At 32.7% G+C, this 72,089-nt stretch overlaps 1 protein-coding gene across 1 annotated transcript; it reads left to right on the forward strand.

The window, feature by feature from the left end:
* Positions 1-10,209: 10,209 nt before the first annotated feature.
* On the forward strand, positions 10,210-40,923 carry LOC149534352 (protein TAPETUM DETERMINANT 1-like). Its single transcript, XM_089806013.1, has 5 exons — positions 10,210-10,286; positions 25,398-25,463; positions 40,151-40,326; positions 40,413-40,514; positions 40,589-40,923. Exons 1-5 carry the CDS (start codon positions 10,210-10,212, stop codon positions 40,921-40,923), a joined length of 756 nt encoding a protein of 251 aa, XP_089662139.1.
* Positions 40,924-72,089: the final 31,166 nt, after the last annotated feature.

A 72,089-nucleotide genomic window follows, 5' to 3' on the forward strand; every position in this document is an offset into this window, starting at 1 on the left:
TGATTCCTAAACACCCTAGGGTAGTCATAGTAGAGGGTTTCTAAGACAAGGCAAACTGGGTATGAGATGCCCAAGTTTCCATGGGAGGTCTAGAGTTATTTAGAAAATGGTTTTCAAAGTGAAAATTGGACATTCCTATGAGAAATGTATGAGAATTTGACATTGGTAAATTAATGGTCCCCATAGTTTTCTTTGATAGTGATTTGTTGATGGATTTGGCCATGAAATATGATCCAATTATAGGGTGGGTAAAAAACCATGCTAGAGTAAATCTTTTTAGGGTTTTCTCTGAATTAATCAGAGAGGTTTTCAATCTCAACCCTAACCATGTTGTGCATGAAACTATTGATATGGATGACCATCAAGCAAGGTATGATGCACAAAGAATTTACCTAAGAATAGGGCATTTGTAGGAGCATGTTGCTAAAATTTGTATTTTGCCTGTGATTAAAGTAAACACCCTAGAGACATTACTAAGAAGGCATTTTAACCTTAGGGCTCAGGCATTGTATTTTCCTCTTTAAAATATTTTTAGAATGGATGAAGTCCAGAAAATACCAGACTCAATTGTCATTGTAATGGCACAAACTCTTAAATTTGAGATGAGAACCATTTTAGATTTTTCTACTTTTCTTGCAAAGGAAATTCACAATGGTTTGGTGGGGATAGCATGGGGAAAAGTGTATAAACCTTTCTATTGGTATTCATCACTCATGTATGTATGTTTTTATAAGGTATTTACCTTTTTCTCCAAGAGTATGGAGTTGGAAATAACTAGCGATGGAGAGAGGAATCCAGTGTAGTTGCGGAGTGTAGATATGACTTCAGAAGCTATAGATGCCAGTTATGTGAGGTTTGATAGATACTTTGCATCAAAGCTTATATTACTTTTGAGAGAAGATAGCCTTGGGATTCCACAAGAATTATTAGAAATGGTCAAACCTAAGGACTATGCAATAGGGCTATTCGTTAGTCATAATTGGGGGGATATAATCCCTTATAATGTCACAACAGTAATCAGCGTCTATGGTTCTTTTGGAAAGCCACATGTGTTGCCATTTCATGTGCCTTTGAAGATAGGAATAGCTAAGCTGTTATGGCAAATAGGTACTATAGATGAGAGGGAGTTGTCTAAGAAGGGTACATTTTTTTCCAATTGTTACTATGGTACATGATTTTGGCTTTGTGAGGAAAGGGTGGAAGCATTTGAATTTTTTCTTAGATAGATACAACATGGCAAAATCTCATGCTAGGTTTATTGATCCTGAAGGATTCTATGACCTCTTAAGAGAAAGATTAAAAGCTTCCTGCATGGTGCAACAAGTTTATTATCCGGAGGATGTGATCAAGAATGTTTTTACTTTTCAAGAACAAGAATTGAGAAAGGAGAAGTGGATAGTATTCACCAAGACCCTAGAATTCATTAATGTTTTTTACCCCTATTATGACCAATTGAAAGATAAAAAATATTGGGGAGCCAAGATCCAAGCATTAATGAATAATTTTGCTATGATAATCCAAGCTATGAATGAGAAGAAGACCATGTATGCCAAGACTTATCTAGACAAGGCTGCAGAGGTGCAGAGAAGGATAAACAATAGAAATGTGGTGGCTCTTGGTCAGTATACTATATAGAAAAGAGTAGGTTATCTGATGGTTCAAAATGTGCAATAGGCTCCCCTGCAGTAAAGGCCAAGACCAAAAATTCCATTTGTAGCTAGTGCTGCAAAAAGGTAAAATTTAGAACAAGGGTCTTCTTCCTATCAAGTAGAACAATACTCCCCAAGCTAGTCCCCAATCTAGATAGATGATGAAGCATCTTTGAGGGAACAACTTAGCAAGATTAGTGGAGAAGGGGATGTAAACTTCACTGCCATAGATTTTGAGATCAGAGAACCACAAGATCGTCCTACACCTTTCTTGGATTTAACTATTGCTGATTACAAAGGTAAGGATATAGATCCAAGAGTTGCCCAAGCCTTTGAGATGTTTATTAATGATGAAAGTTTTGTGAAGTCTAGGGCATTTGCACAATTTTTTTTGAAGGCTAAAAATAGGAAATTTTTAGAAGACTTGTGAAAAGATCAAGGTAGAACAACCTGGTAAATTGGATTTTTCTATTAAGGAAGAGGTAAAGTCTAAATTTTTGAATGATTTTTCTCAATTTACCCCAATGCCTGAAGGAAAATAATTAGATAGTCATGAGTCCTTATTTTGCCAGAATGGGATATAGTGAATGCCATGGTTTTTTATTTAGTAAGGAAGCAAAAGGATGTCCAATTCAAAATTGAGGAAGAGGTATTTCAGGCTCATAGAGGAGTCAAATTTAGTGATGATCATCAAGCCCTTGTTATTTGGTCTATTGAATAAAGGGATAAGACCAAGATGTAGGAAATTACCACTACAAAGCATACTAGTGCATTGATAGTGTTCAAATTTAGTGAGGTAGGCAGTAAACAAATAAAGGGAATGGATTCAAAAATGTTAAAACTTGGTAGTGTTGTATATGGTTAGGAAGAAGATAAATTTTCTCAACTCAATGCTAGGTTTGAAGAAGTTTTGAAAGCATAAGAGGAGAGGGGTATGTAGATATAGTCATTAGAAAAAAAAGTATCTCCAATGGAGAAAGTACTTGGGAAGAGAAAAGTACAAGAAACCAGTAGACCAAGGATTCTATACCCCCCATGGCCACCTATTGAGCCTTTCAAATCAACTCTAATTATTTAGATACCAAACACCCCAGAAAGGCCACATTTCTACATCGCAGAGGATTTTGAGGAAGAAAAGAATAAATTGTATGCACTACATGTAGAACTAAATAATCAATTTGAAGAGAAATTTAGGTAGGGTGTAATGTATCTAGTGGATAGGATAGAATGACCCACATTTTTTGATCAATTAGCAAGGATTGCAGCTATTAGGGATGAATTAAAATGAAATTAAGTTGTATTTAGACCCATTGTATAGAAGTGGATAGAGAGAAATGACGATATCATTGGTATGTGTATATCTGTTATTCAGCTAACATGTCATGAGATAGAAAAAATCTTTGATTTACTAAATAAATTGCAAGGATTTGATGATAAGAAAGATTCTTTCCAAGGAAGATTTAACTCTTTTTTTTTTATAGAATTTTGCAGAAAAATTTGATTTATCCCTTGTGCTTTAAATACAATTGATAAAATAAAGGAAAAGGAAGAATGGAAGAGGAAGCTAGATGAGATCTTTTGTGAAAGAATAAATAAAGTTATAAATGAAGCATGTCACTTGTTATGCAAAATGACAAATGAGGAGTTGGTAAAAGTATAGTTGTTCTATAATATTATCAAAAAAGATTTTGTTGATATAGAGGCAATTGCAAATTCTTTAGTAACTATACAAAGAGAAGTTCTAAATTTTTATTGGCTAGATGACATTGCTTATAATGAGTGGAAAGAGAAGTTTATGTCTATGGAGAAAATCGGAGAAGATGACAAAGTAGAAGATGATGAGGAAGAAGAAGGTGCAAAAGTAAAATTTAGCCTGATAGTTAATGATGAAGACAAGGAAAATCCTTGAGTTAAAGTAAGTTTGCAAGTAATCAAAGGTGACTCATCGCTTTCAAGCTTGCTGGCCACTTACTCTAAGGAATCAGAGTAATCAAAGATTTAGATGTTTGAACTTTTGTTTGTTCAAGTAGAATAACAAAAAGGTACCCACAAAGGAATATTCGACGTATCAGTCTTTCTATTATTTGTAGTTTTGTCTTTTTGTGACAGGTGTATGTAAGTATCTTTTGAAGCACACCTATCAATCACATTCTCCCTTTGCTTGTTGCGACTCATGCCTATATGAATGAGTTTTCAAGGCAATGTGAGGGTCTGATTTCTTATGTATTTTTGGGAATATCAAGAAATAGTACATTCGGTCCAATAATCTATAGTTGTTTTTGAGTTTATTTTTATGTTATGTACTTTTCTGACGTAGAATAGAGAGGATAGTATCAACATGAATTCATGGGTTCTTCATTGAGTCTCCATTTTTTCTTGTATTAATAAATAAAAGGATAATAGAAAAGGGTATTTACAGCCAATCTATGTCACTATTTTTCTTTCTCCTTTTCATGAGTTTATCAATTTTGAGATCATTTGGATAATGTTCATTTGACTGAATACATTTTGGATAGGGTGTGCATTTGTTATGTTGTTGCTTTTAATTCAATGAATTATGTAAATGCTTCAATAAATTAGTAGAATTCATGATTTCATGAAGAGGATATCATGTAAGAATGGAAATAGCTGATTATAGTTGACAGATTCAATTGCAAGCTAATTGAACAAGGTCTCCTGCTATTAACTCTTTATGCGCAATGGATAAGGTACTAGTCTTATAAATCAAAGCTGATCAAGAGTAAATTCTACTTCTACATTTTAAAACTATTATAAATTTAAAATCATTCGTATTCATTTTTGTTCAAGGTTGTAATGCTGGTCACCACTCATTTACATATAGTCTTATAAGTCTTAGATAGGTACTAATTCTAGGAATACTTGTAAGCCATAAGAGATTTATGACCAAATCTGCTTATAGGGGATGCATATTGATTTGAAAGATCTAAAAAAATTAGTAAACTATGCATGTATATGAGGATAGAAGATGAGAATCACAATGAACCTATGATAGTTGCTATACATTAGTTTGGATTTGAATCATCCCCATGTACTCCGACCTTGGATTAGCAGAGCCTAAAGAGTAGGAAATTATCATGGGTTTTGTTGATGTGGGGTCCAAATGATTTGCTTGTGTAATTGATCATAGGAATTGGCTAATCTTTAGATTACATGAGTACTATCATTTTGGTATTGAGCATTCTTGTTGCTTAGTAGTTTCAAACACCAACACTCAACATGTATTACTAGCTTGACATGAACTTAGTAAATATCTTAAGTGTGTTACCACACAATTGTCAAAACCAATCTAAGATCAACATTTGAGAGATAGATGAATGAGAGACATTTCCATTATTCTTCATTTTTTATTTAGATGAAAGGCATTTTTGAAAAAGGCCTTCTTTATCTTTATATGTTGAATCTTTTGCTAAAAACTATTCTTGATTATGAGAAATAAATCCATAATCTTTTCCATCATCTTTTTCGATCTTTTGAAAAATTTGTAGCAAAAATGGACTAATCATTCTAGACGCCTTTCCTTTCAAAGTCCACATCCTCTCCAAGTGTGTTTAATGGCTCCTCAAGTGCCTAGAAACAATCACCACTAATTGTCTACATATGGATGCCTTTCCTCTAAAAGGTGACATCTCTTCCAAGTGTTTCTAACACCATTCTTCAAATCCTACCCCTACTCGCTCCATAGAAGGACAATCATGCAGCCAAGCCCCCTCTTTTCTTTAGGGACACAAATATATCAAGTCCCCTCTTCTCTTTAGTGATGAATCTTCCAAGCCATGACTTCATAAGGACATAAATAGTTGCTTTCCATGTGAGTGAGAAGCAAGCTCGAGATGATAAAAATCCTCCAACCTCCTATTTAGTTCTATTATTTATAGAAAAAATCTTCCAATGTGTAGAAATAAAAACCTTCAAACTTAGCAATAGTAGTCATTTTATCCAATTTCTTCTTGATTGCTTTGAAAGAAAATCATACAACTTAAATAAAATACACAATAGAAAAGCTAACACTCTTTACAAATTTTTAAATTAAAATGCATCCAATGCTGCAAAAAATGGTTCTCCAAGTTGACTAACATATGAGCCAAAGAAATTTACAAATTACGAGAGGCCAAGAAAAATCTCTATGATAGAAACACCACATACTCTCCAAATTGACGATCTCATAGAATACAAAATAGACACACGGTAGCACTGCTCATGATATTATTGTGAAAGAGAAAAATAACTACATTTAACGATCCTTCTGCCTTCACTTTCACATAGTAATTTGATGTTAACAGATAGTGCTCTTTGGTAATGATTCCATTCCTTTATCTATTTTCTTGAATGTGCTGATAGGGAATTTGTCTTCTTTGACTCCTCAAACTATTAGAAACATATATTCTTTCTACCAACCAGAATCATTCATCTTGCGTCTATAATGGATGCAATGCCTATGAGTATTGCTTCAAAACTTCACTATTGCATACAAAAAATTTCGTCACTACTAGGCATAACACATTTTCATCTCATGGCTAACTTTGCATTGCTTATGTACCTAGCTTTGATACGCAATGAAAGAGTAAAAATATATTATACTGATTTTATTGATTCATATTTTCTAAATTCATTTGGATAAATACATAATTGATACTAAATTATATCACATTGATATGTGAACAACTTTATATAACCTTGTTTTCCCTTTCAAAAAGATTGGTGAGTTTTGAGTTGGTTTCTATATTTGACAGAAAGGTAGGGTAGGTTGAAGTAGAGTCCTATTTGGAGAGTGAATAACTCCTGAGAAACTATATATCTAACTTATTTATTTACTTAAACTAAACTTAAAAACTAGCCTAATTAATGTAATAAATCTAACAACCATATCATCACCAAACATGACTTACAGTTAGTCAGTCTATTTTGTATCACTTGAATAAGTATCAAAACTATATAAGATTTATATTGTATATCCAAAAGATTTACATAGTTCTGATTATCAAAATTAGACATGCTATTAATTTATGTTCGGGCCCCATCCATCATTAGAATCCAAAGCTTGCAAGAAAGTTGCATTAAACAATTCATCATTCGATCTTGTTAGAACAATAATTAGTCAGGTGAACCTTTCCACCAGTAGAAACATTAGGAATAGACTACTGGGTGTTAGTGGAAATGCATAGATCCTCCATCATTCTTTCATTTTGTTTAATGTCATTTAGGTCCATCATATCATTGAATTCATTAAGGTAGTTGAAAGACTTGACCTTGTCTTTATGAGTAAGTAGGATTCCATCCCTGACCAGCGTCATAAATTGAACCATAGAGATTTTTAGAGAAAGTGAAACCTGAGACATAATGGAAAAATGTGTGAGTTTACAAGTAAAATCAGTAAGTCCTCTATCATTTTTCAAAAAAACCTCTTCATTTATTGCTTTCTAAAGGAATCATAAAATCTAACATGTAAGAACAAACCAAAAAGAGTTAAACTTAGAGTCAAAAGCTTCAACATATCTAGCTAAAATTTCACTCTAGGAAAGACCTGGTTTTGAACTCCATACAATAGGATTGCCCAAAAAAATTGACCATATCATAATAGAAAAATTACACTAAAAGAAAACATGTTCAAAAGACTCAATTGTGTCACAGAATTTGCAAAGGCCAGGAGTAAAACCAAAAAACTCCAAGTTAAATCATAAGGCAAGTTTTTTGACAAATAAAAGCCATTTAAGAAAAACTTTTTTGGGTTCCACTTTTGATTGCCATAAATATTAAAAAAGGAAAGACCATTTAGAAATAGGAGAACACAATCCCCACCCTTGGACCACTCTTTGAAAATATTTTAGGATTAGACACAAGCATATTATATAGTTTTGCTACTGTTACTTCATTAAGCATTGTTCTATCCTTCCACAACAATTGTTTGAAAAATCCATTTGAGTCAATAGCCTTGGAAAAGTTACATGAACCAAGTGCCTTGAAAATTAATGTATAATTTTTATTTTGAGTCTATGTGATACCATATCTAGGTCTAAGTTCATCCCAAGTACCCATATGATTATCAATAATTAAGTCACTGATTAAAGTCACTCCCAACATACTCCAATGTTTTGCTGAGAAACTTTGTGTAAGTGCCACAAGTTTTCTATTTAGGTACAACTCCCAAAAAAATTGATCTATGTGTGACAACATAACATGGAGAAGGGACAACAACAACTCTAATTGGTAAGAGTATCCTTGAATGGGTCCAAGCCTTCTAAAGGGTAGTAAAAGCATTAGAACCAAAGACCTTGATCTTGAAGTCATCTAATAGAAAATCAAAGAATGGAATGTTCATCCAATTTTTATCTTTGGAGATGATAGAACATTGAATGTTATTTTTGGTTAAGACTTTCCAAGGTTCATTACCATATATGGCCTTAAGAATCGACTTAGAGGCAAGAGCAATAACATAATTTTTTAAGTCCTTCAAACCTAGTCCATCATACTACTTGGGTTTACAACACCACTTCCAATTCACACAACTTTTTTTTTTTTTGTTTGTTTCCCATCACATTAGAACACATAAAGTCTTTCAATTTTTTTTCAATTTTATTGTAGTGCCTGCCCTCATTCACATCTTTTTTGGACTTATTGTTGCTATTATTAGCAGACTATGTTAGACTAGCTTATGCTGATGGATTAGTGGTATTGTTTTGAAACTATCATACATTATGTTATGGACTCAGTTGGTACATGATGAAATCATTTAGACTTTACGTTTCATGTATGGATGATGATCATTACGTTGCTTTCAGTTATAGTTGATGATTAGTTAGATGGTTTATTATCTCATGTGCTTTATTATGGATACTTACCCCATACTTGCACGTCTATGGTGTGAATGTTTCCTTATTGTATGGCTTTTCTGATGTGGTTAAGGAAGGGAGTCATAGTCACCGGCTAGTTAGGATCTACACGATGCACCACTTCCTGCCATTGTCTATTTAGCTTAGCATTATATATATTGTATGTACATGCATGGTTTTTCTGTAGGTTGTAGGTATCGGGTATTGACTTTCCTGAATTTCCAAGATGAGCGTACCCTATTATACTATCTCAATGATAAGAGAAGGGAGATAAATTCTGAAGTCCAAATCCCAAACCCTTAAGCCAATTGTCCTAGTGAGGTAGGAAAAGTATTTGGATATTTTACCCACTGAATGTGTCGGATGACATAATTTGTGATTTTTTTAAGCCTTTAGACTGATTTTGTGTGAATTTCTCTATAATGGGTTTTCATATTTTATCTTGGAGGTCTATGGTGAATTTTCTATTAATTAAGTCTTAATAAATAGATTTAATTAATTAATTAATTATTTGAGAAAATTAATATAAAATATCATGATATTTGATGTTGTGATTATAATTAATTAAATGAGAAATAATTGAGGAAAAAGAATAAAATAAAATAAAATTAGAAATTAATAATTAATAATAATAATAAAATAATAATAAAGTAATAAATAAATAATAATAATAAAAGTTATAAAAATTAAAATGAAAGTTATAAAAATTTAAATAGGAATTATATAAAAAGTAAATTAGAGTTATAACCTTGCATGGGAGTTAACGCACCTTTCTATTTCTCATGTGTCAACAACATGGGGATTAGTGCATCAATTAAGCACATGGTGTCTACAACCCTATGACTCATCTAGAAGGTTGGAAAAGACACATGCTTAGTTGGTGACACCTTCTAGCTATTTCTAGAGGCATTCTAGGTGTTTTATGAGAGCTCTTTATATTCAGGCATTCCTAGAAGCTTAGACATAGTGTGGGGAGCATTTGGAGCATTGGAGGACTCGAGAACTCTAAAGAAGGGAGGAGCTTACTCTACGGGTTTTCTGAGGAAGAGCGAATTAGCATCAGAATTCGGGTAGAGTCTTGTGTTTTACATGTGTTTTCTGAGGATTTTTCTATTTAAATTATATGAATTCTCAATATGGGTAGTTAAAGTATATTTGAGAATCTTATTTGCATAAATCTGAAAATAACACGGGGCTAGGGTTGAATTGTAGCCAAATTCATTAGAAAGTTATTGAGAAAATAAAGAGAAAATATTTTATAAGAAACTCATAAAATCATATTTATATATATTCTGTGGAATATATATATATATATATATATATATATATATATATATATATATATATATATATATATATGATACCATATCTGCATTTTCATATTTAAATTCTGTAAATTTATACACACACACACACACACACACACACACACACACACACACAGATATATACATATTTTATCTATATATATATATATATATATATATATATATATATATATATATATACATACATATGTATGCATATATATTAATTTATTTAAATGGAAAAATCGAGTGAATTACTGTAGTGGAAACTCATGAAATCACATTGCAATTTGTATTTGCATTTTTTTTTTTTGAAATGCTATAAAAAAAAATGTTATATGTATTAGATCATGGGTCAGGTGGATGTACCAACCCTGACTGTCCTTCGTGCACAGACCCGTGCACATGGCACCTGCGCTTGGTAGTGTGTCGGGACTGCAGGCCGCACAGCTTATGTATGGCGATGATATTTTAAGCACTGAGTAAGGTCACCGTTGTTTTTTATATGTGAAGTGCATGTTTTATATAACGCTTCTTTCCATATTATATGTCATCAATCGAATTTGTATAATTCGATTTTATATTATATGTACATATGTAAGTACGTAAAATGTTATTAATGAATTATTATTATTTGATAAATGATTTGTTTTAAAGTTTTGTCTTTTATAAGGATGAATTAGTTTATAATATTGTAAATTAACTATTAAGATTTAATTAATTATTTTAAGTTATTAATTGGTAGCTTGGTGGGGAAAGTTTTCAAACAAATATTATAATTGGACAATGGATTTTAGACATATTAAGGAAAACTTTTATCCATCCAAAACAATAAATGTGTCAAGAAAAACATACAAAATGTTCCTCCATTGATTCTCTAAACTTGGAAACATAAATTGAGACCTCTACATTTAATTCAAATTTGTAAATTTAGCAAAACCAAAACATGTGTTTGCATTGTGTATTCTTTCTGCTATTGTTTTCGGTTTTGGGTTGACTAGTGTTGACCAGTTATAGGACATCTACCAGAGGCTTGGGGGTTATGTGATTGTGATGTCATGATGATGTTTTAATCTTGATCTTTATAAACCCAACCATGGTTATGTGATGGAATGATCTATGCATCGATTGTAATTACTGATTGTTATAGTTGAGATTCTTATGTATGAGACATTTGACTTAACCATTTTTGGTCATCGATTAGTTATCCTTGGTTATTTTCTAGTTGCCATGATGGGACTGAAATGTGGATTTATTCTTGATGATGTCATGTTGTGACATGTTTTTACTTAACCATTTTGGAGTCTTCGATCAGTATGATTGAGATATATTTTGGTTATTGAGAACCATTGGATACTTTTGATTATCAGTGATGCTTCAGTTTCCAATAGAGAGCTGTTGTGATCATGATTTTCTATGGATGCTTGCTCATGGAGATTTGATGCTTTTATGCATATTTGATGATTTTATTATAGATTATCTTTTGTGATTTTGAGATTTATGATTCCATGAGCTTAGGGTAGGATATCTACATGTAGTGTCGGGAAGTGGCTTGCAATGGGGGTCGGGGCCCTAAGAGGCTGCCAGGGTAACTCATTGTAAGTTGGATTAATAAGTTAAAACATTTGCACCTAATACTAACTAAATGAACCTAAAAAAAAAGAGTTTTGTTCTCGCCCATGTCTTGAGTGCTTGTATAGACTAGAATGGGAGTAGAGAGAACGCATGGTTGTGACCTTACATTCCATAGTATGCCTCGTCCGTATGAGAGGATACTAGTGGCCACATGAGATCAGTATGGACCCGTGGAGTTTAGCTAATTGCCAGGATAGCTTGTACGTGATAAATGCGATGACATATTCCCGCTTGCATAGTAGGTTCCTACATGTCATTGTGTGCCTCTAGGAATTAGATGTCAGTTTTGTGATAGAACCTTTGAGTTAGTATACTTTTAGGATTTTTGGACTTACAAAGATTTATGCTATGTGTTTTGGATAGCCTGTTTGGGACTTGAGATTATCTCCTCAGGACGGTGGGAGTGGACCACTTAGGTACCATGTGGTCGGGTGGTAGTGTATTTTGCACTCTTATCATTTGAGATTCTTTGAGACATCATGGCTGATGCATCCTTCATGATGGTGGATATGTATCCTTTCATTGATGATTAACATATGTTAGATGATGTTATCTTATGCTTATTTTTGCATGTTAGATTACTTTTTGCATATGATATAGTATATGTTAGAAGTGAAATTCCTACTATGTTAATACCAACGATCTCTTCAATGATTTGGAATGTTATGCACAGAGGGATGGCTAGGACCCACGATGGTCTAATGATGCTATTAACGATTGGGAGGAACCATGCACTTAGCTTATTATGTTTGGTCTTTATGATGGATGTATATATATCTTTTGTGATGATGTATCATGTGTATCATGTGATTATCTTTACTTTGATGTATCATGGATATTCTTTTAATCTTTTCATACCCTGTGACATGTACAATGGATGATTGAGCATTTGGAAATGTAATGTATAAACATTGGACTTATCATTATTATTTCATGTGGATGTTGGATTCATGTATGTTAGTTATTTTAGATGTAATTCAACGTTAAGGGATCCTTAAAGAATGTAATCTATTATGTATGTTATGTTTACTTTTAGATTGACATTGCTATTCCTTCCATTATTGTGCATAAGTTATATGTGGTATTTACTCTCGTGTTTAAAAAAAATGCTACCAAACTTAGTGAAATTCTAGGTTAATTCATTGGATCCCTTGGCAGGGCATTAAATTTATCCATTTGTTAATTAGTCATTAACCAAGTAGAAGAAAAGTAAATATGATGAGATGACAAGACTTTTTGTGCAACTCATACCCTTCCTACCAAAGAGAGATAACGAGTTTTCCATTTAACATGTTTCTTTTGAATTTTATCAAAGACCCACTCCCACATAACTTTAGTAGAAGGATTAGCTGCAAAAGGGATACCAAGGTATTTGAAAATCTCATTAGGGCCTTTCCATCGCCAAAACATAAACTAAACCTAATTACGAGGAGGTTTAGACCAACCTAGAACTAAAGATTTATGAGGATTAATTTTGGCACCTTAGGCTAAATTGAATAATCCAAGTCCATCCAAGGTATTACAAAAATGAATCTCTCAAATTCTAAGAACAAATAAGTGTCATCAAAAAAATGGTAATTTAGTAGAGTATCATTATTAGTTAGGAGGAGACCTTTAACATGAGGACCAAGGGAGGGATCTCTAAGAAAATAAAATAGAGCATCAAGAACAATCAAAAATAAGGATGGGGCAATACGACCATCTTGTTAAGTTGATCTCTTAAGAGGAATAGGGCTGGTAAGAGTTCCATTCATATCCATGACAGTAGAAGAGTCCTTGAACAACACCTTTATCCATCTACAAAAATACTCATGAAATCTAAAAGCTTGGAACATCCCAATAACAAAAGGCCATTCAATTCTATCATAGGCACTTTCAAAATCAAATAATGCCATAGCAACATTCTACTTGCTCTTCTTAGCCCAATGCATTGCTTCCCAACTAGTTATTAAATTTTCTATATATACCTACCCCAAATGAAATCTGTCTGTGTAACTAAGATAAACCTATTCAAAAAATTCTCAATGCTTTTAGCTAGTAATTTAGCAATGATCTTATAAGAGATGTTCAATAATGTTGTTGGTCTCTAATTTTTTGTTTCAGCTTTGTCACCATTCTTTGGTATCAATTTGATCATGCCTTTATTGATGCTTCTTTCCATGGATCTTCTAAATGAGTTTTCATGGAGTGCCAAAAAATCAATGGAAATCCAATTTATGTTAGTTTTGTATAACTCAACAGGAAGACCATCACATCCTGATGATTTGTCATTATCTAAAGAGTTAATAGCCCATTTAATTTCTTCCAAAGCATTAAGATTTTTTATTCTTTACTATCTTTTTTCACTTTTCTGGGAATCAATTGAAGACATTTATCGAGTGCCTCATAGTTAGCATTAAACATCTTAAATGAAAGAACCTAGGAATAATACTCAAAGAAAGTTGACTAAATTAGCTCTAGATCCGAAGATTTTCCACCATTATAGTGAATGTGTTGAAGGATCTCCCTTTTATATTTGACTTGATTATATTGAAGAAATACTAGACCCCTTATCACCTTTCAAATTCCAATTCAATTTGGATCTAGCTGCCTAATCTTAGATCTTATAGTTTTGGATCTTTTTTAAAGAATGTTTAGACTTAATCAAATAAGCTTCTAACTCCAGATCTTGAATTCTAATATGGAGTTCTTTCTCTATTAGGTTAAGATTAGTTTATGCCCTAGTGTCTTCAACATTTAAATCCATAAGTTTTTTACCAATAATCTAGAAAATCTTTTTGCAAAACATCAAATAATCTTCTCCACATTTCTCTTGGTTAAACATAACTACTAACCAACTTATAAATACTAGTGACCTTCCTAAGAGCACCAATAGTATCCTGGTCTTTAAGAAGAGAAATATTAAGTTTAAAGGGCTTTTCAACCTTCACCCTAGAAACCAGAGTCTCATCTTGCAACCCAATCTTTGCAAAGATAGGGGAATGGTTAGAGAGAGAACCTAGAGTAACTATGATAGGTGAGTGCTTAGGATTAGAGTAAAAAAAAAGAAGAGTGGAGTTTCCATAAATTCTATCCAATCTACAATAAACCCTTTGAGATCCCTTTTTATTATTGCACCAAGTATACCATATATCCTAAAATTATGATTTCCTATCTTCTAAAGGATGTAGCACATTAAATTTCCTCTTAAATTTATTCGAGAAGAATATTTCATTGTCTTTCCAAATGAAAGAGTTACATCCTATTTTATCCTCCCTATCTTCTACCATATTAAAATCACTAATAAATATTCGTGTAGTGTTAGGAAAATTATTTGAAGCCCATTCCCATAGTGCTACTCTATCTCTTTAGTCATTAGGTGCATAGAAGTTACACAATCCAAAGCTTTGACCATCTTTACTGAATACAATCCATAATGCCCTATGACAAGGATAAACTCCTCTATTAAATTTTATATAATCCACCAATTAGGTGCCACAAGAATAGCAACTGCCTCCTCCCTCTTTCATGATTGGAGTAGACTGCAGTGGCATGATCCCAAAGCATTTTTAAAATAGTGTGAGCCTAAAATCCAACTACTTTAATTTTTTAAAAATAGATAAATTCTTTTTGTTTAATTTTACTGCACCATCTTTTGACAATGTATTTTCTATCATTCATCTCCAAGCCTCTAACATTCTAGCTATGGATATTGATCATGTTCATGATTTTTAGGGTTGTTCTTACCTTTGTTATATAATCTATTAAAGCAACCAATAATATCTCCTTGTCTATTTTTATAACCATTAGAATTGGTTAATATCTGGTTATCATTTCCCTTTCTTTTGTTATTTATTTTATGTGTGACTTCAAAAAATGGGGGCTTATTTCTATTTTTATCTAGAGAAATTTCCTTGCCTAAAGACTTTGAGCCATTCAACTACATATTCTTATCAGTCAAAGAGTGATTGACATTCTTAACCAGCTCTGCTCTCTTAGGTAGAGAATTAAGAGCAAGTTAGTGAGCATTATGCTTGATGGGGGTTTTAACCAAGGGCAATAGAATAACACTTTCTTATTGACAAATAATGGATTTTAACTAGGAAAAACCACTTGGGATGATCTTAGAACTAGAGATGAGATACTTAGTAGAAGTTAGCTCAGTATCTTAAAGAGGGTTGACAATAGTTCAAATTCCTTTTCTAAGGAAGCATTAGAAACTTTATATTTACTATTTTCCATAGGATTATCTATCCCCAAAATTCTATCAAAGTTACCTAGGAATGGTGCAAAGGGTTTCTCTATTTCAAAACTAGAAACTTTATTAGCATTATCTTTAGAAATCTCAAAGTTAGAAGTTTGGGCTCCAAATAAGTTTGGGCAATCCTTTATTGCATGTCCATTCCTTTTACATTAAAAAAAAGTAGCTATATTACCAAGTCATCAAACTTTTCATGAAAAAGATTAAGAATCAAGAGTACGGGATAAATTATTAGGGAATGCAATTCTAGGTTTCAGAGAAACTAGAACCCTAACATGTAAATATGAGAGGGTAGTCTTAGATTGTTATACCTTGACCATGCTTAAACTATGTGGCCAAGATATTGGCATCATTTCTTAGATTCAATCTTTAGTGAATATCCATTGTGCTCTTCTTTTAAGAACTTTTGGAAACTCTCACACAAAAATTTGATCTTCAAAATTCCTTCGACAAGACCCTTCTATTGAACTAGTAGGTTTTGGACTATCCCTTGCTGCCATTAACCTTGGGTTGAAAAAACTTAAGATAGTCAATTCTTAAATTTTCAAAGTGTTGAAAACTTGTTGATTTGCAATATTGAATTCAAGACTAAAAGTCCCCTATTACTACCAGTAACATCCGTTCCTTAGTTGGTATTGAGAAAAAAAATCATTCAAATGCTTTGACAAAGAAATACCTATTCCCAAAATTCAAAACAAAAAAGTGGTTGAATGATATACATCAAGATAAATCTTGAGTGCACCTAACCCCTAGACTAACACAACTTTGAAAAAAGAAAGAAATGAAACCCAAACAAAAAATATTTAACTCAAAGAAAGCTAACACCTAACTAGAAAGACTTAAAAAGGCTAAGAAAAAAAAACAATATAAACAAAAACTTATCTACATAAAACCTTGAATAATAAGAATGTGGGGGGGTTTCAGTATATTTCTCATTATGTGAAATACTAATGAACCACCACATATAGTCCTAAGAAAAACTAATTTGTCTTTGTACTTAGAAAAATAAAATTTGAACAATCTTTGTTCAAATTCTGAGCACATATCACACAAATTAGAAGTTGTGATAACTCTCTATGACCACGATTAATCTAGAAACAAGTTCTCTTACCTTTAGCATCATATTTCAATTGAAAACCATCAAACTAAGAGGGATAATGGAAATATATCACCTAATCTAGTGAGTCTCCCATGATAAGGGTACACTCACACATTGTAATCTCTCATTCTAGTGGTCTTATCTCATGGCACACAACTTCACATGCACATGGAAATCCTTTAGGTTCCTTCAGATTAGAAAAATCAATCATCAACCTTCCTTTCAAATTACAAAATTCATTACTATCATTGATCAAGATGTTTTGTGCCTCATATCCCATAGAAGCCTATTCAAAATCATACTTTCCCTCCATTGCAATCTCTGAAGCTAACAAGAAATTAGGACAACTTTTTTAAAACTGGAACCCAAATAAATGGATTATACATGACTCAGTTATTACATGAATTGATATATGTGTAGAATACCCACAAATAGAGATTTCCTTAGTCAAGCTTGAGACCTAATTGAGCACTCTATCCATATCTTCTAATAACAAATTCTATTTTGAGGGAGGCATCTTATCATTATCCAATGGGGAATCAACATCATAGTAGGAAGAATTGGTATCTTCTTCTTGATGACTTTCTGATTCAAAAATCTCACCAACCTCAAGATCTTCTACAATTCCATCACTTTTTGCAACTTAATGGAATTTTGGAAATTCAAAATTTTCTATGTCCTCAAAATATCTTGGCATATCCACACTGATTGAATCATCAACACTTAAAATTTCTTCATTGAATGGGAACAAAAACTCCTCTTGATCATCTTCATCATTTTGTCCTCCTATAGATTTATCACATGATTCAAACACCATTGCACTAAACTATAAAGGTTTTTCCTCCATGATTTGGGGAGGCTGATCCGAAACATCATTGTACCCATAACCATTTTCACTTAGACTCATACCTATAATACCATTATTCTAATTGTTGATGTTCCTATAAAGGCCAAAATTTCTGCTCTGATTTTGAGAACAATTGTTTTGGGCAGCAAGTTGTCTTGGATGATTGCCTTGGTTTCTTGAGGAATTCAACTTTATTTTGATGAGTTCATTGGATGAAAGAGACATCATCTCCTTCATGGCCTTAAAATCTCTAGACATATTGTTTCCTACTTCAGTAGATGTAGTTTCCTTCTACTCAAAGAAAGTAGTCTTTTGAGACTCATACACTAAATATGTAATTGTTAGCACTGGAGCAGCTATAACTTACTTTGTGAATGTAACAACCTCTTTACAGACCTTATCAATGGTATCAATGTCTCAGGGTGGGAGCCTTCCTATAAAAATAGAAGTTAATGAATCCATTGTGTCAAAATAGATATGGATGGTAGCCTCTTGTGGTACAATGTATGGAAACTCCATTCTTTGATACATCCTATAGAAGCGATGATTAAAATGTGAAATAGTCTCATGGCAATCCATCTTAATTGAGATGAATTGATGATATAGGATAGTTGGATCAATATAGATCCTTAATTGTTCCAGAAACTTGCTATCAAAAGAGTTCCAATCCCTTATTGATGTTGGTGGCAGATTGAGGTACCAATTGAATGCCATTTCCCACAAAGTGTACGGGAAAAGGTGACATACCACATCCATATGCTGAATCTAGTTTCAATTACAAATTTCCTTGAAAATTTTAATATGATCTTCTATTGTTCATGATTCTCCATAGATGAACCATGGGAAAAACTTTTTAGAATTTTTTGGCAAGTTATGTAATCATCCAGTTAGATTCAAAGGTGAACTTTAGGCATTGAAGAAAGACATGGTGCATAGTGATGGGAATGTGTGAAGTATAATATAAAACAAATGATGATGATGGAATGTGTAATGTGAATGGGTGGAGTTCTTAGTATCCCTTTATCACTATGATGCTTGTGAAAGTGACTGAGTTTTAGGAACTTGTGTTTATTCTAGAAAAGCACACCTTTCAAGAAGCACACTTTTTGGAAATAGCAAACCTGTGCAATTGGTCCACTTGCGCACTAGCTAAAAATTCAAAAAAATAATTGTCAACTTCTGAGAGTTGCAGAATTTTCAAACAACAACTTAGGTTTTTTGAGCTGAATAGTTTTCAGGCCCTCATTCTAGTACCCTTTTTGTTGAGATGTCATTTTACACAATGCTTAATGATAAAAATCCTTTCAAAGTCCTCTCTTGAAAAGCTGATCTGGGATCAACTCCAAGGTTTTGGGTGATCTTGCGAGCTACTGGAATTAGCTCAGTTGAAGATATATGTGTTTCTTCATGAGGAGGCATTTACTAGTTTGAACCAATTTCAGATCAAATGATCAATTTGCTTGTTGTTTCAAAATTAACCACAAAAGAGATATGTATTTTATTATTTTATATTTTTATGATGAGTTTAATCTAACAATGCAACTATATGAATTCCTAATTTAAACATGGGTTAGAAAAACAAATAGAAAAGATAATGTAACAAGAAGTTTAAGAAAATAGCATGAAAGTAAAATCCTAATAGACATAAGCCACAAAAACAATGCATTTGTGAGTGAAGCCTTTGAAAAGATTGATGGGTAACCAATGAAAATAGGATCAACCCTTCATTAATTCTACTCATGCAATCATCAATGGGAATTTAGTAACCATAAGATGTTACAATTTTCATCAAATTGTAAGGCCACAAAAAGTGTGTTCATGCAAGATGAAAAGCTATGGAGGAATAATATGGTGATCTCTTCTCAAACTAAGTAGGTCATAGAATTTGTAGACATATAGAAAACACAAGAATTAAAAGATCACATGACCAGAAACAACACAATAAACTATTGGCTCAATTACACTTCATGAACAGAGTTCCAATCCCTTATTGATGTTGGTGGTAGATTGAGGTACCAATTGAATGCCATTTCCCCAAAAGTGTATGAGAAAAGGTTACATACCACAGTCATATGCTGAATCTAGTTTCAATTACAAATATCCTTGAAAATTTTAATATGATCTTCTATTGTTCGTAATTCTCCATAGATGAACCATGGGAAAAAATTTTCAAATTTTTTTGGCAAGTTGTGTAATGGTCCAATTAGATTCAAAGGTGAACTTTAGGCATTGAAGAAAGACATGGTGCATAATGATGGGAATGTGTAAAGTAGAATATAAAGCAAACGATGATGATGGAATGTGTAATGTGAATGGGTGGAGTTCTTAGTATCCCTTTATCGCTATGATTCTTGTGAAAGTGACTGAGTTCTAGGAACTTGTGTTTATTCTAGAAAAGCACACCTTTGAAGAAGAACACTTTTTGAAAATAGCACACCTGTGCAATTGGCCCACTTGCGCACCAACTAAAAATTCACAGATATAATTGTAAACTTCTGAGAGTTGCAGAATTTTCAAACAACTTAGGTTTTTTGAGCCGAATTGTTTTCAGGCCCTCCTTCTAGTACCTTTTTTGTTGAGATGTAATTTTACATGATGCTTAATGATAAGAATCCTTTCGAACATCTCTCTTGAAAAGCTGAGCTGGGATCAACTCCAAGGTTTTGGGTGATCTTGCGACCTACTGGAATCAACTCAGTTGAAGATATATGTGTTTCTTCATGAGGAGGCCTTTTCTAGTTTGAACCAGTTTCAGATCAAATGATCAATTTGCTTGCTATTTCAAAATTAACCACAAAATATATATGTATTTTATTATTTTCTATTTTTTATGATGAATTTAATCTAACAATGCAACTATATGAATTCCTAATTTAAACAGGGGTTAGCAAACCAAATAGAAAAGGTAAGGTAACAAGAAGTTTAAGAAAATAGCATGAAAGTAAAATCCTAACAGACATAAGCCACAAAAACAATGCATCTATGAGTGAAGCCTTTGAAAAGATTGATGGGTAACCAATGAAAATAGGATCAACCCTTCGTTAATTCTACTCATGCAATCATCGATGGAAATTCAGTAACCATAAGATGTTACAATTTTCATCAAATTGTTAGGCCACAAAAAGTGTGCTCATGCAACATGAAAAGCTATGGAGGAATAATATGGTGATCTATTCTCAAATTAAGTAGGTCATGGAATTGGTAACCTGTAGCAAACACCAGAATTAAAAGATCACATGACCAAAAACAACACAATAAACTATTGGCTCAATTACACTTCATGAACATACATTCACAAAATATAACATACTTAGGCAAGAATCACTACACTCCAAATGTAAGCACTAACAAGATATGTTATTACATCAAAATAATGGCAGCCTGGAATACATATTACATTCCTGAATTTATAAGAAAACTTAACCTTAATTTGTGTCGAGAGTTAGTGATATCTTTATGCAATCATATGTTTGTAAACTAGTAAAAAAAATCTATTTATGTAAAAACTAACTATCTAATTGGTGCTTAGTAGGAATTCATCCATTTTTATATCATTAATTTGACGCATGAGCCCTTACATGTCTTAAAACAAAGAAAACATGAGAAAATAAGAAAGAGAGACATTAATCAATGTAGGAGTGTTTGGAAGTGCCAAAAACAAAGTTTCTTTCTTTACTAGGTGTCTATAGGAGTTAAAATACTGTTAGAATGAATTTTTGATGCATGAAAAAATTTAAACTTAGAACTAGAAGTTAACTATTGGTGCACTTCTGAATTCTTCAAAATCTTCTAGAACACAATTATAAAAGCACACCTATGCACCTAGCACACTTGTGAACCTAGTGCAGTAGCCCACCTCTGAATTCTTTAAAATATTCCAAAACACAATTGAAAGCGTGCACATGTGCACTTAGCACACCTCTAAATTCTTCAAAATATTCTAGAGCACAATCAAAAAAGTGCACCTACACACCTAGCACACCTGGTGCAATAGCACACCTCTTCAATTCTTCATAATCTTCCAGAACACAATTGAAAAAGTGCTCTTACACACCTAGTGCACCTATGCACCTAGCACAGTAAAGCACCTATGCACTAGCATGAATTTTTTTTGGGTTTTTCTCAAACTATTCTTGGGAGCACTCTAGTGTACTTATTTTGATCCCTTTGATGATTTAAACCCTTTTTATTGCCAAACACTTTCATACATTTCCAAGGCACCTATTTTGAATCTTGTAATTAATAATTGTGTAAGATGAGGAACCTATTCTGATTCATGTGTCCAACCTCTTTATCTTTGATCTTTTTCTTATCTCCAACTATCTTATCCTTCCTGGTGAGGGACTAGGTGATCCAAATTATCCAAAACAATGAAATGTTTGAAATTTTTTCACAAGGTTTTCTACGTATTTTTAACTGGCTTTTTCGGAGGTCTTTTGCTCAAAATTTCAAGTTTAAACGTTCATTAGTCCCTAAAACTAGGCAGCCAAAGACTCACTATTTTAGGGATTGAAATTAGATTTTTAGTTCTTCTTTCCAATGGTGTAAATGGTTTTGAATTTTGAACTCCAGGTCAAAATTTATGACACCAACAAGTTAAGGATGCCTTTTTTATCTACATAAAGAAGTAAACATTAGTCTAGAAAGCAAAAAATCAAACTTTAAGCAAACCCTATTGATGACAAAAACACAACCCAAATACCTAATCACTTAAAAATACCAAAAACCATAATTTCAACCCTTGATTTCAAAACCAGCACACCTCTTGCTTCTCAAAGATGCGCCCAGTGTGCCTTTAAACTTAGAAAAGTTTTTTCAATGATTGGGGTGCACATTAGTGCACCTCATGGGGTGTGTTGATGCACACCCTATACTTGTTTAGGCATAAAATATTTTATTGTTTAAGGGTGCATGGTAGAGCACCTAATTAAGTGTGCTATTGTGCACCTTAGGCTTTTTAAGTTTGTTTTTAAAGTTTTTTTAACAAGTTTTTGTATAAAGTGGTACCATTGATGATGAATGCATGACACAACTTTAGAGCTTTTTTGGACTAACTTAAACTGCTAACAACAATAATCAAGATCTATGGTTGAGAGTTACCCTTAGTACAATGTTGATCCAAAGATTCATAAACATTTGCACAATACCATGAAAATCCTCACTGCAAGGAGAATCAACATTTTTAACAATTTAGATTTTGAAAGAAGAGGACTCAAATAACATTTTCTTTTATTTTCTTGGACCAAGAACCTAAGAGGAATTTTCAATTACAAAGATAAAATTTGTACACACTTTCCAAATATTATACAATCACCAAAATTGTAACCTAAGTGTTCTCCTCTTAAAAAGTCCAAAAAGTCCCTTTAGAAAGCCAAAAATGATTCCTTGTATAGACATGGATGTTAAGAATTGCTCCTTCATGGTTAATAACTACCTCCAAAATATGTGATTTGGGTGAGGTTAATTAACCTCTATAAAATTAACCCCAAAATGATTGAAGTCACTAATTATAGAGATAGTGTAACGCCCCGCCAAGGGATCCAAAAGAATTAACCTAAAGTTTCACTAAGTTTGCTAAACATTTTTTTTTTTTTTTAAAAAGTAAGAATGTATAACATACACATCAAACACATAGTAGCGGAAGCAATAACATGTAATCATCAACCAACATACATTGCAAGTTACATTGCTTAAGGATCCCAAGACGTTGAGTCACTTTTAAATTTAATTAATTCTAAGTCTAACAACTATCACATACATATGAAAGAATAATTAGAATAATTCTAATGCCTTTTGGCAAATTAATTCGGAATGCTCAATCATCCACTGTACAAGTCACAGGGTATGAAAGGCTTAAAAGAATATACATACGTAAAAATAGAAATGCATCAACCTCCACGAATCCATGTTACAAAGTACAGTAAAAATATATGAAACTATACACCATACATGATACTTCCATACATCCATAATCATAAAACATCCATGTACAGAAAGAAGGTAAACGCCAACCAAGAAAACTCCAGCCACGGCGACCACAGACGGATCTCAATGGTAAGAGTAAAAGCACTACAACCCGATCGCGTGGAACCTAAATGGTCCACTCCCACCGCGCTGAGGAGATAGTCTCAAGTCCCAAATAGGATAACAAAACCTATAATCGTAAATACTCTCTAAGTCCAGGAAATCCTATAAGTATGCTTACTCAAGGGTTCCTAAAATGATCGACATCTAAAACCCAGAGGTACCACAAGACACGTAGGAAACCTAATATGCAAGCAGGAAAGTGTCATCGCAAAAGTCACGTAGAAGTTACCTAAGCAATCCCTTAGGAATCTCGGGTCCCTACTGATCCCTGCAGCCACTAGTATCCTCTTGTACTGACGAGGCATACTACGGAATGCAAGGTCGTAATCAAGCGTTCTCTCTACCCCATCCTAGTCTATACTAGCACTCAAGGCATGGGAGAGAACATACAATTATCTTGTTAGGTTCATTTTCTCTCATTTAGTGTAAATGTTTTCACTTATTAAAACAACTTACAATGGGTTACTCCAGGCAGCCTCTTAGGGCCCCGATCCCCATTGCAAGCCACTTTCCAACACTACACATAGATAACCTACCCCAGGCTCATGAAATCACAAATCAAAGAATCATAATAAAATCACCTCAGTCCTATACAAGCATTTGAAAAAAAATCATAAAAGATAAGCCACAAAATTACATCAATTCTTCATGAGCAACAGATAAGCATCAAATAAATATCATATGATCACGACAGTTCTCTATCAGCAATTGAAGGCATCAATGATAAATCACAAAATCCAATGGTTCTCCAATGAGCAACCAGAAAGTATCCCAATAGTAAATTACAATACTGATTGAAGACTCCAAAATGGTCAAGTCAACACATGACATCATCAAGAACATAACAAACACTTCAGTCCTCTCAAGCGACTGAAAAGCAATCCAAGTATAACTGATCGAGACTCAAAAAATGGTTATCAAATATAACTGATCGAGACTCAAAAATGGTTAAGTTAGGTATCTCAAATACATACACCTTAGCTTCACACAAGGAAACTAGAAAGCAATAACAAATAGTAAATACAATCATGTCATAGAGCACTTCATCACATTACCATGGTCGGGTTAAGAAAGATTGAGACCAAATCATCATGACATCACATTCACAACCCCGAGCCTCTGGTAACAACCTAAACTGGTCAATACTAGAACAACCCCAAAATACAGAGAACACATAGAAAACATCAAAGTCTCAGAGATTGGATTTGAAAGTATATAATTGAGTTAAGGTAAGGTTTATGTTTCAGTTTAATGTCAAATTCAAGTAACTAAGTTTTCATAACTACTCCTTACGATTAACCCATTTCTATAATAACTTTCATTAAATCAATAATCCAATTCTACCATTTAATCAAATAATATTCATTATTAATTAACTTTAATTAAACTAATTTTAATCTATTCATTAATTGTTAATTTATTAATATTTAACCAAAATTATTAATAAATTAATATTTACAAACTATGTTAAATGTATTATTATTTAATTATTAAATATTAATAAAAAATTAAAATATTTATTAATTAATATATATATATATATATAATTTATTAATTAAAAATTTTAAATAATAATAAAATTTATTTTTATAAATAATAAAAATTATATAAAAACTGAAAAAAATCATGTTTTAAACATACGTTTATAGCCCGTTGGCTAAATAGACCTCTGAGGTCTGCCGCAGGCCTGCAGTCGAAGGGCCTATGGCGGCAGGTACTCTGTACTTGCCGTCACAGTACCTGCGACGCATGTACTGTAGGCTCCGTTGACAATGGGGGTGGGCACGGGATAATTCCCTCCCCCCCACTAATTACATTAATATATATATATATATATATATATATATATATTTTTTTTTTTTAAAACCATTTTTATTAAATCCGACTTGTATACTTAAATTTTTTAATTAAAAAAATTTACATATATGTATATGTATTTTTTTATCTCAACAAAATATAATTATTATAATACAATTTATTGATAATCAATCTATTAAATATATGTATATATAAAATAATTCTTTTTAATATATATATATCAATATATTGAAAACTTGTTTACCAAATATATTGGAAACTTTTTTCCTTCCTTATATTAATATAGAAAATATAGCCAACCATCCGAACTTCTAACTTAGAAATTCAGTCTTAAATTCAACCCTTCCCATTTAAATTTTGTATACAGAAGTTTATAGACAAGCATCTGATAAAATCTAATATCGTAATGTTTAAACATTCATCACAGAGAATTCAGATTTACAAACCCCAGACACAAAGAAGATAGGAAAGGATAATTGCGTATTTAATGGATAATAAAAAAAACAAGACCCTACCTAATCCTGATGCTATTATGCAAATCTCCAGGAATTGTAAGAGAATTCGCTCCTCTCAATAACCTTCTTCTGGAAAACTTTCTTGGTATCAGCCTTCTAAAATTTGTTTCTAAAAGTTGTCTCCCCAAAAATTCTCGTCCAAATTCGTGTCCCCCTAGAATGAACCCCCAAAGTTGTGATAAGCAATTTTCTCCTCAAATCCGGGGCACTAATTGTGCGTTCACCCGAGAAGACTCTTTGCACAACTAAGTTAACTCCAAATTAACCTTTATTATCTTTTCTTTTATTTTGCATTCATCTTTTCATGCACATTAAGTTGATTTATTAAATAACTTTATTTAATATTCTACTTGACTTCTATTTTAAATTAATTTATTACTTCAATCTCATGTGCACTTCATGAAATTAAAATAACATTATTAATTTTTATTATTTAATCTTTTAATTTATTTCTCATATTTAAACTCATGCTTAGATCATGCGATCTAGAATTCTTAATAATTTTATATCTTTCAACTTTTAATTTATTTTAGAAACTTAATTGATAACATATTTAATTAATTTAAATAACAATAATATTTAGCATTTATTTAAAAATGAACTCCAAATATATTATTGTTAAATTAAATAAACATTATCCTGTTCTAAATTTATCTTTGAGCTTTAATTTCCAAATTTAATTCTTTTATTTAATTAATTTCCCAATTAATTAAATATTAAAGATATCATATTAATTCTCTATTAAATTAAATCATTAATTATCCTTTTTAATTAGACTTAATTAATAGAAAACACATCAAGGACTCATATAACAACATACGAAAACCCTACATAGAAAAACACAAACTAAAACAAAACAAAAAGGGTTATAATCCCAAAATTACATCATTTGATGCATTCAGAGGGTACTTAACTCAGATACTTGTCCTAATTATCAATTAGGACAATTGGCTAAAGGGTTTAGGAATTGGACTTAAGAGTTTATCTCCCCTCTCTTACCATTGAGACATTGCGATAGGGTACACTCATCCTGGCAATTCAGGGAAGTCGATACCCAGTACCTGCAACCTGCATAAAATCCACGCATGTACAAACACAATATTCTAAGCTAAACGGACAATGGCAGGAAGTTTTGCATCGTGTAGATCTTGACTAGCAGGTGACTACGACTCCCTTCCTTAAGCACATCAAAAACACCATACATAAATAAATCAAACACACACACCATACACATGCAGTATGGGGTAAGTATCCATAAGAAAGCACATGGAATAATAAACCATCTAACTAATCATCATCGATAACTGAAAACATTGAATAATCATCATACATGCATGAAATATAGAGTACCAAGTAATCTCATCATATAATAAGCTGAGTGATAATCTCTAAATTAATAATACTAATCGGCAAACATAAATTGGCCCAAAAGAGTTTGGCAATGATAACAGAAATGCGACTTAGGGGCGGGCACTACAGATAGAAGGTTAAAACCATTACATCATATGAAGGATAAGGCATTTTAGAGAGCCTTATTATGGATTCAAAATCTATGTACAGATAGGAACGAAGGAACAAGTCATTGAAAATTTTCTCCAATACATTGAACCCCATTATCAGATGCCTTAAACATTTTATTCTGATCATGGAACAATGACGATCAAATGTTTGGAAGGGTTGGCTTTCCAAATGTTCTTCACCAATGTGAAATATGTGGTTGATTTTAGGAAGACGTTCTTGATTTTCAAAAATAAAGAGCTTGAGCTTCATCTTTGTCTCAAATATTTAAGAGACATTTCATCAAATAGATTGAGTGAATGGCCTTGAGCTCAATTAAATGCATTGTGTGGATGAACTCACAACCTACCAATATATTGAGGTGATGGTTTGGTATTGATCTTTCACTATTTAAATTGGAATGTGATGGCTCCCTCCGAATTTTTTGGTGATCATTTAAAAAGACTCTCATAAAATACCGTCTATTACAAAACTTTGCATGTACCTCTCTAGAGTCCATTGATATTGCCACCTATGTGCTCTCATATTTCCATGTTCAAACCAATTCGAAAGCTTTCCATTTACTTAAAAAGCCTCTAAGCTTGAGGCATTCAGTCAGATGTTTAATTTTTTTATATTTATGCTTCCAATATTGGCAATATTCTCTTTTAAACCATGCACAATCCGAAACTAGAGGTGACACCTTGTTATTCTTGACCTAGTCAATGGACACTATATCAAATAGTTCCCATGCTTTGTTACTGATTGGGCTGATGCACACACATTTTATCAAATGGTTAACATTCCTTGTTATTGGTTAGATTAGTCAATAAAATATCTTGTCAACCTATCTAGCTTGGCTCAGAGATTCAAAGCATTCTGCCACAGTCAATATTGTGATTCTTAGCCTTAGAGGCTTTAACAAACGTAGAAATTATCACACACCCTTGAAATTGTTTGCATATGCCACTCATTGATGCTAATACTTGGGAGTGTGAAATGTTAAAGATGATTCCCCAATGTAGGGAACACCAACTTCATTGTTGATATAAATATCCAATCTTATAACTCTATGTGATAACTTCAAGATAGACACAAGTGTGGGTTATTCCATATGTTTGCAGAGACCTCTATCTTTTGCAACAAATTCTATTTAGTGTCTTTGCAAGCTAAATATTGGAAATGGTATGCATAAGCTAATATCATACGTCTTCCATGTATTCTAAATCTATCTTAGAGTTTTCTAAAGGAAATAAATGATTGGCATTCATTGGACACATTTGGTAAAAAATTTAATACTTGTAGTCTTCCATAAATGCATTACAGGCTACAAGATAGTAGAAGGGTATCCTATCAAACAAATCACATGCTTGGTTTGCACTCCCACATTGCTTTCATTATTTATTATTCCATAAAGTGTCTACCAATGACACTTTCAAAGCTCCAATCTAAGTGCTTGATCAAATAAGTCATTTTCTTTCAAATGGTTTTAACTTAGCAAAAATTGTTATAATCTTCAACTCACCATTTCAAATTCATGCTTAAAGCACATTTGGTCTGATTTCAATGAAAAATAGAGGTACAATTGAGGCATACTTTACTCTATAGTAAAAAGCCCTATCTGGGATTTGATTTTTCGTGAACGATTAGCCACTTGTGTTCAGCCAAATGTTTATGGTTGTTGGTATAGTTGATGATTTATCAACCTTTATTAATTGAACAAGGAGGTTAATAAAGATCTCCAAAATACATTTTTTGAACTCCAACCTAAACCTTTTTGGATGAGAGGTTAGTTTTGGATGCTTCATTAAGCTTTTCATTTATGTACAAAGCCTCCAAGCTTGAGACATTTAGTCAGATAGTTAAAAGGCATATTATTTGTGCTTAGAATATTGATAATATTCTTCTTTACACCGTGCACAACCCTAAACTGGAGGTGACACCTTGTTATGCTTGAACCAATCAATGGACATTATATCAAACAGTTCAATTGCTTTGTCACTGATCAGGTTGATGCACACACATTTTATCAAACAATTAACTTTCCTTTTTATTGGTTAGATTAGTCAATAAAATGTCTTGTTAACCTATCTACCTTGTGACAAATATTCAAAGCATTCTGCCACACTCATTATTGTGATTCTTAGCCTTAGAGGCTTTAACATATGTAGAAAGTTAGCACGCACCCTTGAAATTGTTTGCAAATGCTACTCATTGATGCCAATGCTTAGGATTTTGAAATGTAGAAGATGATTCCCCAATGTAGGGAAAACCAACTTCATTGTTGATACAAGTATCCAATCTTATAACTTTGTGTGATAACTTCTAGCTAGAGACAAGTGTGAGTTATTCAATATGTTTGTAGAGACTTCCAACTTTTCTAGCAAATTCCTTGAGGTGATTATATACAGACCAACATTATATCAAAAAAATACCATGCACTTGCCCTAGTATTTTATATGTATTTCTATTGCTTTTGATGGCTTTGGTCAACATGAGTATAGGATGTACATTTCTTCATGGAATTTGGCAATTAAAAAGGAGTCTTATATCTGTGATTTATCTATGCTTGTTTGACCAGTGCTCATGATAAAAGTAATGCATTAAAGGATAGATAATTTGTTAGATAGTTAGAAAACTCCCTTCAATCCACTGGTCCCAATAGATTATGTCAAACTACTGATTCACACTATTATCCCCTGCTCTATCAACATTCAAAGTCATCTTCAAAATTTGGATTGGAATTTCTCTGCCAGTAGTTTGATGATCTCAAAGCCAAGCCAATGTTTTGAGCATGCGCCAAATGTTTGAGTGCTAGACCCATTGAAAGAATGAATGACCAACTTTCCAATTCCATTTAGTGTCTTTTTAGGCTAAATGTTGGAGATGGTATGCTTAAGCTAATATCATACATCTTTGATGTATTCTGATTCTTTGAAAGAAAGATATGATGGGCATTCCTTAGACACATTTGGTCAAAAACTTAATACTTTCCATCTTCCATTACTGTATTAGAGGTTGTGAACTAGTAGAGGGGTATCATATCAAACAAATCACATGCTTGGTTAGTGCTCCCACATTGCTTTCATTATTTATTATTCCACAAAGTGTCTACCAATTACACTTTCAAAGCTCCAATCTGAGTGCTTTATCAAATAAGTCGTTGTCTTTCAAACAATTTTACCTTGGTAGAAATTTTTATAATCTTCAACTCACCATTTGAAATTCATGCTTAAAGTACATTTGATGTGATTTCTATGAAAAATAGAGGTACGATTGAGGCATACTTTATTCTATAATAAAATGACCTCTTTGGGATTCAATTTTTCGTGAATGACTAGTAGCCTGTGTTTAGCTAAATGTTTATGGTTTTTGGTATAGTTGATGATTCATTAACCTTTATCAATTGAACAAGGAGGTTAATAACTATCTCCAAAATTTGGGTTTTGAACTCTACTCTTAAGCTTTTTGGATTAGAGGTTAATTTTGGAAACTTATCTTAACCGTTTCTTTAAAAAAGAAAGTGGAGAGGTTAAGATTTCAAATTGAAATATGTGTTTTGGAGCCCAAAACTTAACCTTTTTAGATGAGGTTAATGGTTAATGACTGAAATGAAAATACATATTTTAGAAACATATCTTAACCTTTCTAATGGAGAGGTTAAGATTTTGAAATGAAACACATGTTTTGGGAAGCTTCATTAATCTTTGATAACTTCAAACTTAGGAACCAAATTTCAAAAATCCAAAGTGTTGGATGGAGATAGGAACGAGCCAAAGATATTCAAAAGGTAACAATGATTAGAAATATTTAGGGGAAGAAATCATTTAAATTTTAGAAAGAGGTATATCCTTAAGGAATAACCATAGTTTGACATGACAATAATTTTGAAAATTTAGAGCAATTTTTGATATCTGGGAAACAGTTGGTTGTATTTGGGGAGAAGGACTAACAAGGATGAAGCTTGAATCTAGAATAACTAGAATGGTGCCTTATCCATTAGGCTATAGAGTCACATGAGGAACCACTTTACAAAGTGGAAAAATTACACCAAAATTAGGACAGCTAAAAGGAAGACAAGGCATAAGAAAAAAAACATAATAAAACTCCTAACTAGATTATGTATAAGGCAGGTTTCCCTACCTCCAGTGAGAAGATGTATAATCATGCAAACCCATTCACTTGTTGGAGATAATAAATACCATGGTGTGCCAACATGTGAAAAATCTCAAGCTTCCATGGGTTCAAATATAAGTGCACTTCTTAAATTATAACTTTGAGATTCCTAGCATGCCCCACATCTTTGCAGAAAGTAAAGTATCCAAATAAACAAGCTTCATAAAAAATATTTGACCTCTAAAACAACTCTACTTGATGTTGCATGTCAATGATAACTTCATTTTGAAAGAGTTGAATTTTTGAATGTATTTATGATACTTTTATTTACTTGACAATTCCTCTACTTGAAATTCCAATGATTGGTCATCATGAATTCCTAAACTTATTTCTAAAACTAGACTCTCTTTATTTTCCATGGGGATGATAATGTTTGTATTCTCTATGAAATTATTTCAATATGAATGCACATCCTTGTCAAAGTGGATCTTCCCATGATGTATTTCTTCCTCTTCTCCTATTAGATCACTCAAAGAAGAAACAACCATCTTTTCTATTTTGGTGTGCACATCCTCTAATGAGTCTATTTGATCATGAGAATTGATCATCAATTGATATTTATGTAAGGGGAATTCTTTTAAAATAGAATAATCATCTATGCCTTCATCTTCACATTTTTCAATCTTTAGATCACAACAAATTTCTTCAAGGCCAAGTACTCGTCTAGTTTGAGATACCGTCACAATGTTTTCTTCATTGTAGTCTCCACTTGTGAACTTGAATGCTTCAAATTTAGGTTTCAATCATGAGGAAGAGTGAGAACTTGATGTATCATCTTCTCTTACTTGAATCCTATCATTAATTCTCATTTCCATCGTACCTATTGTTAAATTTTCATCAATGTTTTCACAAACTTGGTTCATGGATTCTTCTTGATGAACATCTTCACAAAATAGGAAAGCTTCATATTCAACTTTCGTGTAACCTTGAAAAGGATTTCTTGTTAACTCATCATCTTTCTCTTGAAAATGATCTTCTACTCTTTTGATGATCATACCATTTTCTAAAAACTCTTCAACATCCTCAAAAGTAAAGACTTCAATCTCAAGAGTTAATGGAGATGTCTACAATACTTTACTTAAGATTATTTCTTCATCAGTGGTAATGGTAGAATATTGTGAACAATATTCTAAAGAATTAACTTCAGCAATAAAGTTCTCATCATTAATTATTAGTGGTGGAGAAGTAGGAAGGTCTCCTCCATAGAGGAAGTCATCATATGAAGCATTGAGGCACCAAGTAGGAATAAAAGTGGTATGAAATTCACCTTGATCCATATTTCCCTCAGTTTTAATCATATGTTATGCAGTTCCCTCAGAAACATTTGATATCTCTTTTTCTTTCTCATTAGGATTGAAATGATTGAATACATTCTCCAGGGTTTTGATATCTTCATAGCGATATCCTAACATATTAGCATACCCTTCTTCTTTTATAAACTTCATTTCCTAACCATCTCATTCATTAGATATAAAATCACAATGACCTTTCATGTATGCAGATCTAGATGACTCCTTTCTAACATTTGGATTGGGAGATTTTCTGTTACCAAGGAAATAATTCTTGCATGTGTCTTCTTTCTCAAGCTTTTTTAGTGTTTGAAGTAAAGAAGGGTGGACTTTGTCAGGATCTAGGTGTGCATTGCAATAGAAGCTTTTAAAAAATTGAACCTGATTAGGATCAATGAAATTATGATTTTGATGAGCCAAAGGTGTTGGTATTGGGCCACTTTTATAACCATCATTTTGGCATGTGGAACTTCTTTTTGAAAATGATTTTGGCTTCTAAGAGAAAAAATGATTATCTTTACCATCTTCTTCATATATCTTTTGCAAGGTTCCAAGCAAATACATATGGATCTTTTTTGGATCTAGTATCCGTCCATCATAGAAACTCTTCAAGAAGTTGCCTTGCTTAAAACCTATGAAAATCTGATTTTTTTAATGTTGGAATTAAAAATGGGAAACATATACTTCTTGGGGGGGGGGGGGTTGAATTAGAAATTCAAACTTTTAGCACTTAAAACCTTTTTACCATTCATTAGATGCATGTGATAATCTGACATGAAAATGTAAAGAAAATGCATCAAACATGTAAGCACACACACACTTGACACTTGATATGATTACCTAGAAATCCTGCAATGAGAAGGTAAAACTAGGGTGGAGATGATACACACAATTCTTCAGTACTGTAGCAATAAAGAGTCTCTTGTTAAGGGTACAGAGTGTTGACCATGAAACATGATCTACCCTGTGAAAGGCCTACTATGTTAATGGCTACAGGAGACTATTAAGTCCACCCTTGTTAAAGTATTTTTACATCCCATTAGAAGTGTCCTTGGTTAAAGGACTTTTAGAACATTCACTTGGAATGTCACCCTATTAAAGTATTTTGCAATGACTGTTAAGACAACATTAGTCCAAAGGATTTCACTGTATTGATATAGTTGTTCGAAAGTAATAGTAGAATGTTTGATTTGATAACTTATGACTTTGTATTGCTGATTTCAAATCTCAATTTTGACTTTCCTGATCCTTTATGATCTGATATGTAAATTTTGTATCCTCAATCCTTTGTTTTGCTAACTGATTCTTCTATCCTGATCCAATTTGTGTTACTTGACACTCTATAATGCCAATGCTCAACACTTAATAATATAGATGCTTGACACTTATTGTAATTTTTCTTTTGGCTCAGCACCTAAACTTGCGCAGAATCAACTGTATGCTTGACACTTGAATCACTCAACATGGTCTATCTTCTCGACATTTGAGTGACTTGGCACTCATTGCAACTTGACATTTATACATATTATACTCGACATGTATCACTAGCTCAACATGAACTTAGTAAATATCTTAAGTCTATTGACACTTAATTGTTAAAACCAATTTGAGATCAACAGTGTCCTCCTTTGACATGAGTGCAAAAAATAGTTAACAATGTATAACAAATCAAATGTCCTTGAGTATAATACATTCACAACTTGACATATATATACAAAAATTTAGAATAATTCAAATTTCTATAATAGACTTATATACCTCGAAATTTTGTAAGTCTCGCTAAGTTAATGTTCCTATTCTATATCCAAAATCTATTCTCCATAGATTTTCCTCTTGCTAATACTCTTTGGCTTCAAAAATACTAATAGTCTTTATCTAATATATACTCTATTTCTTCTCTTTTTCTGTTTGCTCCCCCTTTGTTTTCTCTCCCTCTTACTCTTTATCTGCCCCTTGCATATGTATCTCCCCCTTACTCTTTATCTCCCCCTTTTTGACACTTATGTCAAAGGGTCTATACATAGATTGTGTATTTGTCCAAAAATTTCTTGTCGACTTCCATTATAATCTTTAGAGAAACATCTCAGTTGTCTAATGCAACATCCAATTATTTTATTTGGATGGCTATCTCTATTGCAAGGTGAACTAGTCCATCTAATGTTGAAAGATTAGGATCTTTCTTTAACATCATTTCTGCATAGCCTAGTTCCTTGTGGAGTATCTCCATATGAAGTATAAGGAAGGCTTGAATGTTAATCAACTTGGCTCTTACATTAGCCTCTTCGACTATTAACATAGCTAGTTGACTTTGTGTTTGAAGCAATGAATGGAAATGCTTCTCACTTTGAGCTAGGTTCTTACGTAATTGCATATGTAATAGTTTCACATTACTTTCTAGACTTAGAATTTTATGGCTTATTTCCTATGTGAAGAGTGTGGGATCACACAATTTTGTGTACATTGAGAATATGTTCTCAAGTACCTTCTTCACTTTCTCAATTTTAGTAGAAAATTCAACTTGTGAGAGTGCTATATCACTAAATTTTTTCTCATTGACTTTTCCTTGAAATTTTCTCTTAGACCATTCCATAAGTTTTACATTGGTTTCTTAATCTTCATTATTCACCTATTCCACAATTTTTGATAATTGTTCTAATATTGGTTTTGGTTCATTAGGTGTTTACAAGCTAAAAGCATCTAAAAATATGTCTTTAATATCTTTTAATGCTTGCCTTTTTTAATACTCCTTTCTGAGTATTTCTTGTTGTTTCTTCTTTTCTAAGGCTTCTTGTGTTATGCCTATTCACTCTAGTGTAATGGTTGCATAGTCATATATAGGTATCACTATTTCTTCATCTAAAATTGCATCTCCATAGTGAAATACCTTGGAAACCTTGGTTGAGCTGGAGCCTGGTGCTGAAATATGTAATGGTGTTACATCAGTGCTTGGTCTTTGAAGGACTTTTGTAGGAGACCCAAATGTTGGTAGATTTACCAATGTTTGTATGACTTCTTGCTTCTTCACCTTTGGTATGTCCTCTTCATCAGTTCTACTTTGGTCAATTACTATTATTTGACCTACTCCTTGTGTCTGTGTATCAGGTATAGATATCTCTACCTATCCTATTTGTGTTTCTAAACCTTTATCCTCTTGAGTAATGTCAATTTTTTGTTCAACCATGACAACTTTTACAGTAGTGTCAGGCTTTGTAGATGTATCATCTGATGTTTGCACTAGAGGTTGAGCACTAGTAGTTGGAGGGATGGAAGAATGTGGTTCTTGTGTATTCACCTTATCCTTTTTTATATTAGCTATTGCCTTCTGAAGCTCTTCAATACTAACCAACACAAGATTCTCACACAATCTAGCTTGTAGTGTGGATTGGTCAAGGATTTTCTTTAGGTCCTCTACAATTAATGGATTGATGTTCTAAGGTGAGATATCACAAAAATCATTTACGATTATGGTTTTTGTAGGTGTGGTTTTATCATGTGGAGTTCTCATGGCTGGCATTTGTGTGTCTTACACACTTTGTTCTATTTACTGCTCTTCAGCTATGGCCATTTCACCTGTTTTCTTTTGTGTCTCCAGCACAGTGGTGTCTTATTTTTCTTTTTCTATCTCCTCTTCCTTTTATTTCTCTTCATTTCCATCATTTCTTCCATCAAAGGGATCCTCTTCTCTTGCTTTGATAGTTGTCAATCCATATATCAATTTCCACATTTTGAGTGGATTTCTGTACAACATCTTCAATGTTGTTCTGGAGTATACTGAATGCCCTATATGTAGATGCACAAATGCTACCATATTTCTTATTGGCCTTGATAATTTTCCCTTTTTTTAGTTCAAGCATCACTTGGACTAGGGTTGATTCCCTTATTTTCTTTTCCAAGTTTAAGAAATAATTCCACTTATTTTCTACAATGGTGTATAACTCCTTGGACATTGTGTTGTCTAATTCAAATGGAGTATTCTTGAGTTTAGACTTCATGGCATATCCTGATTCTTCTAGCTTATTTTTCTCTTCTCTACTAAGTTTTTCAAAATCAATATTCTTCAAGCCTGTCATGTTTGCATTATCCTTAACATTATCACATATATTCTCAAGATTAGATTTAGGTGCATGAATTACATCCCTAAACTAGCTTTTATCTTTTGACTCTATCTTTTCATCATTTGTTATGGGTTGGGCAATGTATTTTCTTCTTTGTTTCTTTTGAATTGGGTTCTTCTATTTAGTTTCTTTTGTTTTCTCACTTGCCTGCTCTTTGGCCTTTTGAGTAGTGGCCCTTGTACTAGCCCTTCTTGTTGGAGCAGTTGTCTTTGTTGTGCTTGGCTTGGTAGACCTTTTTACTTTTGGTTTGGCTGCAAGTTGTGCCTTAGCCTTCCTCTTTTTAGGTTTTGGCTTTACTGGTCCTTCCTTGGCTTCTTCTTCCTTAGCACCTTCTTCTTCTTTGTCCTCACCCATGCCTTGGACCAAAGCTAAAGGTTCTTGACCTTGTTCCTCTTCTTCCTCTTCATCTTCTTCATCATCTTCTTCTTCATCATCACCTCCACCTTCTCCAAACTTGGCCTTCAGTTTCTTTACCATTTTTTCCTTCTTTTTTAAAGTAGAGGTTGTCTTCAATTCCATCTCAACCTTTGACTTCACAACATCATAATTTCCAAATATCTTGGCACTTTTGTCAACTTCTTTAGCAAAGAGTGTAGTGATGGCATCTGAGGCTTCATCAACATTAATTTTGTAGCCTAGGGGCCTTAGCCATCTAATCCTAGATACAAAATCTTGGATGTAAGTATAATCAATATCTACAAGGAAGCATATGTCATTGTAGTATTGCTCAACAAAGAAAAGGCACACAATTACATAAGGAAGCTCTTTTTGTAGCAAGTGAGCATATGCAATTTAATGAGAGTTGGGGATAAAAGGGAACCAAAAGTACTGATAATATCCTTTCAAGCTTTTTCTTTGAAAAAGCAATACCTTGTAGGACTAGCCATAACCTCAACCAAAATAGGATGATAACCATATAGAACACCCCATAATAAAAAAAAGACTAGAGGACCTTATAGAAGCAACTCCTTCATTACACATAGAAGTAGTCATAGGTACATCCGCCAAGGTTTGGATAAGTTAAAGAGTCAATGAGTATAAAGGGAGAATTTGAAACATATCATAGTATTATGTATGATCCCTTTCAAAAAACATAGTACTATATTTCTATGCATTACATGTAATAATATTATATACCATAACATGTAATATCATATTAATAATGGTAATAATGATTATACATTCTATCGTAGATTACCAACTCATCAAAAAACTTTTAAAAATGCCATTTTCATGCCTAAAGTATGATAATCATCTTCAAACACTATTTATATTAGAATCTTCAAACACCATTATTTTCTGGTACACTAGCAACAAGATTGAGTTTTAATATTTTAATTCAAAATTTCAATTTTAAACAAAATTGCTCAAAATTAAAATAGTCTAATTTATATTAGTATAAATAAATAATTCTAAAGTTGCATTTTTATTTTGTATAATATAAAGAAAAAATAGTAAACAACAAGAACATTTTTTTATTATTTTGTAACATAAATATATGATTGTTTTTTATATGATTTTTATAATTTTTTTTATATTAAACCAAAAAACCTAGGAAACTATTTCTTTTATTGATTATAATTAAAACATAATATATAATAATAAAGTGCTTGTTAAGATAGCTTATCAATTAGTTTCAACCTTGTAGAAAATATTAACACACTGGTTACATAGAAGTATAATTTCCAATATATCGAAATACAAAAAGAAAACTACTGATGGCCTAGAAATTATTGCCTCTATGTCAATTCTTTCTTTTACATCATTATCTATTATCTCCTAGGAGATTAGCAAATGAGTTTTAATCAACTTCAATGGTAGCAGAAATATTAAGGAACATAAATTTCCAAAGAGATTTCCTAAGAGAACTACCTTTAAAAATGTTTTCATCTTTATCATAAATGTTAAGTGCAGGGAGTGACCAGTTAATACTTTTAGAATATTAAACCATGGTGCACAATTAGGCCCAAAAATTCTACAAGCTTCTCTACAAAAGGAACAAATGTTAATGTTACCATCTAGTTTTTTAACAACTGATTTATGTAGGAAAAGGAGTCATACGAAACATGAATTCTTGACTTCTATAGGTCTGCGCCACATGCCAACAAGGTTCTTACTCAGTTCAGTAGGTTCACGGTTCAACCCACTAAACTATTAAACTAACCATTAGGAAAAATTGTGTCATTTTTAAGATTGAATAAGATTGACTCTAAATTTGGTAAATTTTAATATAATTTTATTAATTTATTATAAATTTGATTAATTTGTATAAATTTATAAATTATACTTTTACATTAAAAATGTAATTTTTGATTTAGATAAAAAATATTTTTAATAGAAAAATTATAATTTATAATTAAATATACATGTCAGCGTACCATTATAAATAATTAAAGTTGTATTTAAATTATTAATATTTTATTTAAACTAAAAAAATATTATTCATACAATATATGACAAGAAAGAAAAATATTTAATTAAAATCATTGTATGTTATAACAAATTATTGATATAATAGTTTTACATAACAAAATATGGTTTCTCAAAATCTGTTCCTATAAGACCCAAATTTATAAGTCAATGAAATTCAAGTAAAATAAATTTTTAAATTTTAAAAATTAAAAATTTCATTAAAACCATTACAAAAATTAAATGTTAAAATTAAAATGAAAAATATTCATTGACATAGAAAAATTTAATAATTAGTTAAGTACAACTGATTGCAATCGTATAACCTATAGAAAATACAATAAGAAACTAAATAATGTTTTTGATTAAATATAAATTTAATAATGTTTTTAATTAAGTCAGTGGGAAGACCCCATTCAGTGGGAAGAGGGCCCTGATTCCAATGATTCCAATAAAAGCAAAGAGAAGATTTAGAAACAACAATATAATCGCTGCTTTGAATAATCATAGCCCAAAACAAGCAAAATTATGACAGCTATTTACTATTTAATAATTAGTTGAAAATAATTATATAATGTCTTGTGGTTTTAAATATTATTTAAAAATAACTGTTAAACAGCCTTGCGGTCGGCTGCACAAGCATACCGGCGTGTGATGTGGCTAGATTGCTATATAAACCACTGGAAGGCAAACTGCTATGTAATTCCAAAGTGTTCACAGGAACGATGACGATGCTGAACTTGATCAATGTGTCCGCCTTCTTTGTTCTCCTCATATTCTTCAAGGGTGTCTCGGGTACCAATTTTACACCATCAATATGCAGTTCTAAGCTTTTTACTTCAACTTTTTTAGACCACATAACTCATTTGTGATATATGCAGGCTTTTCAGAAATGCAAGATTCACGCTCCGTGGTGGCGTCCAATGTGACAAATGACACTGTGACTTTAAGCTACACAAACCGTAGGCTGTTGGATCGTGTGGGTAAGTCAAATCCTTGAAATACCTTATGTATTTTTTCATAGCTAGGAATTTGATGGGTATAATTAAATTTGCAGGTCGATTCGCGGAGAAACTGGTTCCGGCTTGCGAGAAAAACATAGTAGTTAATCAAAGCCCCAACTCTCCGATGCCAAACCAAATTACACCATCATACACAGTGACAGTAGCGAATGTGTGCAGCACAGGCTGCTCCATTGCACAAATACATCTCGACTGTGGATCCTTCGCCTCTGCCATATGGATTGACCCAAGGTTTTTCAAGCGTTTGAGTATCAATGACTGCCTTGTTAACGATGGGAAGCCCATAACGGCCGGAGGCTCTGTGTCCTTCGTTTATGCACAAACTTATAAATTTCCCATGACAGTCTCTTCTGCTAAATGCGTGCCATGACTAGAAAGCACTTTGTGTCATATTGTATGCCTGAGGCCCTAACTACTGATGAATAATGGCTTTGGAGTATTAAATAAATGTGTAGAGAGCAGATCTATTTACTGTTTCTGCAATGCATATTTATAATTGCTGGTTCCGTTGGTTTGTCTTTGGAATCGTTATATACTATGGAATTTATTGTGTTTATTTATCAGTTTAGCTTGTGTTTACAACTGCTATATGCTGTTGAATTCATTATGTTGATGTTCAATATCATTTAAACTGGAGATAATTGCATTGCTCTTGTAATGCATATATCGGACTCAGGGTTTCATGGATGTTTTAGTGGAATAATATATTACAGAAAAGGAGACATTGTTTATTTGTCCTTCCCAGATAAAATTGATGCCTGTTAACACATTTAATATTGATTGTACTCGTAAATTTAGAATAAATGCTCAGTTGCATTCCTATTTGCATGAATTCAGAAAATTAGGGTTTCTGTATATTTCTGGATTAGGTGTTCGTTATATTTTGGTTTTGGTGGATGAAGGACAATGTGCACTTATCTGTTATATAAGGATGCCGCTATCCTCTCTACAAACTGTACAGTTGACATTTTTGTCATAATGAAATTTGATTTAATCTCTATATTATTTAAGTAAAAATATCTAGGTAATATTATGTTTTTGACAATGCATTAAAAGCATATGTTGGGATATCTTGAAGAGAAACTGTCAATCAATAATAGGGAGGCAAAGATAGTATTGACTTTAGGAATTAAAATACCGTGTTTCTGTTTGATGTAGTTTGTTGAATTAAGTGTTAAATTCTTTACTGATAAATGCTAAATTAATAATGTCAGGGTGTGATGTGGCATGGAGTCATCACTCCATCAATATACATACAATGTAGAGTATTGTATTTTTTTGTTGGAAGGCATTTGTAGAAACCATGAGGATGCTTTCAACATGCAACAAATGATCATTGTCTCCAGCCTCCGTCTTCTGCATATTTTTCACCAATAGCCTAATCCTTGAGATATTGTTAATGGAGAACATGTCTTGCAAAGTTAATAGAGTTGAGCAAGCCTGGAAAAAATTTATATTAGAATAGTGTGAAAACTGAATACAATAGGTTCATCAAGATCTATTTAGCATAAGTTACCAAGTGTTATACTTTTAAAGCTACAATTGAAAGAGGAAAAATATAAACTACTGATTTTATTGATTCAGATTTTCTGAATATATATTCTGATACATACAAAATTGATACTGAAATGATGCTGAATTATATCACATTGATATGTGAACAAGTTTAAGTAACTTTGTTTTCCCTTACAACAACTACTTATGGGAATAACTTCCGAGCAACTATATATCTAACTTATTTATTTATTTAAACTATACTTTAAAACTAGCCTTATTAATATAATAAATCTAATATTCCGCCTTATTAGAAACTAACCTAATTAATGTAATAAGTCTAACATTTCCCCTGGAAACTTTGAATAAGCTCATTCACCAATAATTAAAAGTAGATCTCTCTCTCAACTTTATATTGCAAATCTTAATCTTGAAGTTGCTCTCATATCCCAACTTCAAACATATTTCCTCTAAAATTTCACATCTCCATGGAGTGTGCTTGATGCTTCCTCTAGTGCTGCACATAAGACGCCTTTCCTCCAAAAGTCCACATCCCCTCCGAGTATGTTTAATGACTCTTCAGGTGCCTAGAAACAATCACCACTAATTGTCTGCACATGGATGCCTTTCCTCTAAAAGGTGACATCTCTTCCAAGTGTTTCTAACGCCATTCTTCAAATCCTACCCCTACTCGCTCCATAGAAGGACAATCATGCAGCCAAGCCCCCTCTTTTCTTCAGGGACACAAATATATCAAGTCCCCTCTTCTCTTTAGGGATGAATCGTCCAAGCCCTGACTTTACAAGGACATAAATACTTGCTTTCCATGTGAGTGAGAAGCTAGCTCGAGATGATAAAAATCCTCCAAATTCCATTGCCTCTAGCCTCCTATTTAGTTCTATTATTGATAGAAAAAATCTTCCCATCTGTAGAATTCAAAACCTTCAAACTTAGCAATAGTAGTCATTTTATCCAATTTCTTCTTGATTTCTTTGAAAGAAAATCGTACAACTTAAATAAAATGCACAATAGAAAAGCTAACACTCTTTACAAATTTTTAAATGAAAATGCATCCAATGCTGCAAAAATGGTTCTCCAAGTTGACTAACATATGAACCAAAGCAATTTACAAATTATGAGAGGCCAAGAAAAATCTCTATCATAGAAACACCACATACTCTTCAAATTGACGATCTCATAGAATACAAAATAGACACACGGTAGCACTGTTCATGATATTATTGTGAAAGAGAAAAATAACTAAATTTAATGATGCTTCTCCCTTCACTTTCACATATTAATTTGATGTTAATAGATAGTGTTCTTTGGTAATGATTCCATTCCTTTATCCATTTTCTTCAATGTGCTGATAGGGAATTTGTCTTCTTTGACTCCTCAAACTGTTAGAAACATGTATTCTTTCTTCCAACCAGAATCATTCCTTTTGTGTCTATAATGAATGCAATGCTTGTGAGTATTTCTTCAAAACTTAACTATTACATACAAACATTGTCACCACTACTGGGCACAACACATTTTCATCTTATGGTTAACTTCGCATTGCTTGTGTACCTAGCTTTGATACGAAATGAAAGAATAAAAATATAGAATACTGATTTTATTGATTCAGATTTTTTGAATACATTTGGATAAATACATAATTGATACTAAATTATATAACATTGATATGTGAACAACTTAATATAACCTTGTTTTCCCTTACAAAAAGATTGGTGAGTTTTGAGTTGGTTTCTATATTTGACAGAAAGGTAGGGTAGGTTGAAGTAGAGTCCTATTTGGAGAGTGAATAACTTCTAAGCAACTATATATCTAACTTATTTGTTTATTTATACTAAACTTAAAAACTAGCCTAATTAATGTAATAAATCTAACAACCATATCATCACCAAACATGACTTACAGTTAGTCAATCCATTTTGTATCACTTCAATAAGTATCAAAACTATATAAGATTTATATTGTATATCCAAAAGATTTACATAGTGCTGATTATCAAAATTAGACATGCTATTTATTTATGTTCGGGCCCCATCCATCATTAGAATCCAAAGCTTGCAAGAAAGTTGCATCAAACAATTCATCATTCCATCTTGCTAGAACAATAATTAGTCAAGTTAACCTTTCCACCAGTAGAAACATTAGGAATAGACTATTGGGTGTTAGTGGAAATGCATAGATCCTCCATCATTCTTTTATTTTCTTTAATGTCATTCAGGTCCATCATATCATTTAATTCATCAAGGTACTTGAAAGACTTGACCTTGTCTTTATGAGTAAGTAGCATTCCATCCCTGACCAGTGTCATAAATTGAACCATAGAGATTTTTAGAGAAATTGAAACCTGAGACATAATGGAAAAATGTGTGAGTTTACAAGTAAAATCAGTAAGTCCTCTATCATTTTTCAACAAAACCTCTTCATTTCTTTCTTTGTAAAGGAATCATAAAATCTCACATGTAAGAACAAACCAAAAAGAGTTAAGCTTAGAGTCAAAAGCTTCAAAATATCTAGCTAAAATTTCACTCTAGGAAAGACCTGGTTTTGAATTCCATACAATAGGATTGCCCAAACAAATTGACCATATCATAATAGAAAAATTACACTAAAAGAAAACATGTTCAAAAGACTCAATTGTGTCATAGAATTTGCAAAGGCCAGGAGTAAAACCTAAAAACTCCAAGTTAAATCATAAGGCAAGTTTTTTGAGCAATAAAAGCCATTTAAGAAAAACTTTTTTGGGATCCACTTTTCATTGCCATAAACATTAAAAAAGGAAAGACCATTTAGAAAAAGGAGAACACAATCCCCACCCTTGGACCACTCTTTGAAAATATTTTAGGATTAGACACAAGCATATTATATAGTTTTGCTACTGTTACTTCATTAAGCATTGTTCTATCCTTACACAACAATTGTTTTAAAAATCCATTTGAGTTAATAGCCTTGGAAAAGTTACATGAACCAAGTGCCTTGAAAATTAATGTATAATTTTTCTTTTGAGTCTGTGTGATACCATATCTAGGTCTAAGTTCATCCCAAGTACCCATATGATTATCAATAATTAAGTCACTGATTAAAGTCACTCCCAACATACTCCAATGTTTTGCTGAGAAACTTTGTGTAAGTGCCACAAGTTTTCTATTTAGGTACAACTCCCAAAAAAATTGATCTATGTGTGACAACATAACATGGAGAAGGGACAACAAGTCTTTCAACTTTTGTTTTGTTTTTTGTTTCCCATCACATTAGAACACATAAAGTCTTTCAATTTTTTTTCAATTTTATTGTAGTGCCTGCCCTCATTCACATCTTTTCTGGACTTATTGTTGCTATTATTATCAGACTATGTTAGACTAGCTTATGTTGATGGATTAGTGGTATTGTTTTGAAACTATCAGACATTATGTTATGGACTCAGTTGGTGTCTACAACCCTATGACTCATCTAGAAGGTTGGAAAAGAAACATGCTTAGTTGGTGACACCTTCTAGCTGTTTCTAGAGGCATTCTCGGTGTTTCCTGAGAGCTCTTTATATTCAGGCATTCCTAAAAGCTTAGACATAGCATGGAGAGCATTCGGAGCATTGGAGGACTCAAGAACTTTGAAGAAGGGAGGAGCTTGCTCTGCGGGTTTTCTGAGGAAGAGCGAATTAGCATCAAAATCTAGGTAGATTCTTGTGATCTTACTTATCCTATTTCTGCATCTTGCAATCCCCTGTCTTCTTCATGTTTTCCATGTGTTTTCTGAGGATTTTTCTATTTAAATTATATGCATTCTCAATATGGGTAGTTAAAGTATATTTGAGAATCTTATTTGCATAAATCTGAAAAGAACACGGGGCTAGGGTTCAATTGTAGCCAAATATATTAGAAAGTTATTGAGAAAATAAAGAGAAAATATTTTATAGGAACCTCATAAAATCATATATATATATATATATATATATATATATATATATATATATATATATATATTCTGTGGAATATATATATATATATATATATATGATACCAGATCTACATTTTCATATTTAAATTTTGCAAATTTATATATATATATATATACACATATATTATATATATATATATACATACATATGTATACATACATATATATATATATATACATATACACACACACATATATATATATACATACATATACATATATATATATATATATACATATATATATATACATATATATATATATACATATATATATATATATATATTTAAATGGAAAAATTGACTGAATTACTGCAGTGGAAACTTGTCAAATCGCATTGTGATTTGTATTTGCGTTTTTTGAAAAAATGCTATAAAAACAAATGTTATATGTATTAGATCATGGGTCAGGCAGACATACCAACCCTGAATGTCCTTCGTGCGCAGACCCATGCACACGACACCTAAGCTTGGCAGTGTAGAAATCAAAACCTTCAAACTTAGCAATAGTAGTCATTTTATCCAATTTCTTCTTGATTTCTTTGAAAGAAAATCACACAACCTAAATAAAACGCACAATAGAAAAGCTAACACTCTTTACAAATTTTTAAATGAAAATGCATCCAATGCTGCAAAAAATGGTTCTCCAAGTTGACTAACATATGAACCAAAGCAATTTACAAATTATGAGAGGCCAAGAAAAATCTCTATCATAGAAACACCACATACTCTCCAAATTGACGATCTTATAGAATACAAAATAGATACACGGTAGCACTGCTCATGATATTATTGTGAAAGAGAACAATAACTAAATTTAATGATGCTTCTCCCTTCACTTTCACATAGTAATTTGATGTTAACAGATAGTGTTCTTTGGTAATGATTCAATTCCTTTACCCATTTTCTTGAATGTGCTGATAGGGAATTTGTCTTCTTTGACTCCTCAAACTGTTAGAAACATATATTCTTTCTACCAACCAAAATCATTCCTCTTGCATCTATAATGAATGCAATGCCTATTAGTATTGCTTCAAAACTTCACTATTGCATACAAACATTGTCGTCACTACTGGGAACAACACATTTTCATCTCATGGTTAACTTTGCATTTCCTGTGTACCTAGCTTTGATACCAAATGAAAGAGTAACAATATGTAATACTAATTTTATTGATTCAGAATTTCTAAATACATTTGGATAAATACATAATTGATACTAAATTATATCACATTGATATGTGAACAACTTTATATAACCTTGTTTTCCCTTACAAAAAGATTGGTGAGTTTTGAGTTGGTTTCTATACTTGAATGAAAGGTAGGGTAGGTTGAAGTAGAGTCCTATTTGGAGAGTGAATAACTTCTGAGCAACTATATATCTAACTTATTTATTTATTTAAACTAAACTTAAAAACTAGCCTAATTAATGTAATAAACCTAACAACCATATCATCACCAAACATGACTTACAATTATTCAATCCATTTTGTATCACTTAAATAAGTATCAAAACTATATAAGATTTATATTGTATATCCAAAAGATTTACATAGTGCTGATTATCAAAATTAGACATGCTATTAATTTATGTTAGGGCCCCATCCATCATTAGGATCCAAAGCTTGCAAGAATGTTGCATCAAACAATTCATCATTCCATCTTGCTAGAACAATAATTAGTTAGGTGAACCTTTCCACCAGTAGAAACATTAGGAATAGACTATTGGGTGTTAGTGGAAATGCATAGATCCTCCATCATTCTTTCATTTTGTTTAATATCATTCAGGTCCATCGTATCATTGAATTCATCAAGATACTTTGAAAGACTTGACCCTTTTTTTATGAGTAAGTAGCATTCCATCCCTGACCAGCGTCATAAATTGAACCATAGAGATTTTTAGAGAAAGTGAAACCTGAGACATAATGAAAAAATGTGTGAGTTTACAAGTAAAATCAGTAAGTCCTCTATCCTTTTTCAGAAAAACCTCTTCATTTCTCACTTTCTAAAGGAATCATAAAATCTCACATGTAAGAACAAACCAAAAGGAGTTAAACTTAGCATCAAAATCTTCAACATATCTAGCTAAAATTTCACTCCAGGAAAGACCTGGTTTTGAATTCCATACAATAGGATTGCCAAAAAAAATTGACCATATCATATTAGCAAAATTACACTAAAAGAAAACATGTTCAAAAGACTCAATTGTGTCACAGAATTTGCAAAGACTAGGAGTAAAACCTAAAAACTCCAAGTTAAATCATAAGGCAAGTTTTTTGAGCAATAAAAGCCATTTAAGAAAAACTTTTTTGGGTTCCACTTTTGATTGCCATAAATATTAAAAAAGGAAAGACCATTTACAAAAGGAGAACACAATCCCCACCCTTGGACCACTCTTTGAAAATATTTTAGGATTAGGCACAAGCATATTATATATCCTTCCACAACAATTGTTTGAAAAATCCATCTGAGTCAATAGCCTTGGAAAAGTTACATGAACCAAGTACCTTGCAAATTAACTTATAATTTTTCTTTTGAGTCTGTGTGATACCATATCTAGGTCTAAGTTCATTCCAAGTACCCATATGATTATCAATAATTAAGTCACTAATTAAAGTCACTCCCAACATATTCCAATGTTTTGTTGAGAAACTTTTTGTAAGTGCCACAAGTTTTCTATTTAGGTAGAACTCCCAACAAATTGATCTATGTGTGACAACATAACATGGAGAAGGGACAACAACAACTCTAATTGGTAAGAGTATCCCTGAATGGGTCCAAGCCTTATAGAGGGTAGTAAAAACATTAGAACCGAAGACCTTGATCTTGAAGTCACCTAATATAAAATCAAAGAATGGAATTTTCATCCAATTTTTATCTTTGGAGATGATATAACATTGAATTTTATTTTTGGTTAAGACTTTCCAAGGTTCATTACCATATATGGCCTTAAGAATCCACTTAGAGGCAAGAGCAATAGCATAATTTTTTAAGTCCTCCAAACCCAGTCCACCATACTGCTTGGGTTTACAACACCACTTCCAATTCAAATAGTTTATATATATATATATATATTTGTTTCCCATCACATTAGAACACATAAAGTCTTTCAATTTTTTTTCAATTTTATCCATTTGTTAATTAGTCATTAACCAAGTAGAAGAAAAGTAAATATGATGAGATGACAAGACTTTTGTGCAACTCATACCCTTCATACCAAAGAGAGATAATGATTTTTCCATTTAACATGTTTCTTTTGAATTTTATCAAAGACCCACTCCCACATAACTTTAGTAGAAGGATTAGCTGCGAAAGGGATACCAAGGTATCTGAAAATCTCATTAGGGCCTTTCCATTGCCAAAACATAAACTAAACCCAATTACGATGAGGTTTAGACCAACCTAGAACTAAAGATTTATGAGGATCAATTTTGGCACCTTAGGCTAAATCAAATAATCCAAGTCTATCCAAGGTATTACAAAAATTAATCTCTCTATTTCTAAGAACAAAGAAGTGTCATCAAAAAAATGGTAATTTAGGAGAGTGTCATTATTAGGTAGGAGGAGACCTTTAACATGAGGACCAAGGGAGGGATCTCTAAGCAAATAAAATAGAGCATCAACAACAATCAAAAACAAGGAAGAGGCAATATGACCATCTTGTCAAATTGATCTCTTAAGAGGAATAGGGCTAGTAAGAGTTACATTCATATCCATGACAGTAGAAGAGTCCTTGAACAACACCTTTATCTATTTGCAAAAATACTCATGAAATCTAAAAGCTTGCAACATCCCAATAACAAAAGGCCATTGAATTCTATCATAGGCACTTTCAAAATCAAATAATACCATAGCAACATTCTACTTGCTCTTCTTAGCCCAATGCATTGCTTCCCAACTAGTTATTAAATTTTCTATATATACCTACCCCGAATGAAATCTGTCTGTGTAACTAAGATAAACCTATTCAGCAAATTCTCAATGCTTTTAGCTAGTAATTTAGCAATGATCTTATAAGAGATGTTCAATAATGTTGTTGGTCTCTAATTTTTTGTTTTACCTTTGTCACCATTCTTTGGTATCAATTTGATCATGCCTTTATTGATGCTTCTTTCCATGGATCTTCTTCTAAATGAGCTTTCATGGAGTGCCAAAAAATCAATGGAAATCCAATTTATGTTAGTTTTGTATAACTCAACAGGAAGACCATCACATCCTGATGATTTGTCATTAGCTAAAGAGTTAATAGCCCATTTAATTTCTTCCAAACTGTTAAGATTTTTTAGTCTTTACTATCTTTTGTCACTTTTTTGGGAATTAATTGAAGACATTTATCGAGTGCCTCATAGTTAGCATTAGACATCTCAAATGAAAGAACCTAAGAATAATACTGAATTAGCTCTAGATCCGAAGATTTTCCACCATTATAGTGAATGTGTTCAAGGAGCTCCCTTTTATTCTTTGACTTGATTATATTGAAGAAATATTGGACCCCCTATCACCTTTCAAATTCCAATTCAATTTGGATCTAGCTGCCTAATCTTATATCTTATAGTTTTGGATCTTTTTTAAAGAATGGTTAGACTTAATCAAATAAGCTTCTAACTCTAGATCTTGAATTCTAATATGGAGATCTTTCTCTATTAGGTTAAGATTAGTCTGTGCCCTAGTTTCTTCAGCATTTAATTCCATACCTTTTTTATCAATAATCTAGAAAATCTTTTGCAAAACATCAAATAATCTTCTCCACATTTCTCTTGGTTGAACATAACTACTAACCAACTTATAAATACTAGTGACCTTCCTGAGAGCACCAATAGTATCCTGGTCTTTAAGAAGAGAAATATTAAGTTTAAAGGGCTTTTCAACCTTCACCCTAGAAACTAGAGTCTCATCTTGCAACCCAATCTTTGCAAAGATAGGGGAATGGTCAGAGAGAGAACCTAGAGTAACTATGATAGGTAAGTGCTTAGGATTAGAGTAAAAAGAAAGAAGAGTGGAGTTTCCATAAATTCTATCCAATCTACAATAAACCCTTTGAGATCCCTTTTTATTATTGCACCAAGTATACCATATATCCTAAAATTCTGATTTCCTATCTTCTAAAGGATGTAGTACATTAAATTTCCTCTTAAATTTGTTCCAGAAGAATAATTCATTGCCTTTCCAAATGAAAGAGTTACATCCTATTTTATCCTCCCTATGTTCTACCATATTAAAATCACCAATAAATATTCATGTAGTATTAGGAAAATTATTTGAAGCCCATTCCCATAGTGCTACTCTATCACTTTAGTCATTAGGTGCATAGAAGTTACACAATCCAAAGCTTTGACCATCTTTACTGAATACAATCCATAATGCCCAATAACAAGGATAAACTCCTCTATTAAGTTTTATATAATCCACCCAATTAGGTGCCATAAAGAATAGTAACTACCCCCTCCCTCTTTCATGATTGGAGTAGACTACATTGACATGATCCCAAAGCATTTTTAAAATAGTGTGATCCTAAAATCCAACTACTTTAATTTTTTTAAAATAGATAAAATCTTTTTGTTTAAGTTTACTACACCATCTTCCGATAATGTATTTTCTATCATTCATCTCCAAGCCTCTAACATTCTTGCTATGGATATTGATCATGTTCATGATTTTTAGGGTTGTTCTTACCTTTGTTATATAATCTATTAAAGCAACCACTAATATCTCCTTGTCTATTTTTATAACCATTAGAATTGGTTAATATCTGGTTATCATTGCCCTTTCTTTTCTTATTTATTTTATGTGTGACTTCAAAAAATGGGGGCTTATTTCTATTTTTATCTAGAGAAATTTCTTTGCCTAAAGACTTTAAACCATTCAACTACATATTCTTATCAGTCAAAGAGTGATTGGCATTCTTAACCAGTTCTGCTCTCTTAGGTAGAGAATTAAAAGCAAGTTGTTGAGCATTATGCTTGATTGGCGTTTTAACCAAGGGCACTAGAATAACACTTTCTTATGGACAAATAATCGATTTTAACTAGGCAAAACCACTTGGGATGATCTTAGAGCTAGAGATGAGATAATTAGTAGAAGTTAGCTCAGTATCATAAAGAGGGTTGACAATAGTTCAAATTCCTTTTCTAAGGAAGCATTAGAAAGTTTATATTTACCATTTTTCATAGGATTATCTATAATCAAAATTCTATCAAAGTTACCTGGGAATGGTGCGAATGGTTTCTCTATTTCAAAACTAGAAACTTTATTAGCATTATCTTTAGAAATCTCAAAGTTAGTAGTTTGGGGTCTAAATAAGTTTGGTCAATCCTTTATTGCATGTCCATTCCTTTTACAATAAAAATAGGTAGCTAGATTACCAAGTTGTCAGACTTTTCATGAAAAAGATTAAGAATCAAGAGTAAGGGAGCAATTATTAGGGAATACAATTCTAGGTTTGAGAGAAACTATAACCCTAACATGTAAATATGAGAGGGTAGTCTTAGATTGTTATATTTGCAAAATCGAGCCAATAGGCTTCAATAGCTGGTGGATAAAGGGCCAAAATTCAACATTCAAGTTTTTAATGTATACACAATTTGATGAAGCCCTGGCAGACACTTCTTCTACATTCCCAGTTGGCTACCATGAGAAGGCTCTGAATAAGCAACTTTTTTGAGACTGGATAGCCTATAATCAGGTTACCTTTCTTAGACTTTGTAGAATCCTTCATTCTTAACACCCTTATTTTTTATTTTCTTTCTATACCCTGACCATGCTTATATTGTGTGGCCAAGACATTGGCATCATTTCTTAGATTCAATCTTTAGTGAATATCCCTTGTGCTCCTATTTTAAGAACTTTTGGAAACTCTCACACTAAAATTTGATCTTCAAAATTCCTTCGACAAGACCCTTCTATTGAGCTGGTAGGTTTTGGACTATCCCTTGTTGCCATCAACCATGCGTTGAAAAAACTTAAGATAGTCAATTCTTAAATTTGTAAAGTGTTGAAAACTTGTCGATTTGCAATACTGAATTCAAGACTAAAAGTCCCCTATTACTACAAGTAACATTCATTCCTTAGTTGGTATTGAGAAACAAAATAATTCAAACACTTTGACAAAGAAATACCTCTTCCCAAAAGTCAAAACAAAAAAGTGGTTTAATGAGATACATCAAGATAAATCTTGAGTGCACCTAACCCCTAGACTAACACAACTTTGAAAAAAGAAAGAAATGAAACCTAAACAAAAAAGACTTAACTCAAAGAAAGCTAACACCTAACTAGAAAAACTAAAAAATGCTAAGAAAAAAAAACAATTTAAACAAAAACTTATCTACATAAAACCTTGAATAATAAGAATGTGGGGTGGTTTCAGTAGATTTCTCATTATGTGAAATAGTAATGAACCACCACATATTGTCCTAAGAAAAACTAATTTGTCTATGACCATGATTAATCTAGAAACAAGTTCTCTTACCTTTAGCATCATATTTGAATTGAAAATTATCAAACTAAGAGGGATAATGGAAATATATCACCTAATCTAGTTAGTCTCGCATGATAGGGGTACACTCACACATTGTAATCTCTCATTCTAGTGGTCTTATCTCATGGCACACAACTTCACATGCACATGGAAATTCTTTAGATTCCTTCAGACTAGAAAACTCAATCATCAACCTTCCTTTCAAATTACAAAATTCATTACTATCATCGATCAAGATGTTTTTTTCCTCATATCCCATAGAAGCCTATTCAAAATCATACTTTCCCTCCATTGCAATCTCTGAGGCTAACAAGAAATCAGCACAACTTTTTTCAAAATGGAACCCAAATAAATGGATTCTACATGACTCAATTATTGCATGAATTGATATATGTGTAGAATACCCACAAATAGACATGTCCTTAGTCAAGCTTGAGACTAAATTGAGCACCCTATCCATATCTTCTAATAAAAAATCCTATTTAGAGGGAGGCATCTTATCATTATCCAATGGGGAATCAACATCATAGTAGGAAGAATTGGTATCTTCTTCTTGATAACTTTTTGATCAAAAATCTCACCAACCTCAAGATCTTCTACAATTCCATCACTTTTTGCAACTTCATGGAGTTTTGGAAATTCAAAATTTTCCGTGTCCTCAAAATATCTTGGCATATCCACACTTATTGAATCATCAACACTTAAAATTTCTTCATTGAATGGGAACAAAAACACCTCTTGATCATCTTCATCATTTTGTCCTCCTATAGATTTATCACATGATTCAAACACCATTGCACTAAACTATAAAAGTTTTTCCTCCATGATTTGGGGAGGCTGATTTGAAACATCATTGTACCCATAACAATTTTCACTTAGACTCATACCTATAATACCATTATTCTCATTGTTGATGTTCCTATAAAGGCCAAAATTTCTGCTCTAATTTTGAGAACAATTGTTTTGGGCAGCAAGTTGTCTTGGATGATTGCCTTGGTTTCTTGAGGAATTCAACTTTATTTTGATGAGTTCATTGGATAAAAGAGACATCATTTCCTTCATGGAATTAAAATCTCTAGCCATATTGTTTCCTACTTCAGTAGATGCAGTTTCCTTCTACTCAAAGAAAGTAGTCTTTTGACACTCATACCCTAAATATCTAATTGTTGGCATTGGAGCAGCTATAACTTACTTTGTGAATGTAACAACCTCTTTGAGGACCTTATCAATGGTATCAATGTCTCAGTGTGGGAGCCTTCCTATAAAAATAGAAGTTAATGAATCCATTGTGCCAAAATAGATATGGATGGTAGCCTCTTGTGGTACAATGTATGGAAACTCCATTCTTTGATACATCCTATCGAAGCGATGATTAAAATGTGAAATAGTCTCATGCAAATCCATCTTAATTGAGATGAACTGATGATATAGGATAGTTGGATTGATATAGATCTTGAATTGTTCCAAAAACTTGCTATCAAAAGAGTTCCAATCCCTTATTGATGCTGGTGGTAGATTGAGGTACCAATTGAATGCCATTTCCCCCAAAGTGTATGGGAAAAGGTGACATACCACATCCATATGCTGAATCTAGTTTCAATTACAAATATCCTTGAAAATTTTAATATGATCTTCTATTTTTCGTAATTCTCCATCGATCAACCATGGGAAAAACTTTTCAAATTTTTTTGGCAAGTTATGTAATGGTCCAGTTAGATTCAAAGGTGAACTTTAGGCATTGAAGAAAGACATGGTGCATAATGATGGGAATGTGTGAAGTAGAATATAAAGCAAATGATGATGATGATGGAATGTGTAATGTGAATGGGTGGAGTTCTCAGTATCCCTTTATCGCTATGATTCTTGTGAAAGTGACTGAGTTCTAGGAACTTGTGTTTATTCTAGAAAAGCGCACCTTTGAAGAAGCACACTTTTTCAAAATAGCACACCTGTGCAATTGGCCCACCTGCACACAAGCTAAAAATTCACAAAAATAATTGTAAACTTCTGAGAGTTGCAGAATTTTCAAACAATGACTTAAGTTTTTTGAGCCGAATAGTTTTCAGGCCCTCCTTCTAGTACCTTTTTTGTTGAGATGTCATTTTACATGATGCTTAATGATAAGAATCCTTTCGAACTCCTCTCTTGAAAAGCTGATGTAGGATCAACTCCAAGGTTTTGGGTGATCTTGCAACCTACTAGAATCAACTCAGTTGAAGATATATGTGTTTCTTCATGAGGAGGCCTTTGCTAGTTTGAACCAATTTTAGATCAAATGATCAATTTGCTTGCTGTTTCAAAATTAACCACAAAATAGATATGTATTTTATTATTTTATATTTCTATGATGAATGTAATATAACAATGCAACTATATGAATTTCTAATTTAAACAGGGGTTAGTAAACCAAATAGAAAAGATAAGGTAACAAGAAGTTTAAGAAAATAGCATGAAAGTAAAATCCTAACAGACATAAGCCACAAAAACAATGCATCTGTGAGTGAAGCCTTTGAAAAGATTGATGGGTAACCAATGAAAATAGGATCAACCCTTCATTAGTTCTACTGATGCAATCATCGATGGGAATTCAGTAACCATAAGATGTTACAATTTTCATCAAATTGTTAGGCCACAAAAAGTGTGCTCATGCAAGATGAAAAGCTATGGAGGAATAAATGGTGATCTATTCTCAAATTAAGTAGGTCATGGAATTTGTAGACTCGTAGCAAACACCAGAATTAAAAGATCACATAAACAGAAACAACACAATAAACTATTGGCTCAATTACACTTCATGAATATACATTCACAAAATATAATATAGTTAGGCAAGAATCACTACACTCCAAATGTGAGCACTAACAAGATATATTATTGCATCAAAATAATGGTGGCCTGGAATACATATTACATTCCTAAATTTATAAGAAAACTTAACCTTACTTTGTGTCGAGATTTAGTGATATCTTTATGCAATCATATGCTTGTAAACTAGTAAAAAAAATCCATTTATGTACAAACTAACTATCTAATTGGTGCTTAGTAGGAACTCATCCATTTTTATATCATTAATTTGATGCATGAGCCCTTACATGTCTTAAAACAAAGAAAACATGAGAAAATAAGAAAGAGAGAGACATTAATCAATGTAGGAGTGTTTGGAAGTACCAAAAACAAAGTCTCTTTCTTTACTAGGTGTCTACAGGAGTTAAAATACTGTCAGAATGAATTTTTGATGCATGAAAAAAATTTAAACTTAGAACTGGAAGTTAACTATTGGTCCACTTCTGAATTCTTCAGAATCTTCTAGAACACAATTGAAAAAGCACAACTATGCACCTAGCACACCTGCAAACCTAGTGTAGTAGCCCACCTCTAAATTCTTTAAAATATTCCAAAACACAATTGAAAGTGTGCACATTTGAACTTAACACACCTCTAAATTCTTCAAAATATTCCAGAACATAATTGAAAAAGTGCACCTAGACACCTAGCGCACCTGGTGCAATAGCACACCTCTTGAATTCTTCAAAATCTTCTAGAACGCAATTGAAAAAGTGCTCTTACACACCTAGTGCACTTGTGCACCTAGCACAGTAATGCACCTATGCACCAACATGAATTTTTTTTTGAGTTTTTCTCAAACGATTTTTGGGAGCACTCTAGTGTACTTATTTTGATCCCTTTGATGATTTATACCCTCTTTATTGCCAAACACTTTCATACATTTCAAAGGCACCTGTTTTGAATCTTGTATGTAATAATTGAGTAAGATGAGGAACCTATTCTAGTTCATGTGTCCAACCTCTTTATCTTTTATCTTTTATCTTTTTCTTATCTCCAACTATCTTATCCTTCCTAGTGAGGGACTAGGTGATCCAGATTATCCAAAACAATGAAATGTTTGAAAATTTTTCACAAGGTTTTCTACGAATTTTTAACTGGCTTTTTCGGAGCTCTTATGCTCAAAATTTCAAGTTTAAACTTTCAGTAGTTCCTAAAACTAGGCATCCAAAGACTCACTATTTTAGGGATTGAAATTAGATTTTTAGTTCTTCTTTCCAATGGTGTAAATGGTTTTGAATTCTGAACTCTAGGTCAAAATTTATGACCCCAACAAGTTAAGGATGCCTTTTTTATCTACACAAAGAAGTAAACATTAGTCTAGAAAGCAAAAAACCAAACTTTAAGCAAACCTTAATGATGACAAAAATACAACCCAAATACCTAACGACTTAAAAACACCAAAAAACCTAATTTCAATCCTTGATTGCAAAAAAGGCACACCTGATGCACCTCAAAGATGTGCCTGGTGTGCCTTTAAACTTAGAAAAGTTTTTTCAATGTTGGGGTGCACATCAGTGCACCTCATGCGGTGCACTGATGCACACCCTATACTTGTTTAGGCATAAAATATTTTATTGTTTAAGGGTGTATGGTAGAGCACCTAATTAAGTGCACTGTTGTGCACCTTAGGCTTTTTAAGTTTGTTTTTAAAGTTTTTTTTATAAGTTTTTGTGAAAAGTGGTACCATTGATGATGAATGCATGAGACAACTTTAGAGCTTTTTTTGACTAACTTAAACTGCTAACAACAATAATCAAGATCTATGCTTGAGAGTTACCACTAGTCCAATGTTGATCCAAAGATTCATAAACATCTGCACAATACCATGAAAATCGTCACTGCAAGGAGAATCAACATTTTTAACAATTTAGATTTTGAAAGAAGAGAACTCAAATAACATTTTCTTTTATTTTCTTGGACTAAGAACCTAAGAGGAATTTTCAATTACAAAGATAAAATTTGTACACACTTTCCAAATATTATATAATCACCAAAATTCTAACCTAGGTGTTCTCCTCTTAAAAATTCCAAAAAGTCCCTTTAGAAAGCCAAAAATGACTCCTTGTATAGACATGGATGTTAGAAAATACTCCTTCATGGTTAATAACTACCTTCAAAATATGTGATTTGGGTGAGGTTAATTAACCTCTATAAAATTAACTCAAAAATGATAGAAGTCACTAGTTATAGAGATAGAAGGTTAAAACCATTACATCATATGAAGGATAAGGCAGTTTAGAGAGCCTTATTATGGCTTCAAAATCTATGTACAGATAGGAATGAAGGAACAAATCATTGAAAATTTTCTCCAATACATTGAACCCCATTATCAGATGCGTTAAACCTTTTATTCTAATCATGGAACAATGACGATCAAATGTTCGGAAGGGTTGGCTTTCCAAATGTTCTCCACCAATGTGAAATATGTGGCTGATTTTAGGAAGACGTTCTTGATTTTCCAAAATAAAGAGCTTGAGCTTCATTTCTGTCTCAGATATTTAAGAGACATTTCATCAAATAGATTGAGTGCATGTCCTTCAGCTTAATTAAATGCATTGTGTGGATGAAGTCACAACCTGCCAATATATTGAGGTGATGGTTTGGTATTGATCTTTGACTATGTAAATTTGAATGTGATGGCTCCCTCCAAATTTTTTGGTGATCATTTAAAAAGACTTTGATAAAATACCATTTTCTTAAATATTGTCTATTACAAAACTTTGCATGTACCTCTCTAGAGTCCATTGATATTTCCACCTATGTGCTCTCACATTTCCATGTTCAAACCAATTCGAAAGATTTTCATTTACTTAAATAGCTTCTAAGCTTGAGGCATTCAGTGAGATGTTTAATTTTTTAATATTTATGCTTCCAATATTGACAATATTCTCTTTTAAACCATGCACAATCCTGAGCTGGAGGTGACACCTTGTTATTCTTGACCTAGTCAATGGACACGATATCAAACAGTTCCGATGCTTTGTTACTAATTGGGTTGATTCACACACATTTTATCAAATGGTTAATATTCCTTGTTATTGGTTAGATTAGTCAATAAAATGTCTTGTCAAACTATCCAGCTTCGCACAAAGATTCAAAGCATTTTGCCACACTCAATATTATGATTCTTAGCCTTAGAGGCTTTAACAAATGTAGAAATTTATCACACACCCTTGAAATTGTTTGCATATGCCACTCATTGATGCTAATACTTGGGAGTGTGAAATGTTGAAGATGATTCCCCAATGTAGAGAAAACCAAATTCATTGTTGACATGGGTATCCAATCTTATAACTCTGTGTGATAACTTCAAGCTAGAGACAAGTGTGGGTTATTCCATATGTTTGGAGAGTCTTCTAGCGTTTCAAACAAATTCCATTTAGTGCCTTTGCAGGCTAAACATTGGAAATGGTATGCGTAAGCTAATACCATATGTCTTCCATGTATTCTAAATCTATCTTAGATTTTTCTAAAGGAAAGAAATGATTGGCATTCATTGGACACATTTGGTGAAAAATTTAATACTTGTAATCTTCCATCAATGCATTACAGGCTACAGGATAGTAGAAGGGTATCTTATCAAACAAATCACATGCTTGGTTCGCACTCCCACATTTCTTTCATTATTTATTATTCCAAAAAGTGTCTACCAATGACACTTTCAAAGCTCCAATCTGAGTACTTTATCAAATAAGTCATTTTCTTTCAAATGGTTTTAACTTGGCAAAAATTATTATAATTTCAACTCACCATTTCAAATTCATGCTTAAAGCACATTTGGTCTGATTTCTATGAAAAATAGAGGTACAATTGAGGCATACTTTACTCTGTAATAAAAATCCCTCTCTGGGAGAAATCAATGGACATTATATCAAATAGTTCAATTGCTTTTTTACTAATCAGGTTGATGCACACACATTTTATCAAACAATTAACTTTCCTTTTTATTGGTTAGATTAGTCATTAAAATGTCCTATTAACCTATCCACCTTGTGACAAATATTCAAAGTATTCTACCACACTCATTGTTATGATTCTTAGCCTTAGAGGCTTTAACAAATGTAGAAATTTATCACACACACTTGAAATTGTTTGCAAATGCTACTTATTGATGCCAATGCTCAAGATTTTGAAATGTTGAAGAAGATTCCCCAATGTAGGGAACACCAACTTCGTTGATGATACAAGTATCCAATCTTATAACTTTGTGTGATAACTTCAAGCTAGAGACAAGTGTGAGTTATTCCATATGTTTGTAGAGACTTCCAACTTTTCTAGCGAATTCCTTGAGGCAATCATATACAGACCAACATTATATCAAACAAATATCATGCACTTGCCCTAATATTTTATATGTATTTCTATTGCTTTGGATTGCTTTGGTCAACATGAGTATAGGATGTACATTTCTTCATGGAATTTGGCAATTAAAAAGGAGTCTTATATCTGTGATTTATCTATGCTTGTTTGATGAGTGCTCATCATAAAACTAATGCATTAAAGGATGGATAATTTGTTAGATAGTTGGGAAACTCCCTTCAATCCACTGGTCCCAATAGATTATGTCAAACTATTGATTCACACTATTATCCCATGCTCTATCAACATTGAATGTCATCTTCAAAATTTGGATTGGAATTTCTCTATCAGTAGTTTGACGATCTCAAAGCCAAGCCAATGTTTTGAGCATGCCTCAAATGTTCGAGTGTTAGACCCATTGAAAGAATGAATCACCAACTCTCCAATTCCAATTAGTGTCTTTGTAGGCTAAACGTTGGGGATGATATGCTTAAGCTAATATCATACATATTTGATGTATTCTGATTCTTTGAAAGAAAGAAATGATGGGCATTCCTTAGACGCATTTGGTCAAAAACTTAATACTTTCCATCTTCCATCACTGCATTAGCGGTTGGGAACTAGTAGAGGGGTATCCTATCAAAAAAATCACATGCTTGGTTAGTGCTCCCACATTGCTTTCATTATTTATTATTCTACAAAGTGTCTACCAATTACACTTTCAAAGCTCCAATCTGAGTGCTTTATCAAATAAGTCATTGTCTTTCAAACAATTTTACCTTGGTAGAAATTGTTATAATCTTCAACTCACCATTTTGAATTCATGCTTAAAGTACATTTGATGTGATTTCTATTAAAAATAGAGGTGCGATTGAGGCATACTTTATTCTATAATAAAATACGCTCTCTAGGATTCAATTTTTCATGAATGACTAGCAGCTCGTGTTTAGCTAAATGTTTATGGTTGTTGGTATAGTTGATGATTAATTAACCATTATCAATTGAACAAGGACGTTAATAACTGTCTCCAAAATATGTGTTTTGAACTCCACTCTTAAGCTTTTTGGATTAGAGGTTGATTTTTGAAACTTATCTTAACCGTTTCTTTAAAAAAGAAAGTGGAGAGATTAAGATTTCAAATTGAAATATGTGTTTTGGAGCCCAAAACTTAACCATTTTAGATGAGGTTAATGGTTAATGACTGAAATGAAAATACATATTTTAGAAACATATCTTAACCTTTCTAATGGAGAGGTTAAGATTTCGAAATGAAACACATGTTTTGGGATGCTTCCTTAACCTTTTATAACTTCAAACTTAGGAACCAAATTTCAAAAATCCAAAGTGTTGGATGGAGATAGGAACGAGCCAAAGATAGTCAAAAGGTAAAAGTGATTAGAAATATTGAGGGGAAGAAATCATTTAAATTTTAGAAAGAGTTATATCCTTAAGTAATAACCATAGTTTGACATGACAATGATTTTGAAAATTTGGAGCAATTTTTGATATCGAGGCAACAGTTGGTTGTATTTGGGGAGAAGGACTGACAAGGATGAAGCTTGAATCTAGAATAACTAGAATAGTGCCTTATCCATTAGGCTATAGAGTCACATGAGGAACCACTTTACAACGTGGAAAAATGACACTAAAAATAGGACAGCTAAAAGGAAGACTAGGCATAAAAAAAAAAAACATAATAAAACTCCTAACTAGATCATGTATAAGGCAGGTTTCCCTACATCCACTGAGAAGAGGTATAATCATGCAAACCATTCACTGGTTGGAGATAATAAATACCATGGTGTGCCAACATGTGAAAAATCTCAAGCTTCCATGGGTTCAAATATAAGTGCACTTCTTAAATTATAACTCTGAGATTCCTAGCATGCCCCACATCTTTGGAGAAAGTAAAGTATCCAAATAAACAAGCTTCATAAAAAATATTTGACTTCTAAAACAAATCTACTTGATGTTGCATGTCAATGATGACTTCATTTTGAAAGAGTTGAACTTTTGAATGTATTTATGATACTTTTCTTTACTTGACAATTCCTCTACTTGAAATTCTAGTGATTGGTCATCATGAATTCCTAAACTTATTTCTAACACTAGACACTCTTTCTTTTCCATGGGGATGATAATGTTTGTATTCTCTATGAAATTAGTCCAATATGAATGCACATCCTTTTGATATTGGATCTTCCCATGATGTATTTCTTCCTCTTCCCCTATTAGATCACTCAAAGAAGAAACAACCATCTTTTCCATTTTGGTGTGCACATCCTCTAATGAGTCTATTTGATCATGAGAATTGATCATCAATTGATATATATGTAAGGGGAATTCTTTTTAAAAAGAATAATCATCTATGCCTTCATCCTCACATTTTTCAATCTTTAGATCACAACACATTCTTCAAGGCCAAGTACTCATCTAGTTTGAGATACCATCACAATGTTTTCTTCATTGTAGTCTCCACTTGTGAACTTGAATGCTTCAAATTTAGGTTTCAATCATGAGGAAGAGTCAGAACTTGATGTAACATCTTCTCTTACTTGAATCCTATCATTAATTCTCATTTCCATCGTACCTATTGCTAAATTTTCATCAGTGTTTTCACAAACTTTGTTTATGGATTCTTCCTAATGACCATCTTCACAAAATGGGAAAGCATCATATTCCACTTGCATGTAACCTTGAAAATGATTTCTTGTCAACTCATCATCTTTCTCTTGAAAATGATCTTCTACTCTTGTGATGATCATACCATTTTCTAAAAACTCCTCAACATCCTCAAAAGTAAAGACTTCAATCTCAGGAGTTAATGGAGATGTCTACAATACTTCACTTAAGATTATTTATTCATCACTAGTAATGGTAGAGTATTCTGAACAATATTTAAAAGAATTAACTTCAGCAATAAAGTTCTCATCATTAATTATTAGGGGTGGACAAGTAGGAAGGTCTTCTCCATAGAGGAAGCCATCATATGAAGAATTGAGGCACCAAGTAGGAATAAAATCACAATGACCTTTAATGCATGCAGATCTAGATGACTCCTTTCTAACATTTGGATTGGGAGATTTTCTGTTACCAAGGAAATAATTCTTGCATGTGTCTTCTTTCTCAAGTTTTGTAGTGTTTGAAGTAAAGAGGGGTGGACTTTGTCAGGATCTAGGCATGCATTGCAATAGAAGCTTTTTAAAAAACTGAACCTGATTAGGATCAATGAAATTATGATTTTGATGAGCAAAAGGTGTTGGCATTGGGCCACTTTTATGACCACCATTTTCCATCCTAGATTCACATGAATCGTCCTTCTAATTAAAGTATTCCATATAATAGCATGTGGAACTTCTTTCTGAAAATGATTTTGGCTTCTAAGAGAAAAAAGGATTATCTCTACCATCTTCTTCATATATCTTTTGCAAGGTTCCAAGAAAATACAAATGGATCTTTTTTGGATCTAGTTTTTGTCCATCATAGAAACTCTTCAAGAAGTTTCCTTGCTTAAAACCTATGAAAATCTGATTTTGTTGATGTTGGAATTAAAAATGGGAAACATATACTTCTCCGGGGGGGGGGGGGGGGGGGGTTTGAATTTGAAATTCAAAATTTTAGCACTTAAAACCTTTTTACCTTTCATTAGATGTATGTGATAATCTGAAATGAAAATGTAAAGAAAATGCATCAAACATGTAAGCACACACACACTTGACACTTGATATGATTACCTAGAAATCATCCAATGAGAAGGTAAAACTGGGGTGGGGATGATACCCACAATTCTTCACTACTATAGCAACAAAGAGTCCCTTGTTAAGGTTACAAAGTGTTGACCATGAAACATGATCTACCCTGTGAAAGGCCTGCTATGTTAAAGGCTACAAGAGACTATTAAGTCCCACCCTAATAAAGAATTTTTACATCCCATTAGAAGTGTCCTTGGTTAAAGGAATTTTAGAACATTCACTTGGAATGTCACCCTATTAAAGGATTTTGCAATGACTATTAAGACAAGCTTAGTCCAAAGGATTTCACTTTATTGATATAGTTGTTCGAAAGTAATAGTAGAATGTTGGATTTGATAACTTACAACATTGTATTGCTGATTTCAAAGCTCAATTTTGACTTTCCTAATCCTTTATGATCTAATATGTAAATTTTGTATCCTCGATCCTTTTTTTTGCTAACTGATTCTTCTATCCTTTCACTCTTCCAAGTCACCTTGAAAGCTTTTTGATCAATTCATCCTTTACACTTCACTTGCACATGTTACATTACATTCTCATCTATGAATTATGTGGCTTTTTCTTCCTTATAAAGATTTTAGTGGCTTAGGGTCAAGTATGAATCTATGGCTGAGATTCATCCATTTTTTCACTTAATCCCTTCCAATTTTCTAATAGGTTGCATGCTGATTGCATAGGGAATCCAAATAGATTTTTCCTTATCTCCAAAGCTTCAAGATCTATCGATAGGTTGGAAAAAAAATAGTTTACATAGTTGTTTGTGCCATCACAAACAACTAGGTCCAATTTGTGTTACTTGACACTCTATAATACCAATGTTCAACACTTAATAATACAGATGCTTGACACTTATTGTAATTTTTCTTTTGGCTCAGCACCTAAATTTGCACAGAATCAATTGTATGCTTGGCACTTGAATCACTTGGCATGGTCTATCTTCTCGACACTTTAGTATTGACTTGACACTCATTGCAACTTGACATTTATACATATTATACTCGACATGTATCACTAGCTCATCATGAATTTAGTAAATATCTTAAGTCTATTGACACTTAATTATTAAAACCAATTTGAGATCAACAATGTCCTCCTTTGACATGAGTGTAAAAAATAGTTAACTGTGCATAACAAATCAAATCTCCTTGAGTATAATACATTCACAACTTGACATATATATACAAAAATTCAAAAAAATTCAAGTTTTTGTAATAGACTTATATACCTTCAAATTTTGTAAGTCTACCTATGTTAATGTTCCTATTCTATATCCAAAATCTATTCTCCATAGATTTGTCTCTTGCTAATACTCTTTAGCTTCAAAAATACTAATACTCTTTATCTAATATATACTCTATTTCTTCTCTTTTTCTGTTTGCTCCCCCTTTTTTTTCTCTCCCTCTTACTCTTTATCTCCCCCTTACATATGTATCTCCTCCTTACTCTTTATCTCCCCCTTTTTGACACTTATGTCAAAGGGTCTATATATAGATTGTGTATTTGTCCAAAAATCTCCTATCGACTTCCATTATAATCTTTAGAGCAACATCCCAGTTGTCTAATGCAACATCCAATGATTTTATTTGGATGGCTATCTCTATTGCAAGGTGAACTAGTCCATCTAATGTTGAAAGAATAGGATATTTATTTAACATCATTTCTGCATAGCCTAGTTCCTTGTGGAGTATCTCCATATGAAGTATAAGGAAGGCTTGAATGCTAATCAACTTGGCTCTTATATTAGCCTCTTCTGCTATTAACATAGCTAGTTGACTTTGTGTTGGAAGCAATGAATGGAAATGCTTCTCACTTTGAGCTAGGTTCTTAGGTAACTGCATACCTAATAGTTTCAAATTATTCTCCAGACTTAGAATTTTATGGCTTATTTCCTATGTGAAGAGTGTGGGATCACACAATTTTGTGTACATTGAGAATATGTTCTCAAGTACCTTCTTTACTTTCTCAAATTTAGTAGAAAATTCAACTTGTGAGAGTGGTATATCACTAGATTTTTTCTTGTTGACTTTTCCTTGAAATTTTCTCTCAGACCATTCCATAAGTTTTACATTGGTTTCTTGATCTTCATTATTCACCTATTCCACAATTTTTGATAATTTTTCTAATGTTGGTTTTGATTCATCAGGTGTTTACAAGCTAAAAGCATCTAAAAATATGTCTTTAATATCTTCTAATGCTTGACTTTTTTTATACTCCTTTTTGAGTATTTCTTTTTGTTTCTTTTTTTCTAAGGCTTCTTGCATTATGCCTATTCACTCTAGTTTCATGGCTGCATAGTCATATATAGGTATCACTATTTCTTCATCTAAAATTGCATCTCCATAGTGAAATACCTTGGAAACCTTGGTTGAGCTGGAGCCTGGTGCTGAAATATGTAATGGTATTACATTAGTGCTTGGTCTTTGAAGGACTTTTCTAGGAGAACCAAATGTTGGTAGATTTACCAATATTTGTATGGCTTCTTTCTTCTTCACCTTTGGTATATCCTTTTCATCAGTTCTAATTTGGTCAATTACTATTATCTGACCTACTCCTTGTGTTTTTGTATCAGGTATAGGTATCTTGACCTATCCTATTTGTGCTTCTGAACCTTTATCCTCTTGAGTAATGTCAGTTTGTTGTTCAACCATGACAACTTTTATAGTAGTGTCAGGCTTTGCAGATGTATCATCTGATGTTTACACTAGAGATTGAGCACTAGTAGTTGGAGGGATGGAAGAATGTGGCTCTTGTGTATTCACCTTATCCCTTGTTATATTAGCTACAGCCTTCTGAAGCTCTTCAACACTAACCAATGCAAGATTCTCACACAATCTGGCTTGTAGTGTGGATTGGTCAAGGATTTTCTTTAGCTCCTCTGCAATTAATGGATTGATGTTCTAAGGTGAGATATCACAAAAATATTTTACTATTATAGTCTTTTTAGGTGTTCTTTTATCATGTGGAGTTCTCATGGTTGGCATTTGTGTGTCGTACACACTTTGTTCTATTTGCTGTTCTTTATTTGTGGCCATTTCATCTATTTTCTTTTGTGTCTCCTCCACAGTGGTGTCTTATTTTTCTTTTTCTATCTCATCTTCCTTTTCTTCCTCTTTATTTCCATCATTTCTTCCATCGAAGGGATCACCTTCTCTTGCTTTGATAGTTGTCAATCCATATAAAAATTTCCACATTTTGAGTCAATTTCTTTACAACATCTTCAATGTGGTTCAGGAGTATACTGAATGCCCTATATTTAGGTGCAAAAATGCTACCATATTTCTTATTGGCCTTGATAACTTTCCCTTTTGTTAGTTCAAGAATCACTTGGGCTAGGGTTGATTCCCTTATTTCCTTTTCCAATTTTAAGAAATAATTGCACTTTTTTCTACAATGGTGTATACCTCCTTGGGCATTGTGTTGTCTAATTCAAATGGAGTATTCTTGAATTTAGACATCATGGCATATCCTGATTCTTCTACCTTATTTTTCTCTTCTCTACTAAGTTTTTCAAAATCAATGTTCTTCAAGCCTGTCATGTCTGCATTATCCTTAACATTATCACATATATTCTTAAGATTAGATTTAGGTGCATGAATTACATCCCTAAACTAACTTGTATCTTTTGACTCTATCTTTTTGTCATTTGTTATGGGCTGTGCAATGTATTTTCTTCTTTGTTTCTTTTGAATTGGGTTCTTCTATTTAGTTTCTTTTGTTTTCTCCCTTTCCTGATCTTTGGCCTTTTGAGTAGTGGCCCTTGTACTAGCCCTTGTTGTTGGAGTAGTTATCTTTACCATGCTTGGCTTGGTAGCCCTTTTTACTTTTGGTTTGGCTGCAAGTTGTGCCTTAGGTTTCCTCTTTTTAAGTTTTGGCTTTACTGGTCCTTCCTTGACTTCTTCTTCCTTGACACCTTCCTCTTCTTCATCCTCACCCATGCCTTGGACCAAAGCTAAAGGTTCTTGACCTTGTGCCTCTTCTTCCTCTTCATCTTATTCATCACCTTCTTCTTCATCATCACCTCCACCTTCTCCAAACTTGACCTTAAGTTTCTTTACCATTTTTTCCTACTTTTTCAAAGTAGAGGTTGTCTTCAATTCCATCTCAACCTTTGACTTCACAACAACATAATTTCCAAATATCTTGGCACTTTTGTCAACTTCTTCAGCAAAGAGTGTAGTGATGGCACCTAAGGCTTCATCAACATTAATTTCGTAGCCTAGAAGCCTTAGCCATCTAATCCTAGGTACAAAATCCTGAATGTAAGTATAATCAATATCTATAAGGAAGCATATGTCATTGCAGTATTGCTCAACAAAAGAAATAGGAATCCTCCACCTCTATTTCATATATTTCTTGAAATCTTGAATTTAGCTTGTCATTATTCATTCAAAATTCTCTCGCATTTGGAAAATATATTCAGTGATTTGGATAGGTGTTGATCTATTTGTCTTCAATCCAACTTTGGAAAAAGATGGCAACTCACTTTGTACATAGAAAAACATACATGCAAGTATTGATTCAAACTTGGATTGAGCACTCTTTGACTTTCTAATTTCTCCAAGATTCTCCATTATCTGTTGCATTTTAAGTTTTTCAATATCCTTTTTGACAATCTTGTAACCTACATCAACATCTATGCAAGGACCACTATTTAGCCTGCTTGAATGATAGAATTTGTGTGATATGACCCTTATTGAAAAAACTAGAAGTGGATCTATGACAATATCAATGGTCATTCCATGCTTGTTCTAGTTAGCACCTATGTTTTTCACAATCACCTCTTTCGAGTTGCTTCTCAATGTCTTAGCCTGATCTAGGGTTGGATAACTAGTAACCTTATGGAAAATTCTCTTCAAAATTTTGAATTTCCCTCCCTCTAACCATAGACATCCATCATGAATTCTACTTAGAACTATTTTAATCCACTCTATTTTGAATACAGTTGGGAATTTTAGGGCGTGTATTAAACCCTTTCACTCCACAATATTGAATTCCTCCTTCAATACACTATTTTCACATAGTTTATCATATGCATGTCTTATTTCCATGTCCCCAATACCTCCTACTATGCAATTGTAGCATTTTCTTACATCTTGTACCATTATCACCTTAGGTAGAATTATAGACAATGCACCTGACAAGTCTTTCTTGTAGGAAATATTTGGTATAGCCTTGAAGTTGGGTTGTTTAACCTCATTGTTGACCAGTTGAAATTCAAAAGTCTCCTTTTCATTTAAATTATTTAAATTAGATGCCATACCATAAAATTGGGTTTTAACAAATATAAAATTGCATAGCTCCGCAGATGAGGAATACATTTAAAATCAATGAACCAGTGTTTGATCTTTGCTATGATACATGTAAATGCTTCAAACTAGCTTGTGAATGACTTCTTTTCTATACTCAATTTTTCTTTGAATTCGTAACAACAAAAAAAGGTGAAATTTGACCTTATACCCTTCAAAACATTGCATTTATTGCATGGAGCTTGTACAGCTATAATGTTAGCACTAACAGTTTTTCAATTTCACTTAACATCCATTTATTTTATCATCACTCGATAGCTATTGAAATTATCCTTACTTGGTAGCTACTACTAACTTAGCTCCAACTAACTTTGGCTGATAGGTTAACACTTACTAGTATTTTACTCAGCATTTGAAGAGCACTTTTCACACTCGGTAGTAATGTGAAAACTTTAATATTTGACCTCCAACTTTCCTCATTATCTTGTATCTTTATTCATGCTAATCTATCATTTTCAGTACTAACTTCTCTTGGAACTGATGTATGATAAAGCATTTTTAAATATCAGTCCCACATACCTCTTTTTCTTAGTTTGATGAGGCGTGAACACTTGACCTATTAGGTGAAGTGATCCCTCCATTTGATGTGTTACTTCCATCTCTCTTTTTCCATGTTTTTTTCATCTCTCCTCTGGTGTGTTCAACATCTCATTTTCCTTTTCCTTAGTTGGATGCAAAATTAGGTGTGTTTGACTTTGTTGGGAAGTGCTTGTTCATGTGACCAGTATTCAAACAACTAAAGCATGTAGCTTGACTCAACCATCTATTGTAGTTGCCACTGAAGTGTGCTCTAATGCAATTCTCAGGGATGTGTCCATACTCTTGATAGTAATGACAACCTTTCCTTAAGTTGTAATCCCAATTATAGAAATGTTCATGAATTCTTTCTTTTGCTGACTTGTTTGGTGCCGACATGGACTTAAAACTACACTCAATGGCTCTATGTCCATACTTTTGATAGTTGTAACAGTGTCCTCCAAATCGTGGTGCATGCATGATTCTAGTTTTGCATTCATATTCCTAATGTCCTTGCTTATTGCACTTGTGACAGTGACCCATGTTCTTAGGTTTGACATACTAACTTGCATTCTGGCTCCTGCACACAATAGCAGTATGTCCTTTCTTAGCACAAAAATGACAAGTGGGTTTGGAGTTCTTACCTTTTTCATTCCTTTCTTCAGTAGTCTTGGATGATTCTAACTCTATAGTGCTTATTTAGTGTAGTCTTATGTATCATTGTTTGATCTAGGGGATTTTAGTAGTTGCTCAAAGTACTTGATGGCTTCATTTGGCTTGTTAAAACATTCAACAATCTCTCTCTCTCTCTCTCTCTCTCTCTCTCTCTCTCTCTCTCTCTCTCTCTCTCTCTCTCTCTCTCTCTCTCTCTCTCTCTCTCTCTCTCTCTCTCTTCTTAGATCATTATGTAGTTGTTCATTCTACAACTTTAATACAATTATCTCAGTGTCTTTGACATTCAACTCATGATGAGTATTCATCATCTGGCTTAGGGTATCCAAGTGCATGTTGGAGATTCTAGCAAGTTCTGTTGACTTTTCTTCTAGTCTTTTGGCTAGGTTTCTTTTGTCTTCTTCAATCACGACCTTGTCTTCTATGGCTCTTTTCGTTTGCTCAGTTACTTCACACAACATCATGGCTTGTCATTCTTGCTCTATCTTGAGATTTCTAATTTCTTCCGCTTGTGCTCTATTCTTTTCCATCAGATCTGCAATTGCTACATCAAATTCATTTGAGTCATTGTTAGCAAAGAACTTGGTGGTGTCAATATCTTTGTATTATGTGTCATTCTTTGCAACAGAAATCTCTTTCCTTCTTTTTAAGGACTTCCTCAATTCCTCTATGGCTTTGTCCAGTGAATGTAGAATGAGTTGGATCTCAATTCCTTGATTCTCAATGATCTTTCCCAATTTGTAGACCTCCATCTCAAGATCTTTTCTCTAATATGTAAGGATTCTCTTGATGAGAACTTAGCTCTGTTTCCAACTGTTGGAATTAAAAATGGGAAATATGTACTTCTGCAGGGGGGTGGAACAGAAGTTCAAACTTTTAGCACTTAAAACCTTTTTACCATTCATTAGATGCATCTATTAAACTGAAATGGAAATATAAAGAAAATGCATCAAACATGTAAGCATACACACCCTTGACACTTGATATGATTATTCAGAAACCCTACAATGAGAATGTAAAACTGGGATGGGGATGACACCCACAATTCTTCATTAGTGCAACAATAAAGTGTCACCTATTAAGGTTACAAAGTGTTGACCATGAAACATGACCTGCCTTATGAAAGGCCTACCCCATTAAAGGCTACAAGAAACTATTAAGTCCCACCCTATCAAAGGGTTTTAACACCCTATTAGAAGTGTGCCTAGT

Source organism: Cupressus sempervirens, chromosome 10 (genome assembly GCF_028749045.1).
Source record: "Cupressus sempervirens isolate cs-2001-9-10 chromosome 10, ASM2874904v1, whole genome shotgun sequence".
Lineage (NCBI taxonomy): Eukaryota > Viridiplantae > Streptophyta > Pinopsida > Cupressales > Cupressaceae > Cupressus > Cupressus sempervirens.

Excerpts from the sequence above, each read along its gene's own strand:
- LOC149534352 (XM_089806013.1), top strand. The coding sequence starts at position 10,210 with ATGGCACCTGCGCTTGGTAGTGTGTCGGGACTGCAGGCCGCACAGCTT. Across the intron at positions 10,287-25,397 it reads GATGATATTTTAAGCACTGA|GCCTGCAGTCGAAGGGCCTA; the intron begins GTAAGGTCACCG and ends GGTCTGCCGCAG. Across the intron at positions 40,515-40,588 it reads TAGGCTGTTGGATCGTGTGG|GTCGATTCGCGGAGAAACTG; the intron begins GTAAGTCAAATC and ends TTAAATTTGCAG.